This window comes from Salarias fasciatus, chromosome 23 (genome assembly GCF_902148845.1).
Source record: "Salarias fasciatus chromosome 23, fSalaFa1.1, whole genome shotgun sequence".
In the NCBI taxonomy this organism is placed as follows: Eukaryota; Metazoa; Chordata; class Actinopteri; order Blenniiformes; family Blenniidae; genus Salarias; species Salarias fasciatus.
This window is the reverse complement of record NC_043766.1, coordinates 29,288,541-29,360,629: the sequence shown is the minus strand read 5'-3', so window position 1 is coordinate 29,360,629 and position 72,089 is coordinate 29,288,541. Positions and strand designations below refer to the sequence as shown.

Here is a 72,089-nt window from a genome sequence, read left to right as displayed (position 1 = left end):
TGACTGTGGGCCACGTTGTTACTGGAATACCACCTTTGCCTGGTAACTTATTCAAACTGTTTAAAGCCGTTATCTCGATGTTTATCAGAAGTGACCATGCATTGGAGTCACACTCCTGTTACCTGCTGCTCAGCCATTTGAATATATATATATATATATATATATATATATATATATATATATATATATATATATATATATATATATTTTTTTTTTTTTTTTTTTACATAGATGAATAGATATGTTTTAGATGTAGTTTTCCATGTCATCATCGAACCCATGCAAACTGCACAGCATGTGAGAAGGCAAATAACAGCTGAATGGAAAATTGTCAGGATTGGCGCCAGGAGCCAGTGGCGTGAGGGTTACTCATCAACAAACCAGACCTGCAGGTTCAGCTGCGCATGCCGCATCTGTGAAATATGAAAATCAACGCAGTGCTTGTGTACTCTGTGTTATCTACACACAGGCACATGCAGGAATGGACACAACAAACATGTGTCATTTGAACTAACCCGAATGCGTTATCATCTGTGTCAAATGGGCAGTGACGCACACAAGACAGCGCTTGTCAGTATTTAAACTAGTAGTGGCACTTTCATTAAAAAAAAAAAAAAAAGAAAAAAAAAAAAGATCTCATATGGGGATTAAACTTTATTATGAACCAAAAAGTGAGGTCAAAAATACAAACGCTTATGGGCAAAAGAAGGTGACTGAATGAGTCATCACAGTTGTACAACTGATTGCAGGTTTTTTCCTGCATCTGTTCCAAATTTAAAACCCTTGTTTGAAATTGCATATAAAGACATCTCTAGGCACATGTTATTGTGCAGTGCTTGTGCTTGTTGTGTTTGGGGGCTGCAGGGAACTTTGCTTTTCTGTCGGTAGAAGCTCATCTCATCATTTACCAGCAATGACCTCAATACCAGAAGACAGTGTCAATGTCTATTACCTTTGCATGCATTTCCATTGGAAAGGCAATGCACACAGGGTGACAGATGACGACAAACAGGAGGCCCGGTTCGCAGTAGTGATGCTTACAGAGGGCGCCGTGATCTGAGGTGAGAGTAGAGAGCAGGTGGAAAAAGAACCTGGTGGAGGTCTGTCAGTGGAGACGAGACAGAATACCAGTGTCTGTGTGTGTGTGTGTGTGTGTGTGTGTGTGTGTGTGTGTGTGTGTGTGTGTGTGTGTGTGTGTGTGTGTGTGTGTGTGGATAAGAGCGAGGAAGGTGGGAGGGTGACGGTGAATGAGTTCAGGTTTCTGGGGTCAAACATCCACAGCAATGGGCAGAACACCAAACAGGTGAGGTAGAAGAAGACGATGAAGACGTGCGTCAGGGCTGATGTGCGACAGGAGAGAAGCAGCGTTAGTGTCAGGGAACATTTACAAGACAATATCAAAACTATGTGCAACTTAAGCTAACGGCACAGCACATGCTTAAAACAAGGTTACTCACTTTTGTTTTGATGATATGCCCACAGACTAATGCGCAACGTTTATAAATGCTATGCATATTCTTATTTATTTATTTATATATTTGAGGGGTCAAATATATATATATATATATATATATATATATATATATATATATATATATATATATATATATATATATAATATATATATATATATATTAACATCAGCGATTAACATCTTGTGTATTCAAATGCAAGTTTTGTTTGCTTTAGGTCATTTTCACAAGACAACGATCTCTACGAAGCTGCACCACTTCCTTGCTCAGAATTTGCTTGTGCAGTACAAAACAATACGTGAAACCAATGAGATGAGTTGGCGTATGGTGTTCTAACATATTGGAGTATTACAGGAATTAAATCTGGATCAGTGTGGGAGATGACTGCTTGCAAGGTCTTAAATTTTAAAATAAAGTCAGCACATAAAAATCTTGGGGTGCCTGCAGAGGAAATGCTTCTCTCAAGTCTACCAACAGCAACAACATTTCGACCACTGGTTTCAACTACTTTTCAAGCATGTTTAAAACACATATGAGCAATACAAACATTTTACAGCATTAATTCACAATGTATGATCTAAGTTAATTGAGTAGGATGCATGGTTAATATTTAATATATATGATGGCAAACATATTAAATTGACAGTGTACATTTTCTTGCTTTTCTCAAAGCTGAAATATTAATGCAAAATTACGAGATTGAGTTGTTTATGCGAAGATTGCTAAGACAGAACTACTTACTAAATATGGCGTCTGGGCGTAGTGATTTCAAAAGAAAAAGTAGTTCCCAGTATTTGCTTCAATGTCGTAACGCTACAATATTATTTGTTGGTGTTCCACAGCGTAGTGAATGTGCGGATTATAACGTGTCCACCAAAGTGTTTTGGGGTTGTTGGATTGTGTATTTGATGAGTTTGACGAGGGGGAACAAAAATACCATTCACTTCCATTGTGTCCGTCCCGAAAACCTTCCCCGACTCGCCTCTGAATAAACAACAGCTGGACCTCACAAAAAAGTAAGTATGCTGTTCGAAATGACTAAGGAATTGCGCTAAATGGGCCAATTTGCCAAAATGTTGACGTATCCCTTTAAACGGACATCATTCTCAAAACATTTTAGGGTGAACGTGAAACCTTCTGGAAATTAAAAGCAAAAATGATACATTTTCACTGGAACGGATGAGTATATATATATATATATATATATATATATATATATATATATATATATATATATAGATATGCATTGTTGCCTCATCTAATGTCTGTCATCCACAGAGGCCCTGTTCACACTTGGCGTTAACTTGTGAAGTGTCGAGCACTGAAGACAGGTGAGAGCAGGCACCACTGACATCAACTCATCACGCACTCACTCGCAGGACGGACTTGATAACCAGGATGCGTTACACATCCTGCGACCTTCATGCCAGCACACTTGCTGCTGCTGCTCCCGCCCGATCTCCTCCTGTGGCGTAAAAGCTTTTGCCGGTGTTGACTTTAATAAGATCTTATGTTTGCATGTTTGCTGAAGGAGGATCAGGCTCCTTAGCAGCAGCACATTGCTGTTCAAATTCTTGTCAGAGCTCCCTCAAAAGGTCTTATCCGCTAAATCCATCTGTATAGCCTGTTGCTATAAATGGTCAATTGCTTAACTGGAGTGTCTATGACTGACTGAAGTGAAGCATATCAAACTACTCCCAGAAATATGGTTATTCAATGCTGTTAAAACAAGTCGTATGTAATTCTCTCACTCGTTTCAGCCAATTTAAAAAAAAAAAAAAAAAAAACACACGCACACCAAAAAAATACACTGAAAAACCCTGAAAGTAGCCACTACTGACGAACTTGCTGATTCTGTCTCAGCTTTTTATAAACTGACGCGAGTATGAGAGGAATTTCAAACAGTTTCTTCATCAGTGCCTACGTTGTTATTTTTGAAAGCGGCCTCCTCGCGGTGATGAGGAGGATATTGCATCATCGCTGTTGTACTGAGCTGTCATATCTCAGCGCGCCGTCACGGCAAAAGTCATGATGCTTCACTCATCCACGCCCTGAGTGAGTAATTCACTCAACACGGACAGTCGCGCAGGTATTGCTTCAAAGCTCAAACTAATGCGTGAGACAATATGTGTCCTTAAGTTTGTTCCAGCGCTCACGTTGCACACACTTTGTCTCATCCTTGGATAAATGACAGACGTCCTGATGCTCTTTGCTTAACAAGGTATTAACATCATCAGCTGCTATAATCCGTATGCATTAAGGCCTAAGCTGACCTTTTCACTGTAATTTCTAAACGTGTATTTCAATGAGATAACTCATGTGATTGTTTTCATCAGGAGAGTTTCCTTCAGATGGACACTGCGTTTGCACTTCCTCATGTTTTTCAGTTTGTTTTGTTTATTCGCTGGTAAAATTCATGTGCAAAAACAAGCAAAAACCTTAAAATATTCTCATACTAGATCCTGTCATAGCATCTTTTTTTTCATTACATGAAACTTTCTGATTTAAGCTCTGTGGTGCCTTTTCACTTGAAATTATGTCATGTAACAAAATGGTTTTGTTGTCCACTTATTTATTTTCATCATGCTGTTCTCCTAAAACTTGAAATTAAAAAAAAATAAATAAATCTTGCAAGACACTCCAGTGAACCTCTTTAATGCCTTTATTGTATCCTCATAAAGTAGACACAAATAAAGATAAATAAATGAGTTAAAACACACTTGAAACAAGATAAAAAGTTCCATTGCTTCCCGGCTCGGCTTTATTTAGGGAATAAGGGCACTCTGTGTGCCATGCACGTCACATCTTGACCTGACTCTTAAAAAAAATGGGAGCCCGCAGGATACTGAGGGAGGGGAAGGTTTGCGCAGCGGCAGCCTACCACTGCCTCGGGCTGTGAGAGTCATACCAGGGCGAGTCGCAGTGTTTACACAGCGCCGGCCAATCAGGCGGAGGAGCTGTCATCCAGGGCCCACCTCTCCGCCTCGGCGGTGTGGATCCTGTCTGCTGTGAAGCTATAAAGTTTCCAGACAAGTCAAAGAGGGAGAAGGAGAGGAGACTGAATCATGAGAGAGTACCTCAACGGTTTATCATCCCAAAACATGGCGTTTACTGACTGCGTGAAACCGACTGACCAGTCCACAGAGAAGAAGGGGTTGAAGTAAGTTACTGTTTAATGAGGGGGTCCCTGCTCCCGCCGACCTTGTGATAGAAGAACTGCACTAATGAGTGAACTCTTTTGGCTTCAACAGGAGAAAGAACTGGAGAAACAGGATAGGATTTCTCCTGAAGACAAACTCTTCCCAATCCATAATACATCTCAAGAAAAACAGATCCCATGTGTAGGTTTGACTTGATTCTCTTTAATATATTGGTGAAGTTGCTGGTTTATGTTGTCTACGTGCATATGAATGTCTTTTGAATTATTAAATTCAAAATGTCTGCGATAATGACACATGCGGTGTCATAAGCCGTGAGATTATTGCACCACTTTTATTGAACGCAATATTAGACTCCGATGATGGTTAAGGGCTTCATGGTGACGTTTTACAAGCGTAGTCAGATAATTGCACCTTACATGCTTCCTGTCATCTCCCTTCAGGCCAAGTGCTGACGAGGTCAACCAATGGGCACAGTCACTTGACAAATTGCTAAGTCATAAATGTAAGTACCGTTCACCCTTTTATGTTAGTGCATTGTTACATAAAGAAGTCTCAAAGGTCACACGGTAACTGTGAGCTGAAGAATGACAGCTGTTTATTGGCCCCAATAAAGCAAAGCCTGTGAAGGTTTCACTCTTACTGTACCTCAGATTAATGGGCCGAGGGCCAGAGCATGTCGCTGGCCAAGATACCAACTCCCTCCCATCCCGCTAACGCTGTCTTTATCCTCTGCCTCCCACAGATGGGAAAGCTGCCTTTTGCATCTTTCTGAAGTCAGAGTTCTGCGAGGAGAACATCGAGTTTTGGACAGCATGTGAAGATTTCAAAGCACTCACACTGCAGAAAGACATGACGTCCAAGGCCAACAGCATTTACGAGGAGTTCATAAAAAACGAAGCTCCCAAAGAGGTAATGGCAGAGGGCTGGGAGGGTGGTGGTTTCACTCATTAAAATATCTAGAAATGAACAATTTTAAGCTGAGGTTACTGTTGGAAAGTATAAAGTTGATCAAAATTAAATCGTATTTCACAACTCATAGTAAAAAAGAAAATCTCCTCAATCTCTGACTGGATGTCTCTAAAACCTGATACCTGTTCACCACATTACAGTGTCCTGGAGAATTTGTTCTGTAATTGTTGATTTACCTGCATTATTAAATAATGCAGTGCTTTCAAACGCAGCTATACTCAGATACCACATACAGCTCAGTGTCATCTTGAGTGGACTGGCAAAAAGGGGCCATGATAACCTTTAAATATATATTTTTTTCAACAATTACTAGAAAAAATAACCAACATGAAGTTAATTTCAATTTTACCTCTGGTACAACAGAGAAATGTCTGTAAAGCTTCTCCCATATCTGCACGGTGCATGTTTTTACAAATTCACAGCAAGACACTGAGGCTAGTTGATAGAACGAGGTGTTGATCTTCCACGGCGGCGTCACTGATGTCGCAGCTGGTTTTCTGTTCTGTCCACTACTCTTAAGAGATTTGTTTAAAAAAATAAATCAATGTGTTTGTTGGAACTTTTACAATTTTCTTGGTCAATTGGAGGCTCTTGCAAGCCAGATTTTGACCACGGGCCTTAGTTTTGACACCCCTGTCACAAATTGATACACATACTTTAAAATACTCACTTCTGAAGCTGAAAGATGGCTTGAAAATAATAATTGATAAAATCACCCTTACTATAAATTACATTCTATAAAATAAATTCTGTATATAGACTAAGGAGATTTTTTTACTCATGCCTCAAGAGTTGCTAGTGTATTGAAAGGTTTTATAATGAAAACAGAATTACAGAGAGTCATGAAGGGACTGGGTTTAAAAAACAATAGCTTTAATGAGATGTCTTCAAACTAAAATACACCTATTGTTTTCACCACTTTGAATTCTGAATAAAAGTATGCATTCCTGTTTGTGTTTGGTCGCAGATAAACTTGGATTTCCACACCAAAAACGCCATCGTCCAGAGCCTTCACGAGCCCAACGAGAGTAGCTTCCTGGTGGCTCAGAGGAAAATCTACTGCCTGATGGAGAACAACTCGTACCCCAGGTTTATCCACTCCGACCTCTACAAAGAACTGTGTGCAGCTGCGAAGGGAGAGGGCAAGCACATTAAGTCCTAGTCAAAGCAGACGCCCACTCCTGAAGTCGTTTGTTTACTGAACTGACTGGATAGACTGCAGATGATGTTCATTCCAGGCACGGCCTCGGGATAATAGACCCTAATGCAAATTCAGAGCATTAGCATTAACGGACAGAGTGGAAAGTGCAAAACCGAAGCTGTTTCTTTTTCTTTTTTTTCTTTTTTTTTTTTATAAGTTGGTCCTGCTGGGATGCTTTCCACGAGGAAGTTGAGATGATTAGTCTGGATGTTACACGGTACTGCACTCACTCCATTTCTACCAGATGGGATTAAGATTGCATTTTCATCACTGGGGCCATTACCTGCACTTTCTTCACTGCGCTGTTTCAGGCAATGATGCACTTCAAGAAAATACATTCAAAGCTGAGCAGTCTGTCAAAACACTTTACACTTAACTCTGCATGTCATGTCTCACGGTGTCCCGACAGTGCTGTCAGAATGTATTTTCTGTGTTGATTTCCTTAACACTTTAGTGCAGGGGTTGCTTAAACTTCCTGTGCAGCCCTGTTCTCCTTTATCTGCTGTATTTGCACCAGTTTGCACAAAAACTGCAACTTTATCTGATGCAATATCCACTGTTTCCATTGTTGCCATTACCTGAGACTACTGAGACGACACTATGTACTGTAAATGTTGCTGTGATATTGCTTTTTGCATTGTGTGATTTTAATTTAAGCTGGCGGCAGCTGGTCTGCTTGTAAAATAAAATATATTCTCGGAGCTGAAACATCTCTGCTGTGTCCATTATTATTTTCACAACAATTCCTTGAGAAAATTATTCATATGCAAAGGTCCACTCGATAAAACTGCTACATGTATTTCTGCTAGCGTCTCCGTTATCGATTGCAACAACATTTAGCTAAACTGTGACTTGGTTGTTTATATAATTCACTGATAAAGTGTTAACAAGGAGACTTAAGAGTATTTTCACATATCTGTTGGATGCAGTTTTTTTTTTTTTTTTTTTTTTTTTTTAAAGCATTCAGGAGTTGGCATCCAATTTGGCATCCAAATAGTCAGTAACACAAGGTAGGCCAAGGAGGTTGTTGATGGATGGAGGAGATGGAGCTGACTGGCATGATGATGGAGAAAATGTTCAAGACAAAGACATGATCTGAACCCCCGGGTGGGTTTCCCACAGTTTACTGCCACGTTCCAAAATCATGTGTTTCAGGCCAATCTGTGGCTCTAAATGGCCCGAAGGGAGGACATGTTTGTGCGTCAGTCTCTCTGTTTGCCTCGTGACGTACAGGTGATCTGCCCAGAGTGTGACGTGCCTTCAGCCATGATCAGCTGCAGTCCCACCGTGACCGCCAGCGAGGGAGGGACACTTTTCTAGGATAGCTAATTTCAACAACATTTTGAAAGCAATGTCTTTTCACATGGAAATATCAGAAACGCCAATAAGAGTGTAGTTCGCATACCAGGCTATGAGTAGGAGCAGTTGGTTGTTTTTGTGATGAAACCACACACATTTGTGGACAGACAACAATACACTACAAATATTGACAAAGACGAAAACATGGACAATTTGTATGAACAGACGACCAAGCTGGAATGTTTATTCTGGGTGACTGTCAACTTTAAAACGGGCAGGTCCGGAGATTATGGCCTAGAAATCGTGACGTGCTGGGGGAAAACATTGTTATTGTTTATTTGCATGCACAAGTGCAGAAGAACTGCGTTAACTACAGCTCTGGTGCACATGCGTAGGAGCAGCGTTTCAGAAAAAGTCACATTTCACTCCATTTCCACAGGGATGGAGTCGGAACATCTTCCATTTACAGGGGCTCCGAGCACAGTTTTTTGAGGTAAACAGACAAACAAAGTGCATCGACAGCGTTGCCCTCACAGGACGAAGCTCAGAAGAAATGTCCACATTCAAAGTGTGTCATCGGGCAGTGTGTCGATAGCGTTTTCAACATTCAGGTTCCTGTGTGCTCGTCGCTAAAAATAGCGCATGAAAATGTCAGTCTTATTTGTTATCAGATATTGTGCAATCTTTAAAATTACTTTTATTCCGTGTCTTACAACACATTTCTTTGAAGCTTGGGTAGATTATTTGTGCAGCTTCAGGTGAATTGAAAGCAAAAATGTTTTATATTGATTGATGAATATAGGTTGGCATTTCACCTGCATGATAAATTTGTGAGTGACAATGCTGCCACTGTTAATCTCCCACAACCAGAGCTATTCTTAGAAACGACTCGATACAGTGAGATACTCATGCTAACGCTGTGTACTTTGGGCGTCACGTTTGAAATGTTAAGCTCGGGCTTATCTACACGGCGAACACAACATTCCTCATCTTTTGGGAACATTGCATTCCTCTTCCTGCTGCAGCATAACAATGGCTTCTCTGTGTTTGAAGAGGCAGAAGAGGAGAGGACAGCGTGAGTGGCAGCGGCGAGGGCCCACCCCCCGTCGGCTGTGCGTCTGCGGGAGGCTGACAGTGGCCAGACGCCCAGATGCTGTTCCTCTCCGACAGCTCGTGTGGCCCGCTGACGTGCAGCGGCCAGATCCCACCACCTGAACCTTATGCTACACTGCTTCAGATGTCAGAGGACAGAGGTTTCATCCGAGGCGTTAACTCTCCGAGGGCCGAGACAAGACCAGCCCTGATCCAAAATGCACTGACGTTGTCATTTTTAACATTTCTATAGTTTTAGTGCTTTTTCTGGCAATCTGAAAATCAAATGAGCGTTGCAAAAGCTAAAATTTTGTCTTCTTCCTGTTCTATAAAACATTTGAGATTATCATTTAAAAATTCTAATTAAATATGAATTATTATTAACTTTGTTGAACGGTGTAAAACTAGAATAAACTAAACCAAAGGGACCAGCATGAAACCAGACTAAGCTTAGTGTAAAAATCAGTTTAATCCCAGACAAGAAATGTAGCCAGCTGCACGTTTCTTCCTCTTTGGAGGTCAAGGGTGTTAAATATAAAGCCCGTGGGCCAAAACGTCCCACAAGAGGCATCAATCTGGCCCAGGAAACAACTAAAATGACCAAACTTTGAAAATTCCAAAGAAACCATTGATTTTTTTTAACATAGCTTTCTTAAGAGGAGTGGATATAACACAACAGTGAGACCTGCGCTGAGATAGCAGTGATGCTGACCAAATGCAACAGTTAAAAGGTTTTTTGTTTTTGTTTCTTAATATTTCACTGTGTTTCGCACCAGATGGTAGACCCTGTTTACACAATGTTTTTAAAGTGAAAATGGAAAACTTTCATTGGGTTTTGAGGTGTTTATTTACAGGACAGCAGTGCTCTGAGCCGCTGAAAACATAACTTTTTTATAATGCTTCAACTTGGAAGTGGGGGTAAATGCAATTTTTCTGAAAGGCTGCCACTGTGCATGCACACCAGGCTGTGGTGAGTAGTTATTCTGCTCATGCACGGTGGGATGGATTATAACAACGATGCTTTTCTGTTGTCATGACTCCCAGTCCAAGTTCTTCAGGGACTTGCTGGTTGTGGAGCTGCGAATGACCACATTCGGAGTCCACCTCCGTCCGTGTTCCTCCATTGTTAATGTTTATAGCATGTTCTCTGAACACCTCTGTGTGCTTTTTTAGCATATAAACAAACAAAAATACCAACTCAAGGTCTTTCATGCATCATTTTCAGTGCTTTTTTTTCTGTTTCTGTGTAACCGGACATTGCTTTCAAAATGTTAGTGTAAACGCAAAACCTTTCTGAAATGAAAACTCAAAAAAAGATGTTTTTTTCACTTGAAACATTCTGTAAATAGGTGTTAAAACTGTCTTGATTGTTGGAATTGCAACAGTTTTCTGTATTGTTTGGTTTTGCACTCAAGATAAAATAGTTTTGCTTGTTTTCTTTGAATTAAGAAGAGACTGACACCCCTGGTCTACAGGTTTTACCCCCCTTCAGTCCTGTAACAACCAATAATGTCATCATTTTAAGAGTATTTGCATTTTACACGATTGAAGGAGCATTAAAGAAAACCTTTTTAAATTGTAATGAATGCAGCCAGTAATGTGACAATACACAAATAGGGCTGCGTTTCTTGGAAGGTTTTGTTTTTGGCTTTTTTTTTGGCAGGTTTTGTGCAGTTTGCTTAACTAAACTAGGTATATTAGATAAAACAGTGATCATATTAATTCTGCAACAACCTTTCCAGCATGGTTGGAATCTTTTACTGCTTAATTTATTTGTCTCAATCCCTATGAGCCCTGTTGAGGCCTGAGCTTTAAGGTGCACGTGCCCAGAACACAAAGAAGTTTGGCAAGTCTGGAGACTCTGTTCTCCAACATGTGCAATGACACTGCACATCCAGGGATTTGTGACCTCAGAAAATGAACAATAGGACAATGGTAAGAGGCACCTTTGACAAAAAAAAAAAAAAAAACCAGATTGGCACCAAAGACGTTCCAAAACATCTTGCAGAACTGGAATAGAGTCAGTGGAAACAGCCTCCGCTCATCCACGTGGCGCAACAGCCAAGAGAACAGACACGATGTTTCCTCCACTCTGCACTGGTAGTAAAACCTGTGGGTTTCCATTTGTTGCCGTACACGATCTTGGCAACAGACGACTGGGACCAGATCCAAGGAGTACTCAAGGTGTGTATGTAAACACCCGAGGCAAAATTAGAAACGAGCCACGTCCTACTTTGGTCAGCAGACCGGTAGGATACGTCACACGGTACGCCAGCCCTCGGACGTGAACCGCCCCGTTCAAAGTGCAGCACGCAACTCATTAAAATCATCACCTCCCGCTCTCTCTGTGTCCGAGTTATGCGAGGAATTGATTTACAAGGACAAAGCAGGAAAGGGCCACCGGCAGCACAACCGCGGGTCCTCATGTTCAAAACATCAACAGGCAGCAACGGGAATCTGTCCTATAAAAACATGCGCTATTAAACTCCGTGCTGTCCCGTCTTAATGATGCTCTTATAAGGAGCTGGCAGCTTGACGGCTTGCGCTCAGGAGGTCAGGACACTTCACTGTTTCACAGTTGACTCATGGCTGGTGTTAATGTTGCTACCAAGAGACACTGCTTCAGCTGAATCTGTGACGGTTTGTTTGGTAGAAGGCACTTTGGAAAAAGTGCCGTCAATAGTTTGTGTCGTTCCACTGCTTCACCAGCAGGTGGAGGCAAAACTCCATCAAACTGAAGTTCAGGAGGTCTCTCTCTCTCTCTCTCACACACACACACACACACACACACACACACAGACTGGACAGTTATATGTGTACAACTGGCCTTTAAATCGGGTTGTCAAACATAAGGCTCATGGGCCAAAACTAACCTGCCAGAGGTTCCAATCCGGCCTAGGAAATGAGCAAGCAAGTCGTGAAAATGTCAAGGATGCCATGAACCTTTAAAATAGTTCTCTTAGGAGCAGAGGACATCACTGAGATGATATGCAATGAAAACTACCTACTAAATGAAATATTTAAACATTTTTTCTTTTTTTTTACATTTCCAAGTATTTACTCCATAAACTATCATTAAAACTGACCTTTTCTTAAAGTTGTACTATTTAAAGTGTTAATTGCTTAGTTTTTGACCTAACTACTAAATGTGCCACGACTAAATGAATAAATTTAATTCAAGGTTATTATCAGGGCATCAATAACCCGGCCAAGGTCAAATTGGACTGTTTGTGGCTCCAGAACTATGAGTTTGACACCTCATGCACATTCTGTTCAAATCATGACAAAAAGCCTAAAAGAATTTAATTCTCCCCAGACAAAAAAGGCACATCTTCCCCATTGTGCCAATTTTAAAAAGAAATTTAGGCTCAAAATAGACTAAATGTCAAAAAACCATGTTGTTTGCTCACGTTTTCTTATTTGTTGTTGCATATTAAGATGTCACATTTACATGACAGTGTTTCAAGTGGCAGCGCATCGTTCATGTTTCAGATACACAACCACATTTAAACCAAGTCTGTATCTCAGAAAACGGTGTAGTTAGCATATTACGCCACTTGTGGGTGCTGTTTGTCTTGTAATGAACCACACGAGTGTGTCCACAGAACAACTCGCTGGGTCGAGGGCTTCTCTCAACTCTAGAATTACCAAGCTGCAGGAGACGCCGGGCTGGGAGTCGCACCACTCTGGAGACCGCCGCTGTTGTTATTGTCCATCTGTGCGTGCAGAAGAACTGCTTACTGCAGCCGCGGTCCACATGCGCAGCGGCTGCATTTAACCCCTTTCTACAGAGGCTTCTATTGAGAGCATTTTCAAAAAGATGCTTTTTTTTTTTCCTGCAAATTTCCCCCCGGGCCAGATTGGAGCCACTGAACATATGTTTCACTCCAGAGTTACGGGGAGGAGCGGCGGCTTTTATTAAGTTCCAATATTTTAAATTGGAGTGGGAGTTTTGTTTGGACACAAACAATATCCTTGAGGCAAAGCAGTTGACAAACATCAATACGTTTTATTATGAAAATAAGACAGACCAGCTTTCCTGGAAACATGCATTACGAGCTGATGAACACACACCGTTTGTTTTTCCCTCCGGACAGTTTCTCTGCTTCACCTGCACTGTGGGTCCGCAATGTTAGGATGGTTCACTCTCACCTCTCACCAGTCAATGCAGCCGGCGACACGCGATCTGCTGCGTGGCTCGAGGGCAACAGGAGTGACTGAGGAGGTCTGGATGGACGCATTCATGGACACGTGTGTGTGTGTGTGTGTGTGTGTGTTGGGAAGTTTGGAATGGATTAGGCTTGTTGCACATTGTTCTGAGTTTTGAGTCATGCTGGGTGTTGGGGGAGGAAACACAGGAGGGCGCACTGACAAGCTGGGCGCGGTGGGTGCGTCGAGAGCCCTCATGAGGAGGATCACTTCCAGGCGTGGCTGTTTGGCTCGCTTTGCTGCCGAGAGAGGAGTCAGACTGTGTTTTTTCATCCCTGTGTGGACGCCGTTGGATGAGTTTGATCATGTTGTTGTTTGTTTTATCAATCAATAAATCTTTATTCTTATAGCACTCTTCAGATGTTCAAAAACAAGTGTTTTACACCACTGAAAACATGGCAAAAGCAGCAAAGGGCTGAGCTTTAAACTCTGATTCCATTTGCAAACTGGGTTTAGATTGACTGGCATGTGGTGCGGTTCTGATATGATCCGATGTTTTCTGATTTTATGTCACTTCCTCACAATCTGTTGGCGTATTGACTGACTGTTGGGGAAAACCTGCTGGTTTTTAGATTAAAAGAACTTGGATTTGTGGTGAAGGAAATAAACTTTAGATGCGTGAGTTTGACCTTCGGGTATTCTTCATCATTCTTCAACCGACCTCAAAATCAGTGCGTGATTTGTTCTACTCATGTGTTTATTTTTCATTTTAAGATTCACAACTTAAAAAGCACTCGTCGTCGAGCAACAAAATAAAAAACAAAAAACGAGTCAAGTTATCCAGCGTCCTTTCCATCTAGGCTGTTTCGAGTTCTACAAACAATGAAGCGCAAACACAAGAACTCAACAGCGTGTGTGTGTGTGTACATAGGCAGGTGTGTGTGCGCGCGTGTGTGTGTGTGTGTGTGTGTGTGTGTGTGTGTGTGTGTGTGTGTGTGTGTGTGTGTGTGAGATGAGAGGCTTCTCTGGTGAAGTGAGGGGTCGTTGTTCACTTGGCTTCCTGGGCTTTTTTGGCGCTTTGTTTCTCTTTCGCCTGCGAAAATAAACAGAGGAACGATGCAGATAAACTGGGTTGAGCGGCAGCGTTTTCCTTACGTGTGTCGAAGGACATTTTCAATGCAGCAGCTAAAATGTTTTGCAGTACATGCATCGGGACAACTCAGAATTTTTTTTTTTTTTTTTTAAATACACGTCTGTAATGAAGTGTCAACCTGACAGTGAACGATGGAGACTTGTGATCACTCTACAGATCAAGTGTGTCAAACCCATTTTAGTTCTGGGCTTTCATCCTGAATGACCTGGACCAGTACATTTGTGCCAACTTGAAAGTTTTTCTTTGCTGCAGTAGAAATTTGGAATAAGTCTGTTTTAGCGAAATTTTTTGCAATTGGCTTCGAAAATTATAAAAAAAAAAAGAAAACTCAGCATAAACTGTGACGCTTTCTGATGCAAAACATAGCGAAATGTCCCCCAAAAAACCTGGTTCAATACACACGTTTCAAACAAACTTCCCCTGACAGCATGTCTTTAAGACTAACGCCAGTTTTCCATCTCATGGCAGCATCACTGATATCTCAGCTCAGGTCTCGGTGTTGTGTTGCATCTGAAACTCATATGAAATGTGTTTAAAAAAAAAAGTTTTCTTTGAAAGGGTTTTAAAATTTGCATGGCAGTTTTGGTGACCGGTTCAGGGCTTCTTGGAGCTTCTCCAGCCTGCGTGCTTCATGTTCCACCCCCCTGGACTAGACCAAATTAATATAAACCCAGGAGGCAACGAACAGAAGCAGCTAAAGATCAACCCCGAGGTTAGAAAAGGTGATTATTCGGGGCTGAAGTGAAGAAAACTTTACCAGACATTGAAAAAAAAAAAACCCAATAAAATCCACACCAAGTTTATTTATCTTCAACAGACAGAGGCCACATGTGCCGACTCCATTTATTTTTATGTCTAGACAATTTATAAGTTATTTTCATAATTACAACTATTAATTTTAAATAAATTAAAAACCTATTAATTTAAAATCCAGTGCGTCTGTTTTCATTCAGGATAAAACAATCAAGTTAGGGAAGTCACTGAATTAGCTGCAAGACGCTACATAAATATTGATGAACCCATGAAATAAAACACAGAATAACAAGAATAGAAGTTGAAATATCCATTTCTATTATGCCTCTTTGATTGTTTAAATTTAAAATTATTCTGTGTAGACTACAAAGACTCTCTCTGGGATTAATTAAAATCTTCTATTCTATAAACAATATTTGAGGGTGAGACACGACACCCTCTGGTGGACAGACGTGTAACTGCAGCTCTGCGTCAGCTAAAATAATCCTGCTGTTTTTCTTTCTTTTTAAATAAATAACTTTATCACACCTGTCACAGGTTTTTCCATTATCTTCCCCTCAAACGCCCCCAAACACTAAGCTATCGGCAGCACCCAAATGGCTCATTAACGTAATGTGCATGCTTAATGGAGGGGGGACCCAGCGATTTCAAAATGTCAAAGTACTTAGCTCTCTGAAAGTAAAGAGGCACAGAAAGAGGGTGCATTACCTTCTCCACCAGTGGTATCAACTGCTGGTACTCTGCCAGCGTCTTCAGCAACTCCATGATGAAAGGAAGGTAGTTGTGCTTTCGTCGAATGTTTTCAATCTGTGGGGAACATGAATGTGGGTCAAAGCAAGGGGGAGGAGGACGGTGTAGCTTAATTATGTTTTGGAGAGAATACAGCTGGATGTGGCTGTGTGTGTGTGTGTGTGTGTGTGTGTGTGTGTGTGTGTTGTTATTCTAAACAGCAGTGTATCGAAACCCACTTTATATCTTTTAAGCTTCTGGTTCTCCTCTTCAATAAGGAGCTGGTACTTGGCGATCTCGGACTGAATGGAGCTCAGAAACGTGCTGCTCTGGTCGGTGTCCATTGGTTCGTCCTGGGAACAGAGGAGTGGAGATTCTTCTTCATTAGTCAAACTGCCACCAACAATTTTCCCCTCGCTCATTAATTACCTTTGTCTTCAAAGACAAACACCGAATCATACATGAAGAGGCAGTACAAACATGGTTCCTGACGCCGCGGGCTCCACACACGTAGAACCGATGTCTTTATGCCTCACACGCATGAGGGTTGCTTCCTAAATTAAATGTACAGCTGCTTTGAGTTCAGTTAATTATTTCTATTTATCGAATCCTCAAGTAGATCAGGGGTGTTAAACAGGTTAGTTCAGGGGCCACATCTTGACCAATTGCATCTTTAGCGGGCCAGACGGGTAAAATAGTTCCATCATAACATTTAAAGTTTTTCTTCATCCCGGCATCGTGATGAAAATGGCTACATTTTCACAAAAACAAGAAAATACAATTAAAAATTACAACAGTCTCCACATAAAGCCATTTTTTTAATGATGCTCTCTGGGGGAAGACTACAGTGAAATGTCAAAAAATAAAGTTCTCTTTTAGCTATTGGCATTCTGAAAGATTTCACTAATTCACCCTGACAGCACTGCTTTGAGGCTAGTTTAATAGCAGCGAGGTGGGCTGCTCGCTGCCATAGCAGCATGAGCCATCTCTCACTTTGGGTCTTGTTTAAAAAAAAAAGGAAAAAAAAAAGAAAAGAAAGAAACATCAATGTTGTTGCTTTCATTTATTCATTTATTTTTGCAATATGCCTGATTTGGTGATCTAAATCGAAGCCTCTTGCAGGTGGTTTTGGACAACAGGCTTTTTGAAAAAATATCTTTACAGGTATTCAGAGAAATGTGATTTTGTGCAGATCCTGGTTTATGTGTTTCTCTCCATATGGAACATTTTTCAAATTAACGGCAAACTCAGATTTCTTTTTGACACTAAGCTTGGAGGTAGTTTTTGCTTTCAGCATCTGAGTTTATCTCTGTTGATTTTATTCTCATTTCCACAATGTATTTTGTTATTTTTGAACATCTTGATAGGTTAAAGAGAAAAATTGATTACATTAGTTGGGAATAACTGTAGTTGTCTGATTTAAAGAAAAAAAAATCACAGTATATTTTAGTTTGATGTCAGTTAGGCATTTGCAAACACTTCAATCATTTTTCTTTACATTATATGGGCAGATTTCTCCTGCTATCTGGCGCCCTACAGCAGACGTCTGTCTCACGCTTATTAAATTATTTCTACATCTAAACTCTTGGAAAATCTTGTTTTTCCAGACGTGGATCAGCTGAATGTGTCACCCTGCTTTACTGAAGCAGGTGTAGTGAACTCAGTGCATCTTAACAACGCTAACAAGGGCGGTCAGCCGTGAAAGCATCAAGTTATAAAATAATAGAAAAAAGCATCGACGACAGGTTCATTTAGTGTTTACAAAACACTCACTGTTGTGCGACGCTGGCAAACACAACCACAATAAAACAGTCGATGTGGATTCTGTTTGATGCCGGAATGGGCTCCACCCGTGTCGCGACAGGATCTCTTATGAAACTCCGACTTTCTTCTGAATGCTGCGAGATGGCAGCCTCTCTGCAAGTTTCATCGGCTTGAAACCGAATCTGACACATGTAACAAAGACGTGCGAGTCTGGAAACCACAGGATTGTTTATTTTTAACTTGAGCACACTGCAGCTATGATCTCTAACTTTTGAAAGCTGCCAGCTGATGCATTTTACATGTCTCCACCAGCGGGGAAGAAAAGCAAAGGAATAAATTATTCTTTGTTATGTCTGCAGTGGATGAAGCTCTTCTGCTTCTGCTGCCACTCACCTCGGTGAGCTGAGTCTGGAGCTCTGCAATTTTCCGTTCGTATATCATCTTTCTGTCCGACACGATGGCCATTAGGTTGAAACGGATCTCTCCTTCGCTGTACCTAAAGACACAGCCGATAAGCTGTCAGGAGAACGTGCCCGGCAAACCACAGATTGGTTAAAATAAATAGGATCTTTACTTCTGTATCCTTTTCTCGATCACTGGGCGGACTGCGCTGATCCAGTCGTCCTGGTTGCACGCACCTGGTGGAAAAGAAGAAAAAACAGAATAAATTATACAGCACATGCAGCCGCTCACAGCAACTACAAGCTAGAAGATGCACGTCGGCACTGAAGTGGCAGCTTTATGGGAAACGCACGGAGGCCAAGAAGACAAGAAATCACCTGTGCACTGCAGGGTCGCGCAGCGAGGGATTTTAAACATCAAAACCAAAACTTTACAGGAACAGAAGTAAAATACCAAAGAGAGCCGAGTGATAAAACGATAAAGACTTATATATCGCCGAAGATACATACTGCAGTTTTACAACGTGTGACAGTTTTAGAACGTTTGACATAGGGCTGGGCAATATATCAAAGTTTATGATACATCAACATTTTCCTGAGATAAAAAATCGAAAAGTACAATATTGGTTACATCGATATAGTTTTTGTGCAATCCAATGATTGCTCTGTGAAAAAAATGGCTCCCTAATTAACACATATATTGGCCTATTGCACAAATCACTTAAAGGAGCTCTACGGAAGAAGAAGGAAGGTGATTTTAGTCACCCGACGCTGAGCTGAAAAACGCAAAGAAACACGTTTCGATCAAAAGTTCCACTGCCTCCGGAGCTGCTTGCCTCTGCGGGGACAGAGCGTTTCCTTCATGTGTTCTGTCACTGTGCTCAGCTCTGTCAAACATATGGTCTGTGGGCTAAACCAGGGACATCAGAGGGTCCAGTTCGGCCTGAGACGACTGTGCAGATAGTCGAGTCACTGATGCATTTTTAGTTGCAGCAGGATTGGAAGAGACACTTCACTCTATTTAACACCAGGGTTCAAAGTTTTAGGCTGGCATGATGTTAAAATTGAACTTATTTTGAAAATTTTACATTTTTATGTGTCTTTTCTATTGATTTGCAATGAAACATTTGGATTTGTGGATGTTGATCTTTCAGTTTCTCACTGAACTGAACTGAGTTTGACACAGCCGGCTTTAACCCTGAAAACATCTCGTTTTTAAAATGCTTTTTCTTCTTCTCCATAAGCATTTGAAGCGCAGCCCTGACACCATATTAACTTCTTAAATTCTGCTTACCGAGGTCAATAGGTCCTTCCCGAAGTCCGTCCAGCTCGTACAGTCTGCCGTTGACGGGGACATAGCTCACAAAATGAAAGGCATCCTCGTCTTTCGCTGACGACTTTGCGTCAAATTCGAACATCTGCTGTCTGTAGAAGAAAACGAAATTTAAATCATTAAATCATTAAAAACAAAAACTTGAGGTGACTGACTCCACATGCACAAGTTACAAGGCCCTTTACACCACAACCATTTCAAGCGAAACTCTCGTCGTGTTTTGAGCGTCTGTTTACAAGACAACACTATTCAAGAGGCAATGAAAACAAAAGCTTTTTCAAGTTAAACATTAAAAACAAAGAATCAAAAGGGAAATTACAAAAGCTGTACACAGTTACGTATTTTTACCAAATTTTTCAGCACTACTGTCCTCCAACATCCTCCACAGTCACCAGGTGGAGACTCATTTTCAATAAAGACATTACACTTACAATCAAGGCAAAGTACGTCTGACAAAGCGCCCGATGAGTGTATGATACGAACAACATCTTCTGAGAGCGACAGCATTAAGAGGTCTGAGATACCCCAAAAACAAAAAGTTTTCTTTGACGTTCACTGAAGGGATTCAGCTGAAGGAGTCACTATCACTTATTTATGCTTAAAAAAGCTGACTGGTGCATTAGCAACACGCGAGCCAATCGCTTCTCGCCGGGTCTGAGCGAGGAGCTAAAAATAACATGAAGCCAATCAAACGGACCCTCTTCTCACTGGATGTGATATGAGCGGGAGCTTACCTGGCAAAGCCGTTGTGAACTTGTCGGATCACTTCAGAGTTGCTGAGAGCCAAACCTTTCATCTGAGGAGAGCCGAAGATGCAGGATTATCATGCTGACTGCGTAACTCTTTCCACACAAACCCAGCTCTGGGCAACACACCGCTTACTGCGTTTCTCCGTATGATCCCAGTTAGACACTTCCCAGTTACTGATCACAGACAATTACACTTAACTGAAACGGTGTGAAAATGTTCTGCAAAGTGTAACATTAAAATGCACCGTGATACACTCCTAATGTAAATATCACAAAGGAGTTACATGTGATAATGTTTCCAAGTATTCTGCATTCATGTTCTGTGAAATCTAAATGACAGAACTGCACTTATGAACAAAACCTAAAATGAACCCACCCGCCAAAAAAGTGAACAATTAAAAAATCTTAAGAACATCTTAATTCATATTGTGAGTTCTGAACTACATTATCTTTTAAGAAAAAACTTAAGACTTACTGTGTTATATTAACACTACAGCTCTTAGTTGTTACATTAATGATTTTTTAATGTCAGATTGGGAGTACAGTAAATCCTTCCTACCCCTAACTGCTTCTAATGCATGTATTTAAGGTTAAACTACAGGAGAATAAAGATTAAATGCTGAGATATTAGGCATCTTAGAAATTTCTGACTTGGCCTAAGCTAAAGGAGCAGTGATGCTTCGTTTTGCAAACTACAAATATTCCCAGCAGCTCAAGAAACCTGTCGGTGTCTAATATCGTGTGCATTAACAGTTGAGTATTGTGACAATATAATTTTCAAGAGATACAAACACTTTAGTCCTGTTCATATAACATTTTCAAGTTAAAAAGCAAAGCTTTCTTATCATTTTGGGGCGTCTGTTTGCACAATGGTGTTGGAAGTCACTGAAAATGCAAGTTTTTGATGAAAACATCCTGACTCTTGTCTATAGGGACACGAGGGAAAAGACAACTTTCTGAAGTGCAACTGCACATGAACACCACCGCCACAGTATACAGTTCTTCTGTTCTCTGTAAAGATAGATGGACGACGACAATAGTGGCCTAAAGAGTGCCACAAGTCACAAGGAATAGCAATCCAATTTGGTGGTCTGTCTATTTGAACCAAGACTACCAAGACAATTTCAATAAATAACTATGAATGAGTTGAGTGTTTTTATCAGAACTTCCTTTAATATTTCAGTAGTGAAATGAGGGTTGTTGGATGAAGAGAAGAAGTAAAACAGGATCATTTTGGTTTCATTAGTCCACAGCACCGTGCTCCAAAATGAAGCTTTCTTGTCCAAATGTACATTTGAACCTCAGGTGACTGTTGGTGGCAGGAGCTCAGAAAAGGCATCCTCTGCATTTCTCCCCTGCACAGCTTTTCCTGCTCGTTCCTTTTTCCACTGCAGGATGATCTTGTAGATCTTTGGGGGAGGTTTGCTGGGCTGTTTTCAACTATTCTCACCTTTTTTGGCCTTTGCCTCTCCCATATTTTTCTTTGCCAGCCTCTTCTGGCCTCAACGTGAACTGTGTCTAAATGCTTCCATGTTCTCTTTATGTTCCTCACAGTAAAAAAATAATAGATGAAATCTCTCAGAGAGTGTTTTGTAGCCTTCCACAAAACCAAAGTCTGCAGCCTGTGTCTACACATGGCTCTGCTGCCTCTGGAGCAGCTCCTTGCAGTTTTTAGAATATCTCGTGTAAATAAACATTTTGTTTTAATTTTTATTTTATTTGCACTCTACAGCAATTTTGAAAAATCAAAATAGGAGAAAATAAAAGAAAAGAGAAGAAAGGAAAATGTAGTTTTCACTAGCATGATCTCATAAGCAGCACAGCTTTCTGAGTTTATTAATACAAATGAGTTCCCCTCGATTTTTTGTCTTTTTTTGACTTCTGCCCTGCGGCTGGGATGTGGTTATTAGTTAGAATTGGTAATTAGAAATATCACTGCAATTTCTCCACTTTTTATACATCTTATTTCCCTCCGAGAGAATCGACTGCTCTCTACTCGTCCGATGGATCTGCAGCACTCCCCAACGTTTGGTGACATTATTTTAAGTGAGAGGAAAACAAAAAAGTAAAAATATAAAAAATACCAGTGACGTACAGCTGCGTCGAAACTTTGTGAAAACTCCCTGAACTCCGTCAGCGTGTCTCCAAGTAGCATGTCGGGGTGGGTGCAGTTGAGCAGAACACTCACTATCGCCTGGGTGGCACAAGCATTGTTAATGACCTGAAAACACACAGATAAAGACAGAAGTAATTAACTGGACTTATATCAGAACCCTGCTGCACATTTCAAGCAAGGCATGGTACATTCAATAAAACAACCAAACTGGACACACAGCAGTATGAATAACCCACAGCATGTCACTCACAGAAACAATACAAAATTGGCATCATATATATATATATATATAAAGGGAATCTTATTGGAATAAACCACACCACCCTCTCACTGTTGTGCAGTTAATGCCATGGGCTCATTCAATTAAGTACCACAACAATTCATTATTGAATTCAATTTGGATGAACTGCACCGCTGCACAGATTAAAGCATTTTGCAATTGCACTCTTGTTCTCTTTGTCCTGTGAGTGCATTGACCACCTACTCCAACTTTACTTGAAAAAAAATACAGTTAAAACTTTATCTGGGATGGATCAGTTACCATTTCTATATCAAGAAAAGTGTATCTCCAATAAGCACAGAAACACATTGACATTCAAAAGAAATAGAGCAGAAATTAATGTATAAAACCTGGAAAATATTTTACAGGAATAAAGTATTAGTAACAGAGAATAATTGCATTTAATAAATAAGCTCGTAAACTATTTTAGGGAGTATTTAAACATGAATTGCCTGTAAGACAGTTTGTATGTCAGGCCACCGGTTTGTGTTTGCAATACAACCAAAGAACAGTTCAACGTAAACATTCAAGCTCCCTTTAGCTTCTATTCTTCATCCAACAGGTCCACTTGGGATCTGCATGTACAAAAAAATGTGTCTCTACTGATGCAGATGATGGTGTAGTAAATGTGCAAGGGTGTACCCAAAAAAAACCGGAATTTGATTATAACTTTTTATTTATGACATTTCAAAATAAAACACCACCGTCGCCTTCAAAATAATCCCCATCTGCATTAATGCAGCGCTCCAGCCGTGTCTCCCACTTCACCAATGCGTCGTCAGACCCGCGCGTAAAACTGCCATTTTTTGCCGGCTGCGATTTTTCTGTCACCTCCTCCACATCTGCAAACCGCTGTCCCTTCAGCTCTTTCTTCAACTTGGGGAACAAGAAAAAGTCACTCGAGGCTACATCTGGCGAATCAGGCGGATGGGAGAGGAGATTCATCTCATTCTTCGCCAGAAACTGTGTGAAGCGCAGCGCCGTGTCCGCTGGCGCACTGTGGAGGTGGATCAACCGGGCTCCACTCCGCGGGCCGCTTTCTCCTCACATCCTCACGGAGCCGTCTGAGGACTTCCATGTAGTAGTCCTGGTTTACAGTCTGACCTGGAGGGACAGACTTGCTGTGGACGAGACCCTGGACAGGGGAAAAGCAGCTCAGCATTGTTTTCACGGCTGAGCGGACCTGACGCGCGGACATCTGGCCCTTTTTAAACCACCCAAACCACTCATGGACCTGATTCTTCGCCAGAGCATCATCCTTGTAGGCTTGCTGCAACAAGGTGAGTGTTTCTGCTGCTGTTTTTTCCCAGCAAAAAGCAGAATTTAATGTTTACGCGCCATTTTGGAAAAAATCGCAGACCGCCGCTGCACTCTGTTGCTATAAATAGCGCCTGACAGGCGTCAGTGTAACTCTCGGAGCTCAAATTTCTCACAGATGTGCATGAGGCTTACCTGCAGCACATCTGACGGCCAGAAGTCGGAACTCATTATTATTATTGTTTTCTGACCAAATTCCGTTTTTTTTTGGGTACCCCCTCGTATACTGTTATGTATACTAAGCTGGAGAGTAAGCAGAGATCAAACACTTTACATGATGACAGAGAGCAAGCCGTTTTCCAAAACAGTCATTTTTTTTTGCCACTGACTGGTCTATTTGTGCCGTCTTCAGTTGGACTGAGCTAAAGCGCCTTCACCTTATGTCGGTGGTTGAAAAGCTGTGGACAGTCGTGGCTAATACCCCTTCCCCACTGCAACTAGCAGGTCAAACCGTGTTTTCGACCCGCTAACAATCGGCTTCAGACTCGTTTCCCACTGCCTGCAGACCCGGGTCTAGCCGCCTGCTGGCGAGCAGCGTCGCTGCGCTTTTCCCACACTGATGGTGTCCCACGTTGATGACATCATCAGCGTGACGGAGCACAACCAAAGTAAACAATGCAGCGGAACACAGTCCCCGTTACCTGTAGACCAATCTCCTCCTCCCCACGGATCAGGAGAAGCTCTCTGGTCTCGCTATCTTGCCAATGCTGGGTCATCTTGACGAAGGATATCTCACGCTGTGTCCAGAAACAACAACTAGTATTGTTTGTTTGTGTTTGCAATAAAATGCTAGAGAGAGAAAAAAAAAAAAAAAAAAAAAAGGAACAACAACTAGCCTGCTAACGTAGCCACGCTGCGTCGACATCATCACGTAATTTCCCGGATGTATCCCTCCCACTAATAGAGCCATATGAAATCCGTGTTAATGGAATCGCGGAAATGACCAATAAAAACAGAATTGGAATAAAACGCAGAATATTGCGGAATTGGCCCTAATCTGGCCTGAAATTCAGTTTTCGGGAGAAAATGGAACCTTATAGTGCAAAGCAAACATGCCGGGGGGACCGTCAGAGCTGTTGCAACGAGTACGTCACTTAAACAATGCCCCTAACATGCTATTACTAATGCTAATGCTAACACAACAACAACACGATGTCCAAGCGAGCTGCTCCCTCCCCTCTCAAACATTCAAAAAATTTACGAAACTCCACGCTAAGCGCTAAATACAGAGCAGAACAGTACATGGACTTTTATGCTTTAAGGGGATAAGCTTTTTTGTAAATGCTGTCAACGTACCATAGGTTGGACTCGCAAAGACACATGCGACAGTGGAGTGTTTATTATAATTTACATTATTATTTATTATTTCTCTTTAAAATTTAATTGAAAAGTATTTCTTTGTTGCAGCACTTTAAACATTAAATGGACTGTTATATCCTATTAAACTGTGGACATTTATTCATTTCCACTTACCAGACACCTTTATTTATGGTAAAAATTAGGGCTGTTACGATTAGGAATTTTAGGAGACGATTAATTGTCAGGAAAAAAAATTGCGATTGACAAATATATTGGGGGCGGGGGGGTGCGCGTGTGTTGTGTGTGTGTGTGTGTGTGTGTGTGTGTGTGTGTGTGTGTGTGTGTGTTGGAATCTAGTCGTGGGCCTGCCTGGACGTTTCGTCGGGCCGTATTCAGCCCGCGGGCCGCCAGTTGATGATCGCAGTAGTATTAGCATTAGCATGTTAGCGCTTTTGTTCGGCACTGTTTTACGGCAAAATTAACATATCGCTTCCTTCACGTCACCGGGCCCCCTTAGTTGGGCTGAAAACTGAAATGCATCCACAGCGGTGCCCTGCTACGTGCCTTCGGAACCAGGACCTCCTCACCCTCCATGTTATTAGCCTAGCCTCGCTAACCATCCAGCTGAGACGAGAGGGAGACGGCAGAGTGAGGCTGCAACGCTGCATGCGGCGGGTGCTGCTAGCGCTCCACCATGACGTCAGATTCTGAGTTCTATGCAACTTTGTGGATAAAATAAATAATTCACGGTAATCGCGAATATGAAAAATATTTGCGAATATGTAAAAAAAAATCGCGATTAACGATTATTGTAATAATTGTGACAGCCCTAGTAAAAATGAGCATAAAAAGCAAAATACCAAATTCAGAAATATTAAAACGGAAAAAACGGAACTTGGGAAAAAATAAAACGGAATTGGGAAAAAAAATAAAACGGATTTCATATACCTCTACACTAAAAGCTGATAGCAGCAACCCGTTAAAAACTCGGGTCGATTGCAGGGTTGAAAGACCCGGGTCTAGATGCCGATTAAACCCTTTCACACTGTCATGAGGAGCCGATTATTTGTGGGTTTAAACAGGTTTTTTGGCCAGTGTGAAAGGGGCTTCATTCAGTTTTTCTTTAGCATATGCAGCTGTAAACCTGACCACCTTCAACATAAGAATCTGGTAACTGATTGATCTAGATGTTTTGGTTGATGATTCTAATGTACGATTCTCAACACGCATGTGTGGTTTCATGCAAACAAAACCGACAGTGCAAACTCCGGCGCGGCATGCTAACTACATCGTTTTCAGCATTTCTGCCATTTCGGTGAAGACAGACACCTTTTTTAAGTGTTTTAAATCGCTTTTAAAAACTCATTTATTTGCACTAGCTTTCAACACGAGCTGAGCTAGGCATTCTTTGCACCTTAATTTCTGAAATGTACTTTTTATTGTTCGTTTTATTTTAGTTCTTTTTTATTATGTGCAGCACTTCGGGCAGTGTTTACTGTATTTTAATGTGCTTTATAAATAAACCTTGACCTTGACCTTTTTCAAAGCCTTGCTGGGAGTTCAACTTTTCAGAAACGAAAACGCAAAAACAATTCCTCTTTCGCTAGAAACATTGTGTTAACGAGGCCCAACTCTCGCATACTTCATCAAAGAGACAAACACACATGGTAATGCTCACCAGGTAGCCTTATGTACTTGTCTTGGGGAGTGTCTATGGAGAAGCAGCACACGAACAGGGAGATCATACCATCTCCAGACAGGATGGCTTCCAAGCTTGGACTTAAACTAGAGATGTGTTCCTAATGGTGCGTTCACACCGGACGCAAGTAGCGCGGCGCGATTCGCCCCTGGTTGGCCGCGTGTGCATTGTGTGACCCAACAGCGGCTTCCGCTGAATTCGCATCTCTGTGGCCGGCGGTCTGCTTAATTGCTTGATAAAGCCCGACAACGTCGTCGTCGCGAGTCCAGGCGACATGTTTGGTTTCATAATATTTTGCAGAGGTGTTCAGAGTATGGTGAATTTCACCATTTACTCCAGGAGCTGCGCCAGGATGAAGGACGCTTTCAGCGGTACTTCCGTGTCTCCTGGCCCAGTTTGACAAGCTGCTGTCCCGCATCGGCGCTCGCATTCCACCGGGGACCCGACCTCTCAGTAAACTCACTGTTTAACTAACAGTAAACACTGTTTCACCACAATCTCTTTACTCAGTTTACCTGGGACCCGACCTCCTCACTAATCTTCCTCCAAGCAAGCTCCTTTTCATTCTTGTCCCTATAAAAATACGACGAAGGGAGCTCAGGGCGAGCGCAGACCGCTGTGTTCAGTTTCTCCTCCATTTCTGGTGTTTCCCGAGGGCTCCGGTACGTCATAAATGACGTCATATAGAGCGGCTCTGTGATTGGTTCGCCGCTCGCGAATTCGCTCGAAAGTTCAACATTCCCAACTTTGAGCGGCGCAAGTAGAGCGGCGGAGCGGCCGCCGCTCAATTCGCTGAATTTGCGCCGCGTGACCGCTCGCCGCTTCCTGGCCGCGCCAAAACCATATATTTTCTACGTAAATCGGCCGCTCTCGCCGCGCTATTCGCGTCCGGTGTGAACGCACCATAAGTGTGTTAACCACTACAACACAAATTAGACAATAGACGACTGTCAACAGTAGACTGTTGAATTGTGGACAGCCACTGTAGGGTGCCCCTTTGTCTTTAAAGGTGAGGGCAGAAGGGAGCGTAACCTCTGCATGGACTGGAAGAAAAGATCACCTCTTGTCACAACCTCTCTGCCTTTGTACAAACTCCAGTGCAGGCTGAATGAACGCATGTTCCACAGTTTCAGGGCCTGAAAAGGAATACATAGATTTGGGGGCATCGCATGTATAAAACTCCAGCCTTGAATGGCTCGACGGGTCTGGTTTGCCTACAGTGTTTTCTATATAAAACACTATGACCTTGCTAGGTCATGACACTGTGGCAAATGTGGATGCCTCACGTGGCAAACGGTCTGATTTTGAAACCACACAAAGTGGACAATCCCATTCAATGACATCAGGTGTATCAGAGAAACCCCAGGACGCTGACAGAAAAACAATGCACACACACCGTCAACAAGACAACTCCACACAGAAAGGCCCTGAAGCCCAATCCGGGCTCAAATCGGGTTCAAACCTAAAACCAATACACCCAACCCCACCTGCAGTATACCTGTTTGGCAAAGAAGATGTGATCCAGTCTTGAATCCTGGACAATTGATCCTGCAGGCTCCTCACCAGGTTGCCACTTGAATAGGAAAATCAACCCATGCACTGGTCTGAAAGGGGAGGGACATCCACATTAATATACCTGTAATAACACGAAGCACAGGAAATATAGCTGCAGCATGCATGAACATACTTCAAGTTGTCAAAGTTCTCGGGCTCCATGCTCCATATCTCCTCAACTTGGGCTCCTTTGCAGCCTGAATAACACAAGTAAACAAAGGGGATTGTACACGGTGATTAAAAATGAAGGGGAAAAACGACAAAGGCAGAAATTCCCTGTCAGAGGTGACGTAAAAGCATACCCAAAACAAAAAAGCTCATTTCGGGTTTGTTATCGAACATCGTTGTTTTGAACGCTGAGTAATGCTAGCCGTTTAGCGCGCTTAATAAATAAGTTGCAACAACTCAGTGATCGCATGCAATTCGCCATCCGACGCCTATAACGAGCGTCGGCAAAGATGCATAACTCGTAATATTTTTCGTTTGTTTGTTGCAGAGAGGGAGAAAACCATTTGTGAGCTGCCGTTAGCATAGAAGCTGCTAACTAGCCAGCTAGCGTCTACTGGTTAGCCACGTTACAATGAATGAGCGGTCACGCACCAAAACCCTTAATGAGCTCCGTGAAGACCCCTGGGTCGCTCTCCATCAGACACCACTCTCCTGCACTGCCGGCCATTCTCGATGGAGCGTTATCTTTTTATAATATGACGCAACCTGCTCTTTTAGGTTAACAAGACGCCTCAACTGTTAGCTGTGCAGTCACGCTAATTATACCAAGGCACTGGGATGACGTCGATCTGGGTGCGCTCGTTTCTTACAGAGCGTACATCGCAAGGGCGGTCTCTGACGAATGCAAGCAACTACATTTAGTAACTTAGTAGATAATTATTTTAAATATAAAAATGTAAAGAAAATGGTTTATACGCTGCAATAGTATTCTGCTTATAAATACGATTCTACCAAAACAGAACTAATACCCGCCTCTTCAGGAGGTGGGAGAATAAATAACAAACACTCAGGCACTGATGCAAACACACGCCAAGACGCGGGAAGCTGATAACGGTCTTTTATTTATATTTATTAAAAATACATATACATACTTGTAGCAGAAGACACAGATAAAATCCCTGTCAGTTCATAATCACAGCATCGAATCTCAATATCAAATCATTCATGAAATGCCCAGAAAAAAAGGCTTGTCTTGTATATATTGTGATTCAAGAACCCAAATTTCCTACATAAATGCATGCATTGCTTTGTGTTAAACACCCATTCATTTGTAAAAGTATCAGACATCTTGCTTATTGTAGAAAAGTATTTTCTGCCTTGATGTGACGTGCACAGTTCAGGAATGAATGCTTTCTTTTTTTCCAGACCTCGTCATTCCACTGTGCAGTTTTGCTCAACAATGGCAGCTTTAATGACAATAATAACAGTGATACTAATGTACATTCCTGGGAGGTGGAAGACAAAAAAAAAGTATCCATCAAGTACCTACTACACTTTGATAAATAAATAACATAGTTACATTCAAGCAGTGCACTCCTTGTAGCACAAGCTCGAGCAAACATTTAATAAATATGGGATTGAGAACAAAAACAAGAACGGTTAGTCATTTAGCGAACTGTCCACTGCCGGAGCCTTCAGAGCCACTGCCGGCACAGCAAGGGGCACACTGCTCGATCAGGGGCAGCAGCTTCCCCTGCTGATGGAGCTGTTTGGTGTCAGAGCCGCCTCCGATGCAGTTCCCGTTGATAAAGACTCTCGGCACCTGGACACACATGGAGTCATGAGCGAAGGCTCAAAACGATTGAAGTTCGTTTGTATATCAGATTCTCAACATCAACAAAAAAAGTCCGAAAAAGCTGAAAAATAGACAATCAAGCTGAAGTGGTTCTTAAAACAGAGCTAAATATCGAATGCAATACAAGATCAGACCCTGTTTACACAGCAACATTTCAAGATAAATTGCATCATTGTTGCATTTTCATTTCAGAAAAGTTTGGGTTTTACACACCAGCTATTAAAAATAATGTCTTATTTTTACATGGAAACAGCAGAAATGTTGAAAACTACGTCGTGAGCATGCCAGGCAGAGTTGGCGCTGTTGTCTTTTTGTAATAAAACCAGAGATGTGTGCGCAGAGAACAATACACTGGAAACATCAATGATGGAGAGAACACAGACATCCATATGGAAAGACCACAAAGTTGGATTGTTATTCCCAGTGACTGTCGACTATAAATCTACCAAGTCCCAGGAAGATATGGGCGTATGTATGATACAATATGGTGCGCAATAGCAGTATTTCAGAAAAGATAAGATTTACCCTATTTCCACCGAGACAGAGTCAGACCATCTCCCAGCACCATCGCTTCCCTTTTTATGACTAGTGTTGCACTTTATATTCCAGTTACATACAGCACTACTGCATGGAGCAATTAAAAAACCCTCTAAACCGAGTGCTTACTAAACAGCATATTCATAAGTGCTCTTTAGAGTTGCTGATATTTGAATTTCTGAATGTATATGTCTTCAGTTTTGGTTGCGGTTTTTGGCATTTCTTCATCATTTTTGCTGATAAGCGAGATCGCCAGACGAGCTACCTCAATGGCCTTGATTTTTAATTTGTCTCAAACTAGCGATTACTTCCTCGGGTCGGTCACGGCAAGATAAACAAGGTTCTAAAAAACAGAAGAAGAAGACAGGGAGTCTCTTACCGTTCTGGCTCCTGTTATCTGAGCTAAGGCCTCCTGCAGTCTCCTCCCGTCATTGTGCTCATCCAGCTCAACTACCTTGTAAGTTGCTCCAATCTCGTTGAACACATTTTTGGCCATCCTACAATAAGGACACGTGGTCTTGGAAAAGATCACTACGCAGTTCTGTGACACCATCTCCTAAAAGATCAAACCGAAGAAGAAAAAAAAGATGTCTTTAAACACAGAAAGCAAACAGAAATTGCTTCAATATAACAGATGAGAAGGAAAGAGCAAAGCAGAGTGTAAACCCACCCAAAGTCAGCTATTAATGAACCAGAAAATATGGGCCATGTTAGAATAAAAAAACATGTTTATTATGTATAAAAGCCCTTTGTAAATAGATATTTGAGGGTTTTCTTTGTCAGTTCTTGTGGACATTTTTGACTGCTAATGCATAAAACCACAGAAGTTTTTCAAAAAGTTGCATTTTCACTTGCTCCAAGCACCATTTTCATGTAAATGGACAGCCAAAACACAACACACGTTTTCTGTTGAAAATACAGTTGCATAGAGAAATGGGACGTCAATGTGCTCTAGACAAGCTCCAAGCAATTCCTCTATTAATGTCTGTGAAGTGAGTAAAACAATTTCTGAACTTTTCAGGTGATACATTTTGTCCCACTTTTGTTTTATTCATGACTTTATCTGCTCAACGATGTTTGGCATAATTTGCCAGAGAATTCCTTTAATTCGACTCTAAAAGTTTTCCCTTAGTGAAAGCAGTAGACTTGCAGATGGGCCAATAACAGGGGCCTCATGAAAGAGAAGCTATCCGAGTTGGTGAATGAATTGCTTGAAAATGGAATACTGTTATAAATCCAAACATACAATCATTTCAAGAAAAAAGCTTGTTAGTGCAATTCAGCCAGAGAGTCCCGCTCCTGTTCAGCCTCCAGGAACAGGATGTTCAGACTTAAATAATCGGACAAAAAGAACAGTCTTCCATTTTACTGCAATTTTTCAATAAGCTCAGGTAAAAGGAAGACATTCGAATTTTAGGAACGTCTATTTCTCTGTATCTTACCTTTTCAACCTGCCTTTGCGAAGTGTGCAGCAATCTCTTTTACAAACTATGATTTATGGAACAGTTCCTGTCTGTCCAGCTGTTTCCTGTATAGAGCCACAGCTGTTCTCAATGATGTGTGTGAAGAAGAAAGGTAGCATCAATATTTTGATGTCAACATCTGAACGGTTGTCAAGTTCTATCGAGCATAACTTGCAACACACTGGAATCTGCCTTTATCTTATTTGTTTTTATGTTTGATGCATCTTCCCAATCTTACTGAAATCAGTTTTGCAATAAAATTATTCTTTAATCTTGACAAGTTTCGACGTCCATATAGTAATCATGATCATTTCAACAGGGTTAACAAAATTCATCTAGCAGGCCGGACTGGACCCTGCTGGGCCAGTTCTGGTCCACGGTCCACAGGTTTGACACAGTATGACTCCAATATGACGATCTAACTGAAACAACACTCATATCCTGTGAGTCTGTCAATACTCACGATAAAATTTCAACACAATACAAAGTAAAAGGGTTCAAACAAGTGACGTTCATACTGTGAAGTGACCAAGCCATCCTCTGAGCCAACCTGCCCATTTTCAGTCTTTTCCAAACAAAACCTCACCCTAATGTTCTAGTGGCCCTCCTATTTTTCCATTTTATCTGAATGAATCTTTACTTAATAACACCTGATGAGCATACTTAATCTAAAAAGCTTAGCTGCTCTACAGAGTCAGAAAAATGCATGTAGTTTTGTATCCTGGCTGGCCTGAGGATTCAAACCCATGAAAAATAAGTCATTAGGCGATTCACAACTCTACGGCACACAGTGGTATTCACCTGAACATACTGCATACAGGCGGTGCTGGATAGAGCCCCGGTGGTGGACGATGTCAGATTCCCCATTCTGTAAAGAAAAAAAAAACAACAACAACAAATTACAAACTGAAGGCAGCACGACGTTAAAGCTGCTGATCAAGTGTAGCACTAAGAGTCTAATGAGATCTGTCACACACAAAGAAGATGCAACTTTCAACCTCAGAAAGGAGAAGACATCAAGGCAGGAGGCGAGCTGGATACAAATCATCAGCATCAGAAGAACATCTACCCCAAGTAAAGCCACCGTTCTGTGTGCACACATGTCCATGGCTGTAGCTCTTTCACTACCTTTGACTCGTTTTCTACAACTGCACTGAGGCTCGTGTTCTGGGTAATCCAGGATTAAAGGGAGGGCTAGACATGCTCTTCACTGCACGAGTAATTAGACCAGATTTGAGACATCCACCCTCCACTGGGATCTGGAGACACCAGGCTGACAGCACTTTATTTTTTTTTTTTAAATCAAAGTACAGGTTTCTTATGTCTAACTGTTGTCTCCTACCATGGGGTTTACATAAGACATATAAATTCTATCTTTTCTGACAGAGACACCATGGAAGCAGAATTATTCTGGAAGACTCTCAACTATAAACCCACCAAGTCCCGGAACAAAATGGACTGACAGAGCCAGTGTTAATATTGTCCCTCTAACCACGAATGTGCAAAAGAACTATTTCCTGCAGTCACGGTGCATGCAGTGGCAGCATTTCAGAAAAGATTTGTTTGCTGCTATTTACATGAAGTTGGAGTGTTTTCAAAAAGTTGCAGTGAAAAGTTGTCCAGTGTTTATGTGCGCCACCGTCATGTAAACACACGTGACAAAATGCAATAGCAGTTTCATGGCATAACAGAGCATGGCAGTATTTAATATTAGTGTGGTCTACTTCTAAAATACTTTTTTTTTTTTAAAGTAAAAAAAAAAAAAAAAAAAGAATGGCTTCTTTGATATTTTTGATGGACCGGGTTGGAGCCTCTTGAGGGTCTGGTTTTGGTCCACGGGCCTTATGTTGGGACACCCTTGCCACAGACAATCTTTACAACCTTCAGCCGTCAAGTTAACCTCGAATCGACATTGAGCTATTTTGGGGTTACTTTGTCCCGTTTGCGTTACGGCGACTTGACACGTGACGAAGCCGTGTTTTAATTCTTTCACAACACATTAAGAGTACGAGGTTGCTGCACAGTGTCAGCAGTAGTTAGCACGAGAGACCTTCGGCAGCCGGTCCATGCCAGCCTCGGAAGACATCCTGCTCGGGAAAGCATGGCGAAAAAGGAACACACGGCCAAAAAAGACTCGAGCTGTGATCCGAGGTGAAGCATGCGGTTAGTGTGCGGGCGGCTCTCACGCGACACGACACCTTGCCTGTCCGTATACTCGCTCTCTGTTGTTGATGCCTACCTTACGTGACCGGCGGAAGCAGATCCCGACGCACAGCACGTTTGTGGACGTGACGAGACGTGGCTCGTGACGTCATCCGGTTCTCAATCGCAAGAGCGCGTCCCTGAATCCGGTCCTGCTTTAACCCTTTAATAGGAGCAAGGACTATATTTAATCTTTCTTAGTTTTTTTTTTACCTTCTAAAACAACGATGAGTTCATGAGAACTTCAGAACACATTTTTTAAGCTGTTACAATAGAACTAATTAAAAAAAATCTATTTTATTTCTATAGTACCAAATACCAGGCTTCATTTAAAAATAAACTCCAATCTAAATCTAAAATAAAAGTGTCATTCAAGACACTTTTAACTATTCCACATGAGCAAGTATTAGACCACGGTGAAAAGCTAAAACACCCTGTTAACAAAAAGAAACCTGCAGAACCAGACTCAGAGGAGAACTTCTGCTGTTGGGATAAGAGGATAGAAAGAGAGAAAAGGAGAGGACACAGACAGAGACAGAGAGCAATGATTAATTAAATAGACTTGAATATCTGTTGTTTCGATACCTTGAATGGAATAACTAACCTTCACCATGTTTGCTGTTGTGTCTCTTTCATGTGTGTATTACGTAACAGATATGCAAAAGCTCTGTCTTCCTCCTGACATAGCACCACTGCTGAGAGCTAAAACTGAACAGATTCTTATGTTTAAACATTTCTGGATCGTCTCAGCCCTTCACAGGGAAATATTATTTAAATACTTGAAAAACTTTAATCACCGGGTATCATTTGGGATATTGCAAGATGCTCACCGATTTTACAGTGTTGATGAATTTGTGAACACTAACAAAACAATTTTCAAAAAAATTCAGACTGAGATTAATGAAGTATTTCTATTCAATTCTCATTTAAAAGCAAGCATGTCAAATTCTTGAACTCTCACATACATTCTTAAATCCTCACATGCGATTTAACTGATGCACATTCTACAACTCTAGAAAATGCTAGAATTCCAGAAGAGCTCATTTCAGTTCTTTACCCTCCTTTTTCTTTTTTTGTGTCACTGTCATCTCATTAGCTTGAGTACAGAAGCCACAGAATGAAGTGTTGCCACTACCACATAACGTAACATGCCTTAAACAAGGCAAACAAGAGTTTAACCCAGCTTCTTTTGGAAGGTGGCCTTTGCTTTGTCCTTAATGAGAGCGTTTAAAATGTTTTAGCATCTGTTTGTAATTTTGATTCCCATTTCTCCACAAGTGTATGCATGCTTTCGTACTGATGATACATGTAAAATACTGTATGTTTAAGATCAAGTATGTTTTTGCTAAAAATAAATCAATAAAAAAGGAGTGTGGGTGTACCAAAACAGACAGACTTCTATGGGGTCACAGATGATGTAAGTGAAGAGCATGTAATGCCAGTATAACCAGCTTTTTCCTCTCAACCCACCAAAGGTGGTGGGAGAAAGAAGAATGATGGTTGGGCTATCATCCGTGATGGAAGACGCCCCATGCAGGACAGCCTGACAGCACCGGACAGCCCTCTCAGTGACAGGCTGCTTCAGCCGTGGTGTGTGGGGAGAGATACTGCTGGTACTTCCTTCCTGCAGCTGTCAGACTTTACAACAAACCTTGCTCCCTGTCAACCAAACAAACCACAACTGACAAAATCAGTCCAGTGCACTCATGAAATCTGCTTAGTTTTTTCATTCGGTCTTGTTTTTCTTTCGTCAGCCAATGGTCCTGTTACCTCCACAGTGGAAGCAATGAAGGATTAAAAAAAAAAATCTTATCTCTTCACTAATAATACCATTGGTTGGTTCAGTTCCAACCTTGAGACTACCTGAAATGCACAACCACCCCTTTGCTTCCCCGACTCATCACACAACCTAGAAGCAGACAGCTGCCCTCCTCAAGTCTAGATATGCTGTCTAAAGTTGAGTTTATCCACACTGTTGCTAAGCACTCGGTCTTTGGAGAGTTGTTCAGTTTCTCTCTATAATACGTTGAGGTCCTGACCTCCCTGTGTGAAGTGTCTTGAGATGACGTATCCTATCATTTAGTTCAATATAAATGAAACCGAACTGAACTGAATAAGAAATGAAACCTGTGCAGAGGTCAAAGGAACAAACAAAAAGATAGAATAAAATGCCTCTCTTATCTCTCTCTGTATGGCAAAGATATCAAACCTGGTTCAAATGCTGATTATTTCGCTTTTTTATCCTCAAAGGTATTCATTTTCATTACTTCTTCAGTAACAGGAGGGAATGTGTTAGTTCAGGCTTGACTGTTTCCCATTTACCACGTTAAACAAGATTCTTTCTAAAATCTAAAGATATCTGATGATGCAGCAGAAGAATTCCTTCATTTTAATTTGTTCAAAGATCACAGATAAATTAATCATTCTGGATCACACTGGAACCATGGAAGAAATGAGCAGTTTCACCTTGGTAAAATCTGGGTAATATTCAAACACAAACCCCGAAATATTATGAAAGAGGGTGGATGAAAGCAATAGGACTCAAACATCTGCTCACAGCAGCACTGTAACACATATAATGACAGGCATGGAGGACTGGAACGGAGCTGCCCCCCTCTCTCTCCCTCTTCTCACTTCATGTTGTTCTCCTTCAGTTTAGGGAAAATATAATTTTGGCCTAAAGTTTTATTAGCAAGATTAAAATGAATGACAGAATTACAGGAACCTTTAATCCACATTACATATGCAGTTATTTGTGGTCAATTGGTGGACCACAATTGGTGGTGGTAGATAGATAGATAGATAGATAGATAGATAGATAGATAGATAGATAGATAGATAGTTACTGTGTGAAACAATGGTGCATTTAATCCAACACAGAAAGCAACAACTTCTTTACATTTATATACTTGGATCTCATTTGTGTGTGTTTTTTTGGCGGGGAACTCGCTTTAATTATGTCAGATTTTTAACAGTATGCACTCTGGAAGAGCTTCTGCCAGTGAACCATTGATTATGTTGGGTTGACCCAACTGTGGTCTGAGTTTGCTGACGGTGATGGAGCGGCCCCTGGAACATTTGCCCCTTTGACACTTTGATGCCCAAAGTACCTTTTTAGTCTTTTTTTTTTTTTTTTTTTTCAATTTTAATTTTTAATTTTATCAAGTGTGTTTGTGTGTGTGTGTGTCTGTGTGCAAAAAATATATATAATTCAGTTGGTCAATCACATGATGTTGTAGCGTCCCTCACTCACTGCTCTGAGGTGTTCAGACATCACTGTTAGTGCTGCTAGTCTACAAACTGAGAGGAAGGACTGACTTTAACTCCCGATGGTCTGGTGAGGAGGTTTAGCAGCGGTGTTCGTTTGTGCACGGTGTATTCTTTCAAGAAGACTGACAAAGTGAAGTGAGCATGTCTGATTCACACACGTCTCATACTGTTGTAGAAGCTAGTGACCCAGACAACATACTGAGGGGAGAAAGTTTGTCAGGCTTCTTTTTGTTTCTAAATGTTCTGTCATGGTGAGCTCAAAGCTTTAGAGAAATGGATCATGATCTGTCAAGTGAGTTGCAGTTTTTTCCCTGTTTCTAGAGGCACATGCACTACACTTATGTGGCACTTCTACACTGCTTGAGCAGAGCCCCAAGCGCTCTGCACTGCATATCCCATTCAACCATTCACACACGTCTACCATGGAAGGCGCTCAGTCCATCCACTGGGAGCAGTTAGAGGTTCAGTGTCTTGCGCAAGGACACTTTGAAATATGGACAGGGCGAGATGGGGAATCGAACTAGAGACAGTCGCTCTATCTACTGAGCTGCAATGGTTATCTTATTTCTCTAAAATAATGCAATGCATTTATTCCCATCATTTTGTACTGTTACAGACACAACAACAACATTTAAAAGTTAGAAGTATTTGAATTGTGATTTTCTCAACTCCCATTCAAACATAGGACAATTTATTTTTTAAGTTTACTCTTAGCACTACAAATGCTAAAGAGCAGACAATGAATCACCGCCGTGGGCAAAGTCATGGCTATAAACTCACACACACCCTTCCTCTATTATCTTTCTCCTGTTATTAATGCTGCCTCTTTCAGTTTGTTTTGTATGTGATAAACAGCACATGTCTGCTAATAAAAACAGGATGAAACCTTTCATGTTGAAGTCATGTTTGTGTTTTACTGAGGACATAAAGCAAAAATACTACTGTGAAACTGAGATTAAGAGGTGTTGTGTCCTCCAATTTTAGTCAAACTTAAAAGCAGAGACTCCTGGAAGACTGGCTGCAGTGAAACAGTCTAATGGTGATCTAAATTCAACTCAATACATCATCTTCCGAAATCCTCTACAACAACTCTCTACAGCTATATCTGAAATCCTAAATGAACAGCTTGTTTTTATGGATAAAACAGTCTTTATGGATAGCAGCTGTATTTCCACCTCTCCTTTATTCTTGCCCTCCATTAATGTTCAGTTTACCAATGAGCGACTTGTTCTGTTCAGTTCAAACGGCCTCGGCCGCAGACTCTCTCAGCATCCAGTCTCCTCCAAACAATCAGCAGCCTGGAAGCTCACAGTCAGGCATCTTCAATGCTAGTTATTTTTTAATCTTGTCATGATCACATAACACTTGTTTAATCAGCTACTATCTCTCCCATTAACTTTTTAGTGTCTCCACTCTCTGATCAGTAGAGTCCAATTCCTCACCAGCTCCCCCCACAGAAGCTGACATAGACCCCTCACCAACAAGAGAGGTGTGGAGAACAATATGGCACGTTGTGATTCCATGTTATGTTCTTAACAGATATGGATTACTATACTATAATTCAAACAGATACGTAAGGTGTGATTCCCCACTACACTCACACACTCTGGTGTCTAAACAGAGGCGCTCCCACAGCCTCAGCCCTGTGGGGGCACTGGGCAAGAAAATACCACCTGGCCAGTCACATTATGCTTTCTGACTAATTATGTGTATTTTCTGTTAATTAATTGTTTAATATGAACTATGGGATGTCCTGAGTTCATGGAAGGTTTATTATTTTTGGATCAGACTTGTTTGATATGACTTTCTTTTTGTCCAATGGCCACAAATATATATTCTTTAGTAAATGTTGCGGGCGAGTGAGAGACACTGCCATATACACATAAAGTATAAAGCAGCCATGTTGGCTTGTGAAAGGCAGAGTTGGTGAGAGAGAGTGTCAGAGCCAGAGACACAGAGTTTGAAGTACAGCTGCAGGTACTCAGTGTTTTTCTGACTGCAAACATATTGCTGTTATTTTGTTGTCTGGTAAGGTACTACAGAAGAGCTCAACCCAGACCAAAGCCTTCTATAAATTTGTAAATACTTTTGTTTTGTTTTTTAACCTTGCACGCGTTTTCTGTAACTGGTATTTTAGGAGCGGTGAAATAAACACCTTTCAACAGTCAAATTCGACTACACCATAATGTTTGAGATGTTTTGCAGAAGGAATCTCATCACACTGACCTCTTCTATGGATGGATGGATGGACAAAGTCAAAAAGTCATCTTAAAAGAAATACTAAAATCAAGTGCAGATACATACAGCATTAATTCATGTACCAGTAAATTTATGCAAATCTATGCCTCACCCTGGGTCTCAGTGTTGTATTTAAAAAAATCTGTTTTATTTGAAATTTTTAAAATTTGCTTGGCTTGGACTGGAACTTCTTGGTATTGTGTTTTGGCCCATGGACCTTATGTTTGACATCCCTGGTTCACAGCATTCCTTGATTCTTGATGCATTCATGTTTCATGCAGAAACGCGTTAGCCCCTACATGAAAGTGATCTCAGTTGCACAGTGGTTTGCACGCTTATCCCTGTATCATAGGTTCAAATCCAGATAAAGCCGTTCCATGTGACTTTTGCTAGTTCTCCCTGTGCATGCATGGGATTCTGCAGGATGCACCCTGTCTTCACTCACCATCAGCTGGTACTGGCTCCAGCATCCTACGGGATAAAGCTGTAGAGAAGGTGGATGAATAAACAACACAATCTTAGCAGAATATCTCTTTACAGCACATCAGGTCAACATTACCTGCATTGGGGTCATCTTGTCAAAGGTCAAGTCATGTCGTGGGAGAAAAATTGATTTCCATGAACTGACCAAACGACCAAACAGCCACTAAAAGGCATTAAACCTCTTAATGCACTGAAGTCATGAAATTTAAAGTAGCTATTATAGATAAAAAGAAGTGCTACATAATCTCCCACTAAGCCAATTAAGCAACAAAGAGGCTGGTGAGCTCACGTTGGTATCATAGAAACAGCCCTGCGACACTTCCTTTTTTACACACAGCCATAGAAATACAAACATGACAGCAAAGAACAATATTAAAAAAAAAAAAAAATCTTGGTTTCTAGAGATATGACAATCAGCTTTAGCACTTTAAAGTGATGTAAATTAAAAGGGAAAAATAAATAAATCAATGTCCCATTCAGGCACAGCCTGAAACTGCGTTCATCCCTGAGCTCATGTAAAACACACTGGTAATTGAAGCATGCAAAAACATTTCAAGCTTCTGAGAAATGCTGATATGTGGAGCTGACATTTGTTGATAAACTGTTGGTGGACATATTTGCACCATTGAACCCTGAAGAACAATCCAATTTGTGGCACACATGATGGGAAAGCCAACAATAGATTTATACAGTAGGCCAGGCACAGATTGTGAATATGCAAATGAATATTTAGTCATGAATTATCTGCTGTTACAAATGTGAAAAGGATTTGACAAAATATAATGCAAAAAAAAAAAAAAAGACCCAGACTCTTAACTCAATTGCAATTTAAAATCTATCAGATGTTGAATGTCAGAATGTAAACAATTTTATAGCGTATGAGCTCGTTTTGAATTTAATAGCATCTACTCATCTCGAAGCATCAGAGCATTTTTTATCCAGTCTGTTTTTCTGGTAAAAATGTAATTGACATGACAGACCATAAAAAGAGTAAACTTGAGAAGCAGAGTCTAGATAGAGGACAAAATCTCGGATCTCAGGACATTTTTGAAGTTGTGACAGCTTCTCCCCAAATATCTGAACAAATTATGCAATTCAAAATAAATCATAATTTATGGATAAGGCTTGAGGCCAAAGGTTTGATTAAGTAAGGTACAAATAAACAGTTATATTTCATTTCAAATTAATTTGTACCACACTCTTTTTCACCACTCTCTTGGCTAAAAGAGGTGAAAAACAACAGAAAAAATTAAATACAATAAAACTAAAACTTCAACAAATTTCCTGACTGACTGCCACTGTAAGAGGTAAAAAGAAAAAGAGAAAGTTGAAATGGCTAAAATTGCTTCAAAATAGCCAAAATTAAGAGTCGTAATAAGAAAAAATAGCTAGAATGACTTCAATAGATTAAATTTAGAGAAAAGGCAAAAAAGTTAAAATGGATTAAGAAAGAAATAGCTGAAAAATGTAAAGAAAAGAAAAAAATTCATAAAGACATGAAATGGAAATAAATTACCCCCCAAACTCACAAAAACTGCTTAAACCACTACCATAAAGTTGAGTACAAAAAAAAAGGAAAGAAGAAAATATCTAAATACCTCTGAATGGCAAAAATTGATAAAATTGTTGACTAGAATTAAAAAAAAAAAAAATTAAAAAAGGTTTGAATCAATGAAGTAATAAAGTATAAAGGATTACTTCAATTACCAGAGAAATGTGAAAAGGAATAAAAATCAATAAAGATGTTAAAAGCAGTCAATAGCTAACATACCTTAACAAGGTGAAAAAAAAATGACTGAAAAAAGTTAACAGTTAAACTAGCTAAAATACTGAATGATTGAATAAATATATGCCTGGAATAACAGCCAAACTACAACAACAACAAAAAAAACATTGTATTATTCTTTGTTTTATTTACGAAACATAAAAAATATGAACAACTGTACTTCGAACGAAGCAGCGGTATTTTCAAAAATTTGCATTTCCCACCATTTACACAGCATTCATTCCACTTCAGGTGTCGTTTTTGAAAAGCTTCATTTTCAGTGACTCCGAGCACTGCTGTCATGCAACTGGGCACCAAAAACACAACAAAAAGTTTTTTTTATTTTCACTCACAAACATGTAAACAGAGCCTCACAATCACTCTGTTAAAGTCAACAATTGACCTTGAGCCCATGTTTACAAGATAAGACGATTCCCACTTTGTTTTGGGGAAGTGTCTTTCCTGAACTGACCCATCAGTGGTGCTGGTGGGGGTCAAGAGCCATGAAGAAGTAACACACAGACATTCTGGTGATGCAGACTCCACATGTAAAGGAGTTTTGCCAGGATTTTTCTCGCTGTGAGGTGAGGGTGCTAAAAATTGAACCAGTATGCTCGTGTCAGATAAATTAAGGGTTTCAAACTATTTTTGGAAAGAACTGACACCATGTTCCGGTGGTCTGATGAGGATTAAGAACTGTCCAGTTTGCAGTTTAAAAAGCCAGGCTCTTTGATGAGGCATGCATTATTTAACTCATTTTCATCATGTAACGGCTGGTAGGTGTGATTAAACCAGCCAGACATTTTCTGCTTCGATAGGAATTCGAAAGGAGGATATGATGATTGCAGTGATAAGCAAGTCTTTTGCAGGTTTCTGCATTCTCTCATGACATTTCATGGTCATTTCTGACTCAGCCCGATGGATATATCACATAGTCTTTCTTTAAAGGGAAGCTTGAAGAGGTCTGACATCAGACAGAAAATGGACTTTGTTTGCTGTGTATAATTTGTCTTTGGAAAAGATTGAGCCACCATTAGTGTGATCTATATTGCGCGTCTCATAGTCATTAGTCCTCTGATCCGCTGCTTTGACAAATTAGAGTCAACACGGGCTCAGTTGTTGACATTGCATGGTCTGGTTTAACATTGCGATACAAATCTGTGGAGGACGGTCACAATGTTTCCGCTGGCTTCATTAATCCATGTCATTTATTCCGCGTCCGGATCGTGTGTGGTTTGAATCTACTCCGCAACACAAAACCAGACTGTCATATTCATGCACAGCAGCATTCCAGCGTCTTGGTATCACCCAGTGTTGTTTGTTTCTGCACAAACACAAGCTGAATATTCTCCACAGGGAGGCTACACGGACTGCAAGGGTTAAGGTCAGATTACACTCAATGACAACAAGTTTATACAACATTTTCTCCAGAAATCAGAGGGGTTTAGAGTTGTTCAAAACAGCCATGCTCAAGTGAAAATCCAGCCATCAGGCAGAGAGAGGAGACACATTATTATGTAAATTTGAAGATAACAATGTGCAATTTCACATAGATTCTCCTGCGAGGTGTTCAGCAGCTATTCAGTTATCCAACAAACACTTCTGAAGAAACACGCTGTGAGATTGATGAAACATACATTTCATGTTATATGTCAACAGTGAGTGAGTGAAATTATTAGCTGCAGACTGCCTCTTCTTTCCTGTTTTAGAAAAAAAAGAAAGCATGTTGAATTCAATCAAATTTATTGAAGAAATTCCAACGGCCTTTTATGGACTGTCACTGTGAACATGCATGCTGTATGTTAATTTAAAATTATATAAAAAAAAAAAACCACTTTTGTGTGTGTGTGTGTGTGTGTGTGTGTGTGTGTGTGTGTGTGTGTGTGTGTGTGTACTAGTTAGCCCTTTCTTCTCACAGCAGGATGCCCCCCTGTTTGATTTAAGCCAGGGGTCTTCTATGTTTTTCCTGTACATTTTTGGATTTTCCTCAGATACCAGTCTTCTGCTCCTGCAGTCCCAACACATATAACAGGACTCCAAACATGCTCACTGGATTTAGCCCCTTGCATGGCAGCCACAACCACTGGTGTGTGTGAATGAATGAATTTGACTAACAAGCGCTCTGAGATTGCTGAAGGTCTCCAAAAGTGGAAGCCATTCAAATGCATGCTGGGTTGTTTGTGATTCTCAATTGTCTGTTTCCAAGAGTGTTTCTCGGTGTTTGCTGTGTGATAAGACGAGCCATTGTTACCGTCCAGATTTCAACATCCGATGTACATCAGATTTCACTTCAGTCAGTCACAACAAAGGTGGTGGGGGTGGGGGCGATGTGTGTGTGTGTGTGTGTGTGTGTGTGTGTGGGGGGGGGGGGGGGGGGGGGGGGGGGGGCAGAAAGGTGAAAGAAAACAAGATAAACAGCAAAGTCATTCTCAGGGGCATGTTGCCCTCCTTGGTATATTGATTGTATAACATTAATGAGCAATGTAAGACACAATTGAAAATAGCAATAATGGATGGATGGATGGATGGATGGATGGATGGATGAAAACGATAGATGGATTTGCACATGAATAGATAGATGATTGAATGATAAGATGATGGAAAGGTCAACAGATGAACCAAAGGATGGATGGATGAACAGATAATTAAATGGATGGATGATGCTATTTCTTTGTGGCACACGGTAACCTGCGTCTTGTTTGCTACATGTCCCTCTTTATTCATTATCAGATTAATGGAAGCCAATTTCCAGAAATAGATTAAGTTTGCAGAGGTGATGAGAACAGTAATGTGAATTTAACTGCATTTAAACCAGATAGGACCAGTGGTTACTCTGCACTTACTGTGATACAAAATGGATTTTTCGCTCATAAATATCAAAGTTATGCATGTTGAGTCCATCAACTCAATTTAGAATTTAGAGAAGAATAGTTTCCACTGTACATTGTACTTTGCAATTAGTCCATGATGAAGGTGAAATCCTGCATGTTTAAACACTGCCGTTCGCAAATTACTCTTGATTTGTGTATTTTTACCTGCTTTGAAAGATTAAAAGACCAATAAATAGCCTTCAGTTGTTATATTTATACCGCATTATTTGCTTTCTGTCATCTCAATGTTTGAAGGGAGCGAGTTGTGAGCTTTCAGATGTTTGCTTTGTGAGTTTTTCTCTGCACATGATTTTATTTTTCGCTACAGTTAGCAGTTGCTTCAGGCCAAGTAGCCTGATACCGAAGGAAAAAAAAAAAAAAGCCTCAATCGTCGTCTCCATTGATCAAAGCGTAGCTCTTGGCTGTAGCTTGATTGAGTGCTGTGGAGTTTCTGCTTAACAAGCAATTGGTAAAGTGCATAATAACTCATTTTTAGTCAGTTCGTCGATGAGCTAACACTAAAATCAATAACACTTATCATGCAGGTACGTAAAGCGTGTGTCACTGTGATTTTTCTCTCCGTGTGAGTTTCAGGCCGGCTTTGCTGTGGTGAGAATCTCTATTTCTATATGTTGATAAAGCTGTCAGTTGGGACTGGATCCAATCAGCAGGGAGTGGGTGAAATCTAGCAAAAAGGTTAAAGCCTGCAGCCACAGAAAATCAGGACTAAAATAAACATCGATATAATAGACTGGGCTGTAAATTCAGAATCATGTGACCCTGTAGGCATTTTTGAGGAAAAGTGGGCAACCAGCATTTTTTGAAAGTTCAAGGTGTCCCAAACAAGAATCCACCGGTTGCTCTTCAAATAAGGCCCCTGATTTTCTATATTTCCTCCTCCAAGTTATCCCCCTTCCATGGTAATTTGGGTGTTAGACACTGTTGCCTATCCTGGCTTAGGCTCATAGTTAGGGCACTTCCCAATGTTCAATAATGTTGTGTTTGGTGTTATTTTAAAGAGGACATTTTTAGCTTTCATTTAAATCCAATTATCAACCTTCCTGGCACACATGCTGGTCACTCAAGCTCCTCAAACCACAAAGAACATATTTGTTTTCACAAATTCCGCCTAAATTATTTTCTTAGTTTTAGCCCTGTGGTACCGAGGAATACCAGAGACACAAAACAGATACTGAAATACTGACTTGCCAATGGAGTTTCAGAAAATGTATAACATCACCATATTATTACAATCTGGGGGATTACTGTGAGCCTGGAACCCGACTAGGGAGTTACTGCAGACAAGAGGCCAACATGCATGCTGACAGCTTTCATTACTTTGTTGGTATCCATCGTAGGTAACTAACACTTGTTTTTTATTTGATGAATGTGTTTATGTAAATCAATGAAGTTACTTGAAATCAGTGAATTCCATTGATTAAAGATAGCTAGCGAGGTGAATTCACCTCCCATGCAAATTGGGAGCAACATTGTAGAGCCTGTCAAGAACTTTGTGTACCTGGGGTCCATGGTGACCGACAGCGGGGATCTAAAACCAGAGACTGACCGCAGACGAGCCCTGGCAGCACCTGCTCTGCAGTCCCTCTGGAAACCACTCTGGCGGCACCAGACCATCTCACGCACAACGAAGCTCCGGATTTACAAATTAGCCGTCCTCTCCATCCTGCTGTATGGCTCAGAAACGTGGCCTCTGAACGACAGTCTGGCCTCAGAATCGATGGCTTTGATAGCAGGGCTCTGAGAACCATGGAGAACATCAGGAGGCCCCAGCGAGTTTCTGCTTAGAGCCCGCACAGGCCAGCCCCGAGCATCTTCCTTGGTCGCACAATGCCGCGCCCGCTGGCTGGGCCGTGGGCCTTCGTCTACTCCCAGAACATCCGACACGAGCCTTTCTCCAGTTTGACCCAGAGGCCTCAGGCTGGAGACGACCACAAGGGAAACCTCGCACCCGATGGCTCGACGTCGTTGCGGGCGACCTCCAACAACACGGAGCTGCTGTGGAGGATGCAGAGCAGCTGGAACAAGACCGCCAGCACTGGAAAAATCTGGTTCATCTGGTCGACTCAACGCACCGGGACGGGATACCCTGACCCTCCTGGAGCACTAAGAAGAAGAAGACATTAACAAGCTGGCTAAATAAGCAGTATAGTTTCTGTTTCAGCGTGATCATGGAGCTGCTGGCACTCTGAAGGACACTGGCCACTCTCTAGCTCTAGAAGAATGTCTCATCTGTAAGGAGACAAAAAATGAAAAGTTATCAAAAGGAGGACAGCAGAGGTTTGACACAATACAAGGTGCTGCACAGGCACGAGACTAACTTTGTGATAGAGACAACCCTCCAGCAACTGATCGTATAAAGGAACTGTCTATAACAGATGTGGAAAAACTCCAACCCCAATGCTGAGAAGTTCAACTCCAATTGTGAGAGAGACTCCAATGTCTTGATTCTGCTGATCGCCTACTTCCACAGAATGCCATGCCAAAAATCTGGATGAAAGCAGGGACAGAAAGTACATCCCATCCGTGCAGTTGTAGAAAAGCTGCAGATGGATGAAGAGGTTCTTGAGCCACTTCCAGGTTTCCATGGACTCAGTGGGAGTGACTCAACATCATACATTTCAGGACACATGAAGAAGACCTGCTGGAATGTGTTTCGACAGCACAGCCATCTACTCAAGGGGCTTGGTGAAGGTCCTGAGCTTATTGACTCCACCGTCATGGATGCAGAAATGTTTTTCTGTAAATTATACGGTGTAAACAACACAAACAACATCAGTGAAGTCCGTTTGGGCCTGTTTGTTAAAGGCATGACCACAGAGAGACCCACCCACCAGAGACGCTCTGAAATTTCACATCCATCATGTTCACCTCCAGACTTTGGCTTGGCGGCAGGCCCACCTGCAGTACCCGGTGCTGCCACCCCCTGAAAATATGGGATGGAAGATGGAGAACAACGTGCTTGTTCCTGAACTCATGTCGTTGCCTGCAGTTCCAGATGCTGTGAGGAGCTAGTGACCTGTGGCTGCACAACTGGATGGAAGACGGCCCGGTGCGGCTGTAAGCCAAACCCATGCACTGCATCCTGTCAGTGCCGAAAGTCAAGTGACGCTTGCATGAATATGTAATGCACTGAAGGAAAAAAAATATGATCACAAAGAACCTGTAATGCCGTTTTGATTTAATCATTACTATTTATATTTGTAATTTGTTGCCATCTTCAGTGAATTTTACTGATTACAAGGATGGAAAATGTCTACTTGGCCTTTGATTGTCATTGCATTAATATTACTAATAGTATCATTACATCTAAACAATTGGTGTGGGTTTTTTTGTTTACATAATACTGGTGCAAAGAATGAATGGAGGTGAATGGGCCTGAACTGGTTACTGCTATTTTAAGGCTCACAATAGCCTCTCACAAAGAAATATACATTTCCTGTATTTAGTATTGAGATTGTTGGCTTCTGGGTCCGTGATATCTCTTGATCCCACAGGGATAAAATAAACTATATAGTTTATGCGAAAATTGTGGGAAAATGTGTGTAATTTATAGTTTAAAGAGCTCATGTGACCCCTGTGTTTGTCAAAAAAATGCAAATATGGGCTTAAATTAAAGGCTAGAAGGTCCCCTTTACAATGATACCAAGCAATCATATGTATAATATTAACAAATAGGAAATTAATAGCAATTTCTAACTTTGGGCGATTAATATATTAATTATACTAATTAATCAATAATTATGACTAAACAGTAACTTTTACAGCTGGGCAACCGGCAGAAATGGATTCAGCACTAAAAAATCATGTAAAAACGATGCTTAAAATGCTTTTCCTCAAAAATGCCTACCATGTTGTTTTCTAAGGGGCTTTTTCAATTTTCGGTCCTGACTATAAATGATATTTCTTTGGTTCTCCAAGTCTAAAAAAGACTTTGCAAGTACATTAATTAACACTGCTTGACTGTATGTGTCTGTTAAGCTTAATTATTTGGTTTTGTGATTATTTGGGGCTAATTCTTTTTTAAGTACCAAACCTGACACATTTTCAGGGAAAAAAAAATTTAAATAATAATAGTAATAACAATGATAATAACATCCCAAATTAACCGATAAATAAATTCTAAACTGTGAACCAATGGCAGAAATCCAATTAAAGGGGGCTTCTTAGGTAAACCACTAACAATCTCTGAAATCAGTTTGAAATTCAACAAAGCTTGAGGAGATTTTTTAGAATCTGGACAGTTCATGTGTAATAATGTGAAGCAGTATTTGTTTGATTGGTTTAAGTGTTTGAATATTCTTAAAAGAGATTTGTACTGTTACCCAGAACCACTTCTACTGGTGAAACGGCAACATCATGGATTAAACCAATGTGAAGCAAATGTGGGATGATGCTTCATTCTGAGTAGAAAATGTGCATCAACACTTTAATTTATTGTTTTTGATAAAGATTTAAATATCTGCCTAAAGGTGCTTTGTACATTAAGCTCTATGTGTGACAATATGCAATGCGGTACTTTTTGTATTTGAGTAAGTTGCAAAATGATTTAGTTGGTAGAGTTATTGAAAGAAGTTTGAAACCTGTTGGGGGTGGTTGTAGGGTTTGCATGTTCTCCCTGTGCATCCTGTGCACACAGTCTATTTACCACAGTCCAAAAGCATATTATCAAGACTGACTGGAGACTCGACGGCCCTGCGTACATGACATAGATTTACTACAAATGGCAGATTCTTTAGCATTTTTTGCTTCAGGAACCATTGATGTTCATACAGCAATGCTTTGACAATGATCCTGAACAAATTATAGCAAGAAATATTTAAAAACACTGTCGTTTGCATGGTCTGTCACTAGTTGTGTTTTTGTAATGCAAAACATTCAGTTTCCTTTGATTTTTCTTTTGTGGTCATATAAGCTGTCTATTCAAATACTGTATGTAAAAACGTGTGTATGTAGAACACGCGTCCCTGCATGTGAGCCAGACGATGTTGTGGTAACACACTGTGGGAGACTGTTAATTTTTAAAGGGCGGGATTCTTCATCATTTCTAACTTTGCACCCTGCAAATCATTTCCAGGAAGCTTCCTTCAGTGATTCCACTGCTGTGTAAACAAACACAAATGTTTGCTGTTTCCACTTGAAAGCGTCAACCTAAGGTACGAATGTACTAAAAGTACAGTTTCCTGACACAGGTCATGAGATATCCAAGATATTAAATGAGGTATCGAATTTAGATTTCTCGAAGATTACAGTTCATCAAAGTCTGCACATGGCCGATGACATTTCATTCCAGTGCATCAACTGTGACTCTCCTGTAGGGTAAATTAAGTTTTTTTTCTAGATCCACGCTCTGTTGTTGACTGTCTGTCCAACAAGCAGTGGTCTCAAACTCAGAGCGGCTTCCCCGAGCAGAACAGCAGATTCCCAGATAGAACAATTTATGCTACCTTCAGTATTAATCATTGCCATCGAGATTGCCCAACTCATCCAGTCTCCACAGAAATGTAATTCTCACACTGCGTCAGCAGGGGTTGGCTTCACATGCTTTTTGCCCCCGCACAGGAATTTCTTTACTGGCAGAGCAATAAGCTGTGCTGATTTAATATCTGCATTTGCCGCATGCATTTTCTCAGACATGTAATCAGTCTGCTAGGTTCTGCTAAAAAGCTGTCATGAATTTTGCTGGCTCCCTCCTCCCTAACCCCACCTCCTCCGCCAGTGGACAATCACCCGCTCGCCAGCAGGACGAAGCAGATCCAGCAGCCATTCCTGATTACACTCATGACTCAGGTTGCCGATTGGCTGTCGGGGTGTGATCATGCATAGGGTTTGTTTTCTTTTTCTCTCTGGCTTTCCCCAGTGCAGCAATGCCTTTCAGAAATTCAGAGAAAAAGACAAGACTCTCGATGCTTTGAAATGCAAATGAACTCACGTATCGCAAATTATTAAGACGGAGGGCGTCAGATAGAAGCCTGACAGTGGAATAATGGGAATTTGTAGCGGCGAGGTTGGTTTAAATTGTGACTCTCTGCTGACAGGACACATGCCAACAAACTGACTATAATACTTGATAACAACATTTTTCATTGTAATTTAGGTGTGTCTAGACTCACTGCTGAAACTTCACCAGAATGAGTTCAGGCCTCAAATCAAAAACCACTGGTGTTGTTAATCTTGTGTTACTCCTACAAACAACACAGAAACAACTCTATGTTTTGAGCTAATTGCTTCCAAGGGGTTTTGGAGATCCATTGATCATCCATTAATCCATTGATACATTGATCCGTCCATCCATCTGTCTCATCTACAATGTGATATTTTCAGTAGTGGTACATTCAAATTGTCCAATATTGTGTATTTACTGAATGTTTTTTATCGAGTTTAAGTTGTAAAACATTGCTTTTCTTTAAGATGGATTGATAATAATGACCATTTCCCTTCACTGTCTGGCTTCAGGTTTTTCAATGGCTTTTATGATGTTTTTGTTGTTCTGAATTGCTGAAGGATTGGTTAAAATCCAATAATATGAATCAGTCCATCCATCCATCCATCCATCCATCCATCTATCCATCCATCCATCCTTTTTTGCATGTGACATTTTCTGAGGTGGTGCTTTCAGATTGTCCATTATGCTACATATGATGACTGTTTTCTGTGGTTGTTGTAGCAAAACATTGTTTTGTGTGTCTCTTTTTTAAGATGGATTGAAAGTAATGACCTCGTCCTCTCGCTGTCTGGCCTGAGGTTTGAAGCTGTGCAGTTCTGCACTGATGTGTTTGTCTTGAATTGCTGGATGGGGTGATGTATCGTGTAGATGAATTATATGACAGTTTTTTTGTGGCTTTACAAAATATCATTAAATGATAAACCCAAGAGGTTCAATTACAAACACAGTTTCTTATTATAGGTTTTGTCTCTCGGGCAAAGCTTTTTGATAGTTTGAGAGGATTTATTGTTATTCCACCCTGAGCACAACATGAAGTGACTCCTCTTATTTTTCCACTCCCAAGGACAAGCAGTCACTGCACTGCACAAAACTCATAATTTATATTTCTGCTCAGTATCAAAATGGCATTAGGGTGAACTCGGCCGAAATACCAAAACACATTTTATTACCCTGTTACCTTCCATCAAACAGAAACAGCAAGCAGCTCGGTAATACTTCTGAATGAGATGAGGAGTAAAGAAGCCTAGCGAAGCTAAAATCGGGCATTCGACCCAACCAAACTAGAATAACAGCTTGTTGATAATAACCTGCATGCTAGATTTACAGAGATCTTGTGCAAAGCATGCATATGCAAAAACAATTGGTTTCAGTTTGATTGGGTTTTGAAGATGATTAACCAAGAAAAAGTACCATCAGTGATTTCACATGTGAAACAGGAGTATTCAAAATTAGGGCTTTGTTATTCACAGACCCTGTTTACAGAGTGAATATCTTCTGGAACTAGATTGTTAATATGTTCACTTGCTTGATTTTGGATTGATGTGGTTGAGTAGAGAGCGAAGCCCCCACAAGGACAACCAAAGAAATATGTGAGACCATGGAGTTAAACGTGTTGGTGGAGAATTTATCACACATCTAGGAGAGTTGTAACAAATAAATCTGTCTTTGGCTGAAAAAAGAAAAGAAAACACAATAGGAGATTATCTGTCTCAACGTCAAAGCTGAAGAAAAAACAAAAGTAACTGAAATTTAAAAAAAAAACAGAAAGTTTAGGCTAGTTTTACACCAATTTTAGACTAAGCTTAGTCTTGAGTTAGTTAAGAGACAAAAGGTAAGTCAAGTGTTATTTTACACAGATTTCAGACTAATATTAGTCTAGTTTCACACTGATATATTGCATAGTATATGCACTGCCATCAAGTTAAACCTAGGTTCATATTTTTCCATGAAATGGTGAAATGTCTGAATTTACAGCATCCAAACTATTTTTGGAAATGGTGTTGTAGTAGAAGATGCTCTATAATCTGGACATAAAGGTTCTTAAAAGACCCGAACTAATGATAAGAGGAAGCAGCAACAAAACAGTTGAGACTAATAAAATTAACAAACATCCTTATCCCAATAACTCATGCAACTTCAGTGATGTAAAACAATGTAGTACAAGATACACAGCTATTATATGACACAAAACAAAATACCATACGATGAAAAGCAGGGTGATGCAATTGAACACATTTGAACTGAATAGAAAATAACAGCGTTTTTTTTTCCCTCTCATTTGCCAACAATTTTACAACTGAGTATTAATTTCATTAGTTTTTACTAACTGGCTTCATTCTTGGTGAACTATATATTAGCTATTGTTATATCAGTATTTTGTTAGTGGTTTGTAAACAGGAAATGTTCATCAAACAGATGATGTTTGCTCCCACACTAACTAATACTTATTAAATCTGAGCTTCAACCTTTATTCTACTGATGTGAGTAAGTAAAACTATAAGCTGACTCTGGTTAAACGCAGTTAAAGTTTGGTTAGCAGCAGACTGTTGGTGTGAGTGTGTGTGTTCGCCCATCACCAATGAGGATGATAACTGAAACAGTGCTTCTTGTTGGAGCAAAACTGTGTAGTACCAGCTGAATATTAATAATTGATTGCACTTAGCAGTTGCTTCTTTTTAAGTGGTAGAGTGGCATTAGTTTATAGGAAACATTAACTATTGGTCTTCAGCATGCAGCTCTGGAGCTGTGTGTGGCTCTCCAGCCCCTCCGAGGCAACTGCTTTGATTTCGCTGCACAGGTGATGGGATTTAACCGAATGTCATTCATGCACTTTGCACAGGCAAATGCAACGCAGCTGATCACAGATGAAATCAAGTCAAGAAAAATGTAAGAGTTAAGTAGAGACTTTAGTTAAACACAATCAATGAAGACCCTGAGGTCGACCCAGGACTCGCTGGAGGGACGATATCTCTGGTTTGGTCCGAGAGCAGCCTGTAGCCCCCCAAAAAGAGCTGGAGGAAGCTGCAGGGGATGGAGATGTCTGCGCTTCTCTGTTCTCGATAAAGTCCCCATGAGACCATATGGACTAAGCAGCAAAGAAGGTGGATGAATGGACGGATGGACGGATGGACAGATGTAGGAATGTATGGATGGATAGATGGATGGATGGATGGATGGATAGATATGTATTTTAAAATAATGTTCCAAATAGAATTAAACTTGTCGGGGAAAAATGCTTTAAAAAAAGAATTCAAAAGAGTTCAGTCTGTCGGAAAAAAAGTTCAGAAAAGAATAAGACCTGTTTAAAAAAGTTACGTGTTAAAAAAGATTTTTTTAAAGAATTCCGCTTGTTAAGCAAAGTTCGAAAAAGAAATAAACCTCTTCAAACAAAAGTCCTAAAAAGATTTAAAACAGTGTTTTTTGGGTTTTTTTTGGGTCTGATGTGAGCAACCTCCAGACTAATTCACCTTAGTTCACCACAATTCACCTTCACTGATTTGTCTTCTGTCTGATCAGAACTGTGTGTGTGTGTGTGTGTGTGTGTGTGTGTGTGTGTGTGTGTGTGTGTGTGTGTGTGTGTGTGTGTGTGTGTGTGTGTGTAATATTTTACTTTAATTTCTCTTTATTCTGTGTGGAGAAAAGCTTCAAAAGGATTTCCTGATGTGATTAATGAAGTATTTCTACTCTATTCTATTGTATTCTAAAACCTGCCTCAGTGAGCTCGCCCAAAGTGTTCTCTTGTTTCATACTGAACGAGAAACTTGTCATCGAGATGACGGATTACAGTGGGGAAAATCAGACACATAAGTTGGCTATTCTATTTCTTGGTCTCAGATGAATCCTGGTTTCTCTCTCGCTCATGTGTCATCTTTAGTTTTTTAATGTTTCCGCTGGAGGACTGGACATGGCTGGTGTCAGCCCAGATGGGCCGCACTATCGACGTTGACATTTTTTTTAAGGAAGGTTACTTGACAGTGTGTCAAGTCAGTTTTTTTTCCTCCTGACTGCTGTCAACACAAATTGCTGTTTTTGTTGTTGTTGTTGTTGTTGTTGTCAGTGAAGGGATGGGTGGAGGGACTGCAGTTGACACAAATTGGATTGGTGGCATGTCAGGTTAGTGTTTAAAAGTATAAAAAGGACAGGTCCCAATTCTTTTGACTGTGTGTGTGTGTGTGTGTGTGTGTGTGTGTGTGTGTGTGTGTGTGTGTGTGTGTGTGAGAGAGTGGGTGTGGTTTTTTTTGCCTCCTTGTTATTCAGGATGGATGCTGGCCAGTGTGTGTTTCTGTGATAGGAGAGGCGGACACCAGTTGTTTCAGTGGCTCGGGGTGTCGGAAGAGATTTCACAGCTCCTTGAGCACAGTAATCCTGGAGCTCTTGATACAAGATGGCAAATAAAACGGCCCCCTGGAAGATGCTGAAGCACTTACTGAACCTTACTTCCCCTGATCTGTATCGTAGCACAATGTGAAGTGCACTCGTCCCCTACAAATAGGGTCAACAGCACCTTGCCACGCTGTTTTTTCCCCCCCGAAAATCGATGAAACACATTCATCAGGCAATCATACAAGCTCGCCATTAAAATGGTAATGAATGCATACATTAATTAAACGCTCAAAAGGTGCTAGATGATCTGCAAATCTTGTGATTTTTTTTCCCTTCTCTCCCACCTTCTTGCCATTTGTGTTTGAATGGCATTTAAATCAGACGCAGTGCAGAGTATCAAAAGTGAACGATTCTCTGTTAATATCACTGTATATGAGATACATACCAATTTCATGGTGAGTCAGCCCATTAAATTGTATCAAAAGAATCATTTTTCATTAACATTTTTAACATCCATCCATTCTATATTGAACTGAGGATCAAGAGGTGCTGGGGCTAGTTGGCCTGTGGAAGGAGTAAATCCGTGCACATGCAGAACATGCAAACCCAAGCAAAAAAACCCAGACTTGAACCAGGAATACTGTCACTGCTCACCAATACACTACTTTAAAAACACATGTACAGCAATAGCTTTATTTATCTGGCATGTTCCTGAACATTGTGAAAAAAGGGAATCTATGTAAAAATCAGTGAGACAAACAACAAAAACAAACAAAAAAAACTCAAATAAAAATCAGTAATTTTAATCAAAAGACTTTAAATGTTTTGAATTAATACTTGATAGATTATTCACACTGCAGAGCTATCACATGGACTTCAATTCAACCTTAACAGCCTGGAAAATCAGCTTTCTTTTCCCATAAAGTGGCGTTTTTCTCCAGTTCTTAGTGAAGGGCAGTAAAGGGATGCAATGTCAGATTTGTACTGCAGAGGGCAGAGTTGTATAACAGCCACGCTGAATATTTAACTCTCCAAAAGATCTCATTAATAGGGGTGTGAAAAACTTTATAGTAGGGGCACCAAACACATCAGAAAGTATGATTATATGTGTGGCAATTAGCTTTGTAGCTAATTACAGTCGAGAAGCACTTGCTTTGGTGAGGGTTTTCCCATAAAACACATGTTTCAGAGGTAACCCCCAGACTTGTGTGGACAAAGCGAGCATCAACGGGACAATTACTAATACTGCAAAGCAAATGGTGCCACACATCAGAGGGAAAAGGCAGCATTTATCTTTAATAATCCTCAACTCCTGAGGCTCAGTAGGGCCAAGGTAGATAAGTAAACGGCCTGTCGCTGCTGCTGTTCCTGTGTGGGTGGCCTGCAGCAATCACACATGACGTCCAGTTGGCTGTTGGAAATCGATCGTCACCGAAGTCTCTCTTCTTCTTCTTCTTCTCCTTCTTCTTCTCCTTCTTATCTTTTTTTGAATCCCCCACCTCCCCCCCTGTGGTGCAGTTTTATCAGCTGGCTTCAGAGCCCCCGAGCAGAGTGCCAGGTCTCCATGTGTCTCTTTATCTGGACCAGGAATAACGTTGACCTTGCGGCAACTTAAACACTTTATCAGAACCACAGTAATCTTCTTTGCAGGGGAGGCGCATCGGCGGTGGAGAAATAACTGTGCTGCGGGGGCCAGCGGGTCTCCAGGTTGGCGCCGTGGGGTTACAGGCTCTGCTGGCCGGAAGTCAAAGACGGGGAAGTTTCAGCAAGCTGGGACTCATTGTCCTCCAAGAAAGAGGATGAAAAATCTGCTGTCTGTGGCTGCAGTTTTACACACTCATAGCTGCTTGCAAAGGGAAGAAAAACACATTAATAATGTAAGTGTTCTGCCAGTGAGGAATCAGGTGTTGGGTAATAAGTGTTCTGTGATTATGCATGCTATTTATTACTTTTTTTGAAGAGAAAATGTGTGAATGATGTTTTTTTTTGAGAGAGTTGTGCCTGCAGTGTTATTGTACAGCATTGGAACAGACTGTTTTTTTTTTTTTTTCGTCTGTATTACAAGCTTCAGAATGGGTGTTTGTTCCTATGCTGACTGGTGATTGACAGATTTGGCATTTGATACAAGTCCTCACTGATAATGAGCCTGATGCCTCGTCCCTCGCAACAACAATCCAGTTATCGCTGTCTTCCTCGTGCCAGATACTTTGCTTATCGCCAGGTTTTTTTTCTTGTGTGCTTACCGTCCTGGCAGCTGTGTCCACGCTGCACATGAAAGTCAAAACCTTCGCAGTAATTGTCGTTGCAGGGCTATGTGGGAAATATGAGAGGAAATTTCTCTGAATGAGCCACAACTTTCTGTGGAAGTAAATTTCAATAAACCACCACCAGAAAATATGTACTTTAAAGAAAGGCGGGAAAAAAGAAAAGAAATGAAACCTTTTTATTGAGAAAACAGCTCATCTCCCTATTAGCACCTGTGAGTGTAGAAGACCCCAGCAGCATTCTGTGTCTCAGAGAAATTACTAATTTGAGTTTCAAGGCAATTAATGTGAAGTTTTTGCAATTTTTTGGGAGAATGTGAGAAATGCAGGTGTTCTGGGATTTATCAAAACTGAAGAAGATGGTTTGATGTCAGCTGAAGTTCAAGTTTATTATCAGGTTTACCAGTGAAAACATGTTTTTCTGCACAATGAAAGTCTTTTCCTGCTATCCACAGAAGATGCCAACAATAAAATAGTATACATACAACGAGTGAATTAATAAAGAGCAGTGCAATTTGAAAAAAAAGAAAAGAAAAAAAAAACTACAGTGTGTAAACAAAGGGTCGTGTGAAATTATATAAGAAAGATTTTATGTACAAATAAAACAGGAGTAATTAGAGCAGCATGAGTGCAGTCGGTTCTGTGTCGCATTTTATTGTGGGCCGGTTTTCCTCTGCTATCCACATAATCGTTTTGTAGAAATTATAATCAAAATAGAATATGTAATGGTCAAAAGTAATCATTTGATTAAAAACTAATATTCAAAGATCAGATGCCCCATTTAAATGACAATATTTCAAGTGGAAATGCTTTGTTTTTGTTTGGGGAAAAGTTTGCTGTTTATATGGGAATGTTTTGAAAATGATGTCTGTGTATCGTTGTCTGCACTCATGTGCTCTCATTACAATAACCACCAACAGCAGCAACCTGTGATCGGCGTGCTGGCTTCATTATTTTCAGTGTTTGTGTTGTTTCAATGTAAACATGAAACCTTTCTGAAAAACACTAAAACACAAAAATGTTGTTGTGTAAATGGGGTCTAACAATATTTCTTTAAATAACACTTCTCATAGGACATAGTATGCACTAATCTTCACATTTAAACTCAGTCGCACTTTTCTTGTTTTACTAAATTTTTAGATACGATTTGAGCATTTAATATAAAACACATGAATTAAAAAAATTAAAGTCACAATCAGACTCAGCTTTTGCAAACCCCACCCCCAGTCATTGTCCAATCACACATCCTAGCAACATTTACTATGTAAACAAGGTCCATCAAGTTGGGACCTCCTACAAGCAAAGTGGTGAAGCAGCACGCCCTAGGTGTTGGTAAGTCGGACAGTTGTTGTGTTTTTATCTTGCTTTCGCCTCGATAGTCACAGTTTTCCCATCGTTCCTTATTTCAGTATTTTAGATATTCCCCTCCACTGCATATTGCAACCCTTTTTGTGTCGATGTGGAGGATACTGAGCTGGTACTGCTCCAAAGAGAGTCACTGACACGCATCAGTATACTTCTCACCGCCGTCGGATTCATGAGGCTTGTTGGGGTAGCGACAGTAAATAAAGGGGGCGGGGCTTTTGCCAAAGGTCACTTGAATTTCTAAAAGTATCAAATCTAATCTCCTTGATTTTCAATACTGGGCGCTTTCAGAATGTTTTTAAAATTTCCTCTCAGCTTTAAATGCACACACACACACACACACACACACACACACACACACACACACACACACACACACACACACACTCTCTCTCTCTCTCTCTCTCTCTCTCTCTCTCTCTCTCTCTCTCTCTCTCTCTCTCTCTCTCTGTGTGTGTACATGATTTTTTTTGTGTGGCATGACCAATATATGAGTAGTTCCACATTGTTTTCCAGCCTGCAGTCCAGATACCTTCAGTGGTCTTTAACCTCTGCGTCCATTAGCATCGTTGAATGTGGCTTTGTTGAAAATGGAGTTATTTCTTTTTAATTTTTTTGGCAGTTTGTTCAGATTATCTAAATGTGTATCAGACATCTTTGCATCAAAATAAAGAAAATACTTGCAGTTGTCCAAAAATGCGCATTCCATGGTTATTATGCTGCCAATTTGTTCGGGATCAAATTGAGCTGTTTGTGTTGTCCTGACTAAAATGAGTTTGACACCCCGGTGCTAGTCCGACAGGCGCCTCCAATTGTGAGCTAATTGTGTGATTTTCAGAGAATTTGCAGTTCGGCTCGATTAAAAATGTAAAATATATTAATTTCAGGCACTTGGTCTGGTCTGCTGATGAAACAGCTTCAGCACCAAGGAGGAGGGAACACATTTTAGAGACAACAGTTAAGTGGTGAGTTTGCATGTTTTTTGATTTGCTGGGTTCGTTTTTCCCTCCCACAGCCTAAAGAAAGCTTAATTGGTGACTATAAATGCCTTTCTGTTGTAAATCCTAATGTGGGCAGACCTCCTCCACCTCCTGCAGCCCTGCAGAGACAAAAGACGATGGGTGTTCAGTAAATAATGAATGAATGAATTCCAATTGAAAACACTTGCTGCCACCTCCGCACACATTCGTCTACTTCACTACGTACAGCACAGGTCACACTGATTAATCCTCGCAAGTTCTGGTATCTCATGTCGTCCTCATTAGTGTTAACCCAGGTAGATGCTGATTTTTTTATTTTTTTTTCAGGGGTTGTTGGGGGGGGGGGGTCAGCTGGCTGCAGCTCGTTACTGTGCCTCCAAATGTTGGGGGAAAGAAGCTGTAAAATATTAATTCTTCAAGACAAACGGTTGTGTTCTAGGTGAGCACACAGTCCGCGGAACTTCCTGATCCAATAATAGATTTAGGCACGGTAATCAATACAGTAATATAGTGTCGCTAAATAAAACATCAGAAAAAACTACAGTAATGATTCTCTCCCAAGCAGGTTGGGTTTCGTGGTGGTGCAATAGCCATCATTACAGTAACGACTGTCTCTGGCCTGAGGGCTACTCCTTTGATTCTGTGCTTCTGACTCTGTGATCTTTTAGTTTTTATCCATGTTGAACAGGGCTTTCCAGAAGTTTTATACCAAGCTGGAAAAAAGTTTCAAATCAGAGATTAAATATTGAGTTACGGTTAAGCAGCAGCAGCAGCGGAGGGAAAGATATCCCGAGTCCCTCAGATTGGGTGAAGTCCAAGAAATGCTCACACATTACCCTCCCCGCGTTAACCTCCCAGGACCCGGCAATTCATTTTTGCCCTCCGTGGGGAACGTGAGTCTGACACCTCCAAGTCAAACACTATTCATGCTAACAAATTGAATTGTGCGAAAAGGACATCCTGGGCTTTCTGCTGACACCTCGGCTGTTGGGTTGTGGCCAATAGTGGAAATGAGCTTTCTCTATAAAGTGCCGTAAAATGCAGATTCACATTTTATGGCGTGTTATTGATGTAACTTTTATTGATGGGGTAATATCTCCTGCCCGTCTGTGTGTTCTCCTTTCTGCTAAAACATAAACAGTAAATACATATAAAGTGAATTATTTTTTAAAAGGGGCAAGCTATAAAATTTAAGTTTTAAAACTCTAATTTTGTTTTATGAGATTTAACACTGGTGTGTGAAAGTGAATGAGAATTGCTATGTAAAGGATTTTGGGCTCTGCTCAAGCAGTTGAAAAAGCGTTATAGGTGCAGTCCATTTGACATTTTAATTTAAATCTGTTCATCGGCTCTTTTGTTTTGCTTTTTCTTGCATTTTCTTTTCTTCTTTGATCATTTCTTCATTATTTTGAAGTAGCCAAGCTGGTCAGATATTGTCACATTAGCCTGCTATATCTCTGAGTGACTTGGGGCCAGTTTGCTCCACATAGTAGAAGAACATTGTTTTTGCGTTTCTGTTTCAGAAAGGTTTCACATTTACATGACAACATTTTAAAACAATGGTTTATTTGCAGTATTTCATAAAAGTTTTCTTTTCCCCTGTTTGCATGGAGTGGCAGCAATTTTGAAATGCTGCATTTCCAGTGGCTCTGAGCCCCGAAAAGCAACTAAAGTTTTCCCTTTTCACTTGAAAGCACTGTGTCAACATCACCTGAGTTGTTGCCTTTGAAAAAATTGAGGACATCAAGTAAGATTTTGCAAGGAAGCACGATCACGTCTTGCAGAATAAATATTAAAAAAAAAAAGTTACTTTTATTTGCAGTTTTAGACTGTTGGTTTTCTTACAAAATCACACTTGGTTGATAAGTGTTGAAATCAGGAGTCCAGGTCAAACAGTGGTCTCCATGTTCAGCGGCGGGCAGCAGTTTTAAGCACAGTATGAAAGGCTGTAGCGAGACAGTGTCGCCTCACAGACTTGGCCGAACACAAATCATCCTACATGCTGTTTCCTTTGATCCTCCCCTCCGTATATTAGTGCAGGTCTCTGTGTGTATATTAGCTGTTTTCTCACCTTCTGTGCCATCACTTCCCATCCTCCTGCCGCTGCTTCTCCTCCGTCATTAATATTCTCTCTCTCTCACGCGGCATAACTCAGGGGATCAATCACCGGTTACCATGGCGATGAAACCACCCATGCAGGTGTATGTGTCCTCTAGTGCTGTGTGTGTGTGTGTGTGTGTGTGTGTGTGTGTGTGTGTGCTGTAGCGCTGACTGTACCTGCTCCTCAGCAGTCAGAGCGGTGAGGCCTCCGCCGGTGACGCTGCTCTCCCGCTCTGCCCCTGCATGCATTCGGAGTGGCTTTGACAGCTGTCTCGTCGAGACGCTCTCACCTGCCACACTTGGCTTCCTTTCAGCGCCGTGCAGAATAATGACCAAATTCAAAGGGAGAAAAAATACACACAACGCTGTCAGGCTTGTTTAGCTTCTGTCTAGTTAAAGACAGTCTTTGCATGAAGGCAATTTATTGAAATATCTCTAAAATACTAGCGGGGCTTGAATGAAGGAAGCAATGGAGGAGCTTGTCACAAGTGCATAGACTAGAAACATTTCCCTGCTGGTTCATCCTCCATGGTACACTCCAGACTGCAGAGCAAGCATTTCTTTAGGGATAAGACCCGTCAATCCTGCTTCACATCATCATTGCATTTTCAAAAATCTCAATATGTTTGGTTGCTAATGACAGAACGAGATCAAAACATAAAAATTAATTGTTTAGGCGGCACGACATATCACAAGTTGACGAAAAGACAGACTCAAGTGCAATGTGCAATCATCAACTATGTTTCCATGCATTGTGCAACAATGCTATGCAAATTAACCATCAAAAATTGCAAATGTTAACTAAAAGCATGTTTAATCATAATTATTTCATTTAAATTGTGCAGGTGATTTGCTAAAAAAAATAAATAGAGCCAGATTAGTGTCAGAGAAAATGCATTGTAATTTGACTTTGCATTTCTCCTAAAAACCCATTGCAGAATTCAACAAACATGTTGTTTTTAGCATTTAGCATATTAACCTGATTATATAACAGTTACAACAAGTTAATCATGTTCATTACATTATTTAAATCGAACACTGTGAAACCCCGTTCCCACTGGCAAAAAAACCTGTTTAAACCCGCTAATAGTCGGCTCCTCATGGCAGTGGGAAAGGGTTTGAACGGCATTTTGACCCAGGTCGATCGACCCTGCAAGCGACGCGGGTTTAAATCGTTTTAATCAGCTTGAGTGTGAAAAGGTACAGCCGGGTCGACGCGGTAATTTACGTGATGACGTCGACGCAGCGTGGCCACGTGAGCGCGCTTGCTGTTGTTCATCAAGATGACCCAGCATTGGCAAGACAGCGAGATCAGAGATCCTCTCTTGATCCGTGGGGAAGAGGAGATTCGTCGACTGGTAACGGGGGCCGTGCTCCGCTCCATTGTTTACCTCGCCGTGCTCCGTCGCGCTGATGATGTCATCAACGTGGGACACCATCCGCATGGGAAAACTCAGACAGCTCGCCTGCAGGCAGTTAGACCCGGGTCTGCAGGTGGTGGGAAAGGAGTCAATTGTCAATTCAGTGGGAAAGGCGTGTAAGAGATTCACTGGAATGAATTAACTATACACTTGGGAGGTCTTTCGGAGGGATTTGGTTATTCAGGGACACTTTCAGAGGTCCACCAAGGTCAGTACTTCAACTTTACTTCCCACACTGGGAATTTGATTGTATCAGATGAGGAATTGTAGCAATGTGTTCTTGATTTTGTCTAAAGATTTTTGGTCTTATGTCGTACAGTGTGAGTGGTTGAAGGACAGTTGGTATTCAGGAGTCGTGTGCTATGAGCTACACCCTCTAAAAATATACAGAACTGCAGTGAAACAAAGCATCTTTACTGCTGCACCAGAACTGCAGTTTGCATATTTCCAAGGAAAATGTAGAGACATGTCCCCATTCTCCACCTCTTTTCTTAAGGAGCTTTTTTTTTCTTTTTTCTGGCACATAAATGGTAGCGCAGAAACTATTCTCTGTTGGATTCATTTATTTCCTGAAGGCATCAACAAAGTAAGTCCCTTGAGATTCAGTAGAGAGCGAAATTATGCAGTTAAACTTACTGTGTCATACCCAAGTTTATAAAATCCACGCCATATAGAGTTGCAGGTTGTAAGACAAAAGGAACTCAATCTCTAAATTTATGGCAGATGAAAAACAAGCAGCAAGAAAAAAAGACAAGAAAAACATAATCCCAGTGATTCATTTTCAAAAAGGAGTAGAAATACGTTTCACGAGTAGAGTATATCATATTTGCATAGCTGACAGTTAGACCTCATTTAAGGAACAGTATCTATATAAATATATTCTTTATTGAACCAGTTTAAAGTAACCAAACATATCAGTGAATGTAGTATGGACTAACCAATTACAGGCACAGTAGGGTGGGATGTAGCTTGATCGTCCTATCAAGAAGAACTTGGGCAGTGTGGCTTGTAGATACTGCTGAGTAGTGCATCATGGGGAAATTGGAAGAGGGTTGAAATAGAAGGGTGTATGCTGCATACCTGCATAAACCCTGGACTACAGTACTGGTTGTGGATAACAATCCAATTAAAAACAACAACAGTTCATGTTGAGAATGGGTTCCCAGTGTTTGAATTCCTTGGAACATTTGTCAGATCTGTAAACCATTCCCTTATCGATTCCAGTCAAATATCGTCACCGTGCATGTTGTCTAACTTACAGAAGTAATGCAACGTGCATGGCGACGTCCGTAGGAAGCATGGCACCCAAACCTCACAGACCCTCGAAAGCTTGGTCACATTTCGTGAGAAAGGATGACAACAATAACTGCAAACTGGGTATTTAATTAAAACAAGGAAATACTACCAACATGCAGAAACATTTGCACACACAGCGTGCAACAACTTTGAATGAATGTCGCATTTTCGATCTGCTCCGGAGTGAATCTCAGCCCAGTAGCAGTGGCAATGTTAGCATGTCCTCTGCTAGTATTACTGCAGGTAGCTGAATAACTAACGCTGCCTATCATATTAGCACCGTTTGCCTCATTGTAAAACCTACTATTAATAATCGTTGATGTCATATGAAGGCCTCGTCTTACATTGTTCCAAATGAGAATCGATAAAGTACCAAATCGTTAAGCAGAATCGAAAAAATGTTATCAATTCCCATGTCTACGAAAAAGACAACTGTCTTCATTTTTCCATGATAGAGACAAGTTCACAGAAACCTGTGAATAACAGGAGACTCAAACTGCAACATTAGTTACGTTACACAATTGTGTTACTTTAAAGTGTTCGCCACAACACTGCCTGTCAGCGTTTAACAGCATTTTGCCCTTGTGTAACACTTCCTTCAGTTTAAAGGAGTTTAGTTTGAATGCTAAAATAAAAAAAGAAAAAGAAAAAGAGGTAGCTCCTAGGTAATAATGTTTTTTTTCCCGCAGGTTCACTGCTAATCGCAGTCGCACTGCTCCTGTGTGGCCAGGGAGAAAATTATCAGAGAATAATCTATTTCAGCAGAACTGATGCAGTTTAGAGGAAATTGGATCCTTAACATATTCCCTGTTTTCGTCAGCCTTTCTTTCTCTTTCATCCCATCTCTCAACTCGCTCTCCTCCCATTGCCATGTCTTCCTACAGATTTCACACCTTAACTTATCTCTTCGCTCCCACACACTTTTCTCCTTGCTCGTTTTGTCGCTTTTCCCTCCAAACCCCCCACCCCCCTCAGCACCCCCCTCCACCACCTTTATACTTCTCTTTCTCTTCTCTCCATCCCCCCCTTGATTTTCTCTGCTTTTCCCCTTTCAACTTTCTCAGCAGTGATGATCCAGAGTGTATTTATAGGAAGACAGACTGGATAATTAGAGTAAACCAAGAAGGATGATGCTCCCTGTACCGATGAGTTGGCTCTATTATCTCTCCGGAGTGGGAACGGTGAACTGTGGTTGTACATCACATGCACCGGGGCTGACCCTGGGAAAGAGAGATTGCTGTGCATGGTAATGAGAAGGAGATACAATAAGAGAGAAAGAGGTTTGCAAAGACTGAAAGCATCATATTAGTCAACACCACCCAAATTACAGGGGAATTATGCATGTGGAGGCTGCACAGTGGTGCAGTGGTTTGTACTTTTGGCCTTGTTTACACAACAACAATTGACTGGAAACCACATTGTTTTTACTGTTTACGTCTCAGAAATGTTTCAAGTTCAGAAAGCAATGTTTTGGAAACAATCATCGTTCTTGTTGGAAAGATGGAAAACATTTCAGTTTGCATATCGAGCTACAACAGCAATGGGTGGCTGTGTTTTTGAAACACAACCTCACATGCATTTGCACAAAGACCAGTACGACGAAAATATTAAAGCTAAATTAATGGCCTACTTAGTATCTGCTGTCTGTAAAAAGTGTGACTCTCCTTATGCGGATGTTTTTTGTAGTAAATGTACATTTTGTTGGAGAAGCACTGTTGAGTTGTAAAGAGGAATCCCCTCATTGTTGCAGTTTTTCATCCATTCACACAAGCAGTGAAGGAGCTGTGACTGCGGTGTACATCTGCAGTATGGTGCATTTCAAAAGAGTAGCTATTTCACAAGGCACACGGTATTTCAGAAGTGTTGCAGTGGCAGTTGTAGCCGAGATCCTAGAGAAGCAGACTGGCAATTGGAAGTCCTCACGTTCAAATCCCACTGAGGGTCAACACTGTTGACCTCCATTTAAACCCCGGCAGATCTTATTGTGGTTTCCCACCGCATGCTGGAACTGGGATGGGTAAATGCTGAAAAAAGGAATTTCCCCATGGGGATTCATAATATGTGTGATTAGTTTAGTCTCACTGGAAGAAACAGCCTGCTTTTGATTCGAACTCGAGGGCTTTTTCAATTTTCAGTGTTCTCCCCATCCTCATATTTTTCCCTGGGTATTTTTTCTTTTTATATGCTTTCAAAAATCTCGAAATGCTTTACTGGTGAAAATAAATTACAACAAATGTGCCTAATGTCCCTTTTTTGTGTGTCCTCTAGGCAGTGTCCTGCATGTTTTAGAGCTCGGCCTGCTTCAACACACCTGGTACTAATGATCATGATACATCAAGCTCCTAAGAACGCCCACAGAAAAAAAAAAAGTATTTTTGAAATTAGGTGTGCTGCAGCAGGGAAGGGTTGAAAACATTCAGGAAGGGTGAACTCCAGGATCAGAGTTGGAGACCTCTGCTGTTGTGAACACGCAGCCTGTCCATGGTGCACCTCACCTTTTTGCCAGGAGTCAGTGAAAACTGGCTGTAGTACCTCATGTCAGACAGCAAAACGAGACAGACATCAGGAATTGTAAAACATCAGAAGTGGCAGCATGGCTTCCCTTAATCTTTTAAAATTATGTGGATCAATTGACTTAATTTGAGAAAATTAATCAAATGAAATTTCGTCAGTGTCAGAGATTAACTTTACATTCATTCTTTTCTTGATGCCCAGTTTTTTGCCATCCGTTGTTCATAATAAGGTGAATCTTGTGCATTTTTTTATAATGTGATTATAACAGAGCAATGAAAAAAAAAATCAACAACAAAAACAACACATGCAATTTGCATGTTTCCTTCAAAGGGAATTCTTCAACTTTCAGATATTGTCTGAAGTGAAGCAGCTCGTTTTTGATGTGATTTGGAAGTTCGGAGAACCCTACTGAGATCGAAATGAAAGCAGGAGGAGGAGGACCGGGCCTGGGGAAATGGAAGGGGGTAGGAAGAAAGAAAGGAAATATAAATAAATAAAAACAAAAAACTCCCCGGCTGCAGACACAGGCTTTTGTTCCTGCAGACAGGCGAGATTGATGCCCCCTCCCTCCAGAGGGTAATATCGCCCAGACCAGGAACCAGCCAACCTTGAATTCCTGCATCACTTCTGAACGTGGTGCCTTTGGTGTAGCTGCGCCAGCTGCAGTTGCACTTCATAAAATGTTACAGTGGATGGATAGCCAGTGAAGGATGTACTGAATAAAGAGTCTTTAGAGGTTGAACAGACTGTTCTGCTGCACATCAAAGTCTCTCAAAACTCCCAGCCAATGAACACAAAGTGTGGCGGAGGGTTTTACACACACACACACACACACACACACACACACACACACACACACACACACGGCGGCTGTGACAAACTGAAACTAAAGCACATATTAATAAAAAAAAAACCCTGTGTTATCAGTGGAAAGATTATTGTTTTTGCCATAAAATGATCTTTTCAAAGACTTTTTTCAAAATGAGTGAACATATGAGTCTATTTTCTAAACTTTTTTTTCTCAGATTGCCACAAAGGAAGGCTGCAGAGATCCTTTCCAACCATGACTTGTCAAAAACAAAACAAAACAAAACAAAACAAAACAAAACAAAACAAAGCAAAACAAATACTCAAGCAAAGCCAAGCAATAACAGTCAAAGCATGGTGGGAACCAATGCTTTAAGTAGCACACAGTTATAAAATATATTATTCAGTAAAGCAAAACATATCTCTTCTTTTTCTTCTTGAAAACAATATTGTTGAGTGTATTTGCTTATACAAACAAACACAGTTAGGAGATGGTGAGGCAGAAAAGACTGACTTGACACAGATGAGTAACAATCAGGTTTTATTAGTTTCATGGTCATTACAGTTTTTTATGATTGCATAAACACTAAAAACAAAACAATCACATACCTATCAATACCTTACACTCGAGGAGCAAAACACAGGACCAGATTTTCACCACTTTGCCTGATGAAATGTGTGTGTTTCATATGGTAACATAGTATGGTTTTTATAAAGGTGTATATAGTTTTTACAATAGTGTTTCATTTTGCACAGGATGTGAAGTGTTTTCCATATTGTGTGTGTGGTTATGCTAAATGCGTGTAGTGTTTTGAAATTCCAAGCCCTGTTTTCAAAATCATGTTTAAGCAATTGTAAAAAACTGTAAGCTCATACCTTTATTTGAAATTGCAGTCCATGTTTATTTGTCTGCAGCAGTGATGTTCTGGGAGGTGAGGCACTGCCCTTTTAAATGTTATTAGAGATATTTATTTAGTACATCATCTTTTCTTTAGGATGTAATGATCTTCAACAAAAGGATTTAAAAGACAAACTGTTTTTTTAGTTTGATTATATTAGATTACATTAGATATCTCCACATAAAAAAGAAACATAAAGGTAAAAGGAAATATAAGGTAACAAGTACACAGCATAGGCTATGCATTGTATGAAAATTAACTTATGTGTGACATATTAAGCAAATAGTTGAACTGGACTTAATCAATGCATCAAATGGATCAAAGATCAATTACATATAGACAAAGAGCTTACAAATGTTGCTAACTGTAAAACCAAAGTAAAAGAAGCAAAATATAATTTTAAAAAGGGGAGCTTTCTATGAATTTCAGAGGTGGGGAATGTAAGAGTGAAGGAAAAATGAAATAGAGCGACAAAAGAAGTGAAACATTTAGAGAACAAGATGGCAAAATGTAAATGGAAAAGCATTCAAGCATATCGTTATAAATTAAAAAGCGCTACGTGCAAAATTTGTTTCACATCACTTGGAACATGATCCAGCAGTTTGGAGTACAGTAACTAAATCCACTTTTTCCACATTGGTCTTGCAAGGTCTTGAACAGTTTTTAACCAATTGTTTGTGTGCACTTTGGCTTGCCATTTTTGGTCCTTGCCATTCCTGTTTCTCTCATTGTGTACAAACTTCAAGCGATAAACTTACAAATCTTGATGTAGGCTGTATATCCATGCCATTGTTAGAGAAAAAAGTGATATCTCTCTTTATAATAATAATAATAATAATAATAATAATAATAATAATAATAATAATGATAATAATAATAATAATAACATTAATAATATGCAGGAGAAAAATTAAGGATATATTATACTGTGTTTAACTTCATGAAATGTCACTGTGTATTGGTTTCTCAAGGGGAAGGAGACACATGAAAAGGATATGACCGAGGACAGAGCCCTGAGGAACACCAAAACAGAGGGGAAACAGTTCTAGCAGAGAGATGTAATCTGAAGAAGTAGTCTTAATAATTGTGGTAGTATCAATAATTGTGTTTTGTAACATCCAGTCTCAAAGTCTTTCTCATTTAATTACAGTGTTTACCGTGAATAAACTTCACTAATCTTATTAAAGTGTTTTTTCTGCCTCTCCTGAAATCAGTGAGAGATGGATCTCTTCATGTCGTGTCTGAGTCACTCCTCAATAAGGCACCGCGGGACTCGCATAGGCAGCAACTTAATATCACTTCCAGGAAAATGAAGCGCAGACTGCTGTTTATAATATGACATCAAAAACAGCCTGTTATGAAATTTTCATCCTCATTACCCTGAAATGATGTGAGGTGGTTTAAGAAAAAAAGAAAAAACTGCACACTGCACACGGGTAATTACCAAAGCAGCTGGTCTGGAGTGCTTAATGATAAAGGATGAGATAAACACGATTAGGAAAACATGCACTAAAGTAAGACCCACCGTTTTGGGTGATGAAGTTCAATGTCGCTCTTCTTGTGTACTGTGATTTATAGTCAGGTAACAAGTACTTCAAATAATATCTCACTTTGTGATTTTGCAGAAAAGCAGATGGTGACATTTCTCTGCTACCATGAGCAGGAAGGCCACCATGCCTCAAAGAGCCAGATACAAAAGATTTTAAGTTCAGGCTAAATGAAGATTAACTCATTTCAGAGTAGAAAAATATTTTTAATTTGATTAAACAGAAGGGCATTTTAGTGAGTTGTAAAACAAGTACTGTTTAGGAGTTGGCATTTTACCAATTTAGAAGAGATACTTCTTACTGATAATCAATATTTGAATAACAAGTCAATGATTGCATAGCTGTACTAGATTTTATAACCATGTCATGATAAAAAAAAAACACTGATTGTATCTTGAACACATGTTCTGTAGGTGGATTTTGCTGTATAAAGTGAATATCCATCTGACTTCTCTACCTCTTTACAGTCACAGGTTACAGTTACAGGTATTGAATATTCACTAAGTAGCCTTAAAGCAGAACCATGCAACTTTTGCTCTCGCGCTCCCCCTACTGGTCTCCTGTGAAAGCTCACTGTCTCTGTCACGTGCCCCCCCCACCCCCCAATCCCCCCGCCGCCGCATGCAGAGAGCGTCCCACTCCCGATTCCTTTTTTCCCGCTCGTCAGACAAAGGTTTTTTTCTGTCTTTTTGGTTCTGCCATCCGTGAGCATCTAAGGGTGGCGTTGCTAACACTAGCGAGGGTTTCACGTTTGTTTTACGCGCTTTTATCTTTGTACTTCCATATGAGTGCCGTAAAGCAGGCGAGATGTCGTCGGGTCGGATCCTCTGAAAGTTGCAAGTGCTGTTTTCAGGACACAGACACCAGGGGGAGTGAAGGGACCAGCGAATCACCGTGACAAGTCTTTGTTTACCCCCACAGGAATTCTGAAAAACATTTATTGAGGTAAAAAAGTTGCATAGTTCTGCTTTAAACACATGTTTATGGTTTATTGGAGGAAATCGAAGTGCAATGGGAAAACCTAGGCACATAAGCACATGGAGAACATTCAATCTTCACACTGAAACGGTCCAATACCCAGACCCTTGATATTTCTTCAGGGAGGCAACAATGTTGAGCATCACAAAAAGGTTTGTGATTTTTCTGTATTAGTATTTGTTGAAAAGGCTTTAATTTATTTTGTGGCTGCCACATTGATTTGTATGAAACAATCATTATTTATCAGCAACATGGATGTTTTGTTTCAGTTCTACCTGACTTGAATGAACTACACAGTACGAGCAAACCCCTCTTCGTCAGCATCGTTTAACTTGTCGACTCCATCAAGGCGTTGGAGGCAGAGGACCAGACATAAACACTTCATCATTTTGAGGCCACAATTGAATAAATAGGGTGTGGTTCATGAAGGCCTTGCAGAAAGCATGCTCACACATAAAAATTCTATTAAGGCAAGTGAAAATGGAAAGCTTTCGTTGCGTTTTGGATG

The 72,089-nt window shown here is 40.6% G+C and overlaps 3 protein-coding genes across 5 annotated transcripts; 1 reads left to right on the top strand and 2 right to left on the bottom strand.

Moving 5' to 3' along the window:
• The first annotated feature begins 4,472 nt into the window (after positions 1-4,472).
• rgs2 (regulator of G protein signaling 2) lies at positions 4,473-7,515 on the top strand. The gene is made up of 5 exons (XM_030083829.1): positions 4,473-4,632; positions 4,724-4,813; positions 5,074-5,135; positions 5,376-5,542; positions 6,570-7,515. The coding sequence occupies exons 1-5, from the start codon at positions 4,538-4,540 to the stop codon at positions 6,762-6,764; spliced, it is 609 nt and encodes a 202-aa protein (XP_029939689.1). The 5' UTR covers positions 4,473-4,537; the 3' UTR covers positions 6,765-7,515.
• Positions 7,516-13,187: 5,672 nt separating this feature from the next.
• On the bottom strand, positions 13,188-29,269 carry uchl5 (ubiquitin carboxyl-terminal hydrolase L5). The gene is made up of 11 exons (XM_030083794.1): positions 29,091-29,269; positions 28,624-28,687; positions 28,435-28,540; positions 22,321-22,446; positions 20,211-20,272; positions 19,438-19,568; positions 18,317-18,380; positions 18,136-18,238; positions 16,218-16,331; positions 15,958-16,056; positions 13,188-14,436 (listed from the first exon to the last, which is right to left on the bottom strand). Exons 1-11 carry the CDS (start codon positions 29,164-29,166, stop codon positions 14,392-14,394), a joined length of 990 nt encoding a protein of 329 aa, XP_029939654.1. The 5' UTR covers positions 29,167-29,269; the 3' UTR covers positions 13,188-14,391.
• Positions 29,270-29,547: 278 nt separating this feature from the next.
• glrx2 (glutaredoxin 2) lies at positions 29,548-34,550 on the bottom strand. Of its 3 annotated transcripts, none has more exons than XM_030083169.1 (4): positions 34,534-34,550; positions 33,096-33,162; positions 31,211-31,387; positions 29,548-30,261 (listed from the first exon to the last, which is right to left on the bottom strand). In XM_030083169.1, exons 2-4 carry the CDS (start codon positions 33,159-33,161, stop codon positions 30,103-30,105), a joined length of 402 nt encoding a protein of 133 aa, XP_029939029.1. In that variant the 5' UTR covers position 33,162; positions 34,534-34,550; the 3' UTR covers positions 29,548-30,102. The 3 variants fall into 3 exon arrangements, with proteins under 3 accessions (XP_029939029.1, XP_029939028.1, XP_029939030.1); XM_030083168.1 differs by having other exon boundaries at positions 34,345-34,545; XM_030083170.1 differs by lacking the exon at positions 34,534-34,550 and adding an exon at positions 34,493-34,507.
• Between the last annotated feature and the right edge of the window lie 37,539 nt (positions 34,551-72,089).

Coding starts and splice junctions, on each gene's coding strand:
- glrx2 (XM_030083168.1), bottom strand. CDS start 34,454: ATGCTTCACCTCGGATCACAGCTCGAGTCTTTTTTGGCCGTGTGTTCC. Junction 31,388..33,095: donor CCTGTATGCAGTATGTTCAG/GTGAATACCACT, acceptor TTGATCTTTTAG/GAGATGGTGTCACAGAACTG. Junction 30,262..31,210: donor AGATAACAGGAGCCAGAACG/GTAAGAGACTCC, acceptor ATGTGTGTCCAG/GTGCCGAGAGTCTTTATCAA.
- rgs2 (XM_030083829.1), top strand. CDS start 4,538: ATGAGAGAGTACCTCAACGGTTTATCATCCCAAAACATGGCGTTTACT. Junction 4,814..5,073: donor AAGAAAAACAGATCCCATGT/GTAGGTTTGACT, acceptor ATCTCCCTTCAG/GCCAAGTGCTGACGAGGTCA. Junction 5,136..5,375: donor CAAATTGCTAAGTCATAAAT/GTAAGTACCGTT, acceptor TGCCTCCCACAG/ATGGGAAAGCTGCCTTTTGC.
- uchl5 (XM_030083794.1), bottom strand. CDS start 29,166: ATGGCCGGCAGTGCAGGAGAGTGGTGTCTGATGGAGAGCGACCCAGGG. Junction 16,332..18,135: donor TCCAGACTCAGCTCACCGAG/GTGAGTGGCAGC, acceptor CTCTGTTCCCAG/GACGAACCAATGGACACCGA. Junction 14,437..15,957: donor TGATACCACTGGTGGAGAAG/GTAATGCACCCT, acceptor TTATTTTCGCAG/GCGAAAGAGAAACAAAGCGC.